Raw genomic sequence first — 71,101 nt, 5'->3', positions numbered from 1 at the left:
TGTGTGTGTGTGTTTGTGTGTGTGTGTTGCACACGTGCCTGCTTGCCTCTGCACACGTATACTCCCATTTGCAATGTCCTGAATATGATTATCTTAACCAGCACATCTCGTAAACAATAAGCACCAGACAGTGGAAAAGAAGAACATCCACGTGCAACACGTACGAGATCGATCCAGCTACAAACAGGATATCTTGGGTAATCGCGAGCAAAAAGAGCTTTGCTGCAATATTCACTCGCATGTATATTAAAACACAAGTCAGGGCTGAAACCATAGCAACAATGCTTAAGCAAAGAGAGAAACAAAAGCACAGTTACTGTGTCCATGAAAATGTTCAAGCCCACCTAAAGTCAGCTGTCTGCCTGCACACGTCCAGAAGAATACCTTTAAGTGGTTTTGTCCAAAAAAAAAAAAGACAGAGGGAAAACAATAGAAGTATGATTAGAGGACCACTCACTCACTGCTAAAAATACAAAGGGAGTTTGATTTGATTCTGCATTTCATATTTGGGTAGCTTCAGGCTTTCCAATTTTCTCTGGTAAAAACAAAAACAGATCTTGTGTGTCTGCAGCAAACTGGAAAAGGTTTGAGTCGCTCCACATAAGTTACACTCTGAGTTAAAGACAAAAAGCGAAGTGAAGTAAACTTCAGAAATGATTCACTTGAACATGTCATGTAGTCATGAAAATTATTTTTCTGACCAAAAATGTATTTTTTGGCTTGAATCCTAACTGAGTGTCACCCACTGCATGCTATCTGCCCAGCACTGAACAGCAGACAGACAAAGTTAGCAACGAGCTAAAATAGTGGAGCATTTAGCAACTAAAGAGCCAGATATTTCCCAGCAGTTGGTGGAGACCAAAATAGAGCTAAAATGAGAACAAATATTGGAATTACATTTGTTGGGCAGCGAACAACACAACCCCTAATGAATGCTAATGTTGTTCTGTGTCTGCTGTATGTGTAACACTGCTTTTCCACCAAAAGTACCAGGAACTTTTATCTCCAGGAACTACTTTTCAAGGAACTAAAAAGTTCCTTCAGCCCATTGTTGTGTGCGTTTCCATCACAGTCTAAAGACCCGGGAAGATTAGGCAAATTACACCCATTAGGTTAACACAAGCAATAAGTATTACATGTCTTTTTACATATATAGCAGTATATACTTGTTCTCAGATACAAGAACAGCCACTATACACACATTTAGTTCCACAACTATTTATTAATCTGCAGAAGTATAATTGTGCAAAATACAGCGTTTGTGTGCTTCAGCAGGAGACATGGGACGACGGCTGTTGGTGGTCGCAGGAGTAAACACACTGGTCTGCAGCCTGCAGTTCACTTTAACCATCCGTTTCATCTGAAAAACACTGTGAAAAAAAAAAAAGAACTCTCACAACGACATTAACAAGATATCATTCTGTACGATCATTTAGCCAACCCTTGTCTTAAGGATCACCACGATTCTACACCATTAAGGTTAGCAGTTGGCGTTAGCATGTAGCTAATGTTAGCTTTTGGTTAGGGTAGCAATAGCATGATAACAGTTAGCTATTAGAGCATTTAACAAGCAGCATGTGGGGCATATGTGATTTACCTTCAACCGACTGGTCATCAGTTTCCGTGTCTTCCACCATGGCTTCCAACAGCGCAGTAGCTGAGCCGCTGCGCCAGAGAAGGCCGGCCTGTGACCCAGCAACGCATCGATCCAGACGGTCAAACCACCGCTGCTCCGCTGGCCAGAGCTCGACCAATCAGAAATGTTCAGCGCATCAAGCACCACCCGAAAGTCCCGGAACTTCTAATAAGTACTAACCCCCGAGCAGGGACCTTTTGGGGGTAAAAAATGTCCCTGGTACTTAATTTAGACCCTGGTCCCTGCAGTGGAAACTGCGTTCCTTCAAAGGTTCCTAGTCCCTGGGGAAAATTCCTGCGGTCAAAACGCAGCTTTAATGGGCAACTGTTTGCTAACATGTCCGCCATGTGCGAGTGGTATCAATCTTCTCGTCTAACTCTCGGCAAAAACGCAAAAAGACGCATTTCCCAAAATGTCGAACTGTTCTTTAAAGATGGGGAAAAAAGTTGCAGTATCGTTGTTTGATTTTAATATATATAAGCACATATGTAATCATTTTCAATTATTTTCCATAGCAATAACATAACAAAACAGCAGGTTGAGTGATGAATCTTAAAATATAAATCCTAAGTGCGGTTTTATTGCATCCAGTAGTAGAACTATTTCTTACGTCTGTTTAGCCATCTTTCTGTTTCTGAGTGCAAGGTAAACTTTAGATTAATCAGGAGTGAAATAAGTAAAAATTCTCCTTTTTCAACACATCATGTTTAGCAGAGCAACCAGCTCATTTTCTGATGTAAGTAGCCACTAAATTAAATGCACCACCGATATCAAGTGTCTTAATAAAAGCCCTCAGAAGTTTATTCTGTTGATTTGTCATTTAATCCTCTCCTCTGTAAAAAAATAAATAAATACATGGTTGAAAAGACTGTTTGATAGAAAGACTTCTATCATTCACAAATAATAAAGAACCAATTTAAGTTTTGATGAACAAATACACTAGTGTCATAAGAGTTTAAGATGCTTAAAATGAGTATTTGGATATCTAAAATGGGGATTTGGACCCAATCTGTTCACTTTTTGCAAGTCCCTCTTGATAAAGAGAGCACCTAAATGCCTAAAATGTAAATAAATAGGACAGACTTAAAATCCTTAGTGAGTGTTGGATCACTAAAGCAACTTCAGTGTAGCTCAGTAGAGATATGAAAATCTCTACCTGTATTCGAGAGGCTGAAATACTGTAGCACTCCTGAAAAAATCTATTATTTTGTGTTTTGTTTTCTGCAACAGTCTCATCCCGACTGATAAGAGCGCAGAAGGAAGTGAGGTTTCTTAGTCAAGGGCAATTTGATGGGACATGTGACACATTTGGCTGCTGCCCGTGAAAACTGCTAAACTCTCCTGTGCGTGAGAGGTAGAGAGTGTGTACGAGCGTCAGAAAGGATGAGATTAGGGAGAAATTCCATTATTTTTTTGCTTTGTTGATTGTACAAAAAACACTCAAATAGAGCAACTTGTGTTCAAATGGCTGGAGGTCTGGTGACTGAGATAACCACTGAGTTTGTTTTGTTTTCATCTTCATCAAACCAGCCAGTAATGTCCTGGGGATGGAGGTACTGAGCTCCTGCAACAGGGAAAAATAAATACATATGCTTCCTTCTTCAGGTGTCTTATTTTTCTTACGTCTCTCCCAGGCAGTTCCGATCATTCTTGGATCAAGGGTACTATGGCTCTCAAGCTTTCACTACATACTATTGGCTCTTGTCAGACTATTGGCGATTGTCTTTTAATGAAGTTGATTGAGGATGTTTTTTTCTGTTTTCGTTTGATGCTCCTTAGCCTTATACCTGATATATCATAATTCCCTAAAGCACAAGGTGACATCTTCAAATTGTTGGTTTTGTCTTACACAACTCAAGCTTCAAGAGTCAGCTAATTGATTTGTTTTGAATTGGATGGGAATAAAATACAATGGATAGAAATACATTCATATTGTAAAGCAGTTACCTTTGATTGTAAAGAAAACATGATTTGTAATAAATGGGCTAAAACATGCAAAACCACTGGTACAGTATGGTCCTTTAAGTTATACTTTCTGAGCATTACAAACAAGCAGAGATTCTGCTCCTAACCCACTGCAAAACCGCCAACAGATCAAGTATAGTATAGTAAGATAGATAGATGGATGGATAGCTGGATAGAGACATTTGGTCAGAGGATCAGCAGGCACATTTACGCACTACTTATGCAGCATTTCCATTCCCATAACTGACAAATTAGAGGCCTTTAACAACTGTGTATCTCATTGTGTCTGCCGTTACAAGCTACACAGTAACACTTTAAAGTGCAGCTGTCATTTTTATGTGCCCTTATAGAGTAGAGCATGAATATGGCTTTTATGGGCAACACCACCAGCCCTCATCATTGGTCATTGCAGGGGTGGGGTTTTGAGCTGGTGACGGTGGTGGAGGGGAGAGACAAGCTAATGAGGATGTTAGCAGGTCCTTTAGCCACGAGATGTCCTTTCACAGAAGGGAGGGCCCTGTGTAAAGATGTCAGTTCACGCTTGATACACATCTGATGATTATTGCCGTCTCTGCCTGGCTGTCGTATCCGCCGCCGCTGCCCAGTCGGCGCGCTGTGCTGATGAGAGGCACAATAACCACCTTGAGAGGTGCTTAGCGGCTGTAACAATGAAGCTGAGAGCAGCGCAATAAGAGGATGGGGAACTGGCCGTACAAGTGAAGGTCTCTAGCCATCAAAACTAAGTGCACCCCTGACCCCTTTGTGTTGTACAATAGCACATTTTCAAACGCGCACACACACGGACCCAAGTGCAAACACAGCAACACTTGAACTTGTTTCATCATGAAGTACATTTTATTGTGCTCTGTTTCTACATGTGCTCTCTCTTGATGCCTCAGTTCTCTATTCTCTCTGCATTTCTCCTTTCTTTTCTATTTTCTTCCCCTTATTCTCAAGTGAAATGTGACAATAATTGACCTGCACTGTGATGTCAGTCTGTCTCTTTTCTCCTGGTCCTCTCCTTTTTGCCTTTTCTCCGGCTCTGGATCTCAGCCGAATGCCACAAGATTTCTATTAAGAGGAAACAAGACATGGAAATTTTCAAAAGGGAGCTCAACTGTCTAAAATGAACATCCACCAGGAGAGAAAGGGCTATAGCGTCCTATTTGCATGAGCAGACAGAAGGTTAATAACGCAAGCCCTGCTGTGACAAAGGAGGAAACGAACATAGAGTAGGTAGGAGGGATGGAAAGTGCTGATCCTCCACTTCTGACTCCTGAGAATCCATCTAAGACACAAGGGAGGAGCGTGGTAGTAATTAGAGCCCTGGATATATGATGGGTTCCATGTACCGCACCACCTCCCCTTTTTCTCTGCGGCACCTCATTTCCCAGAATGCATGTTGAGACGGGACAGCAGCAGCTGCACCAGCAGCCGCAATCTGAAAATATACGTGTGTTTTACATCAGTGATTACCAGCCAGGGGTATTTGTACACCTGGGGGTACTTCTATAGTTGCCAGGGGGTGCGTGGAAAGAATGCAGAGTAGCTCTATTTGAAAAATTTGAAATTTTGATTTGAGTGAAAAAATTAATCCACATATTTGTGTTACGGAGGAAAATTAACACAAAATAGGATTACAAATTGGTGTGATGCGGATCTTTGGTATATTTACAATAACCAGTAAGTTAACAGTTATGAACCTGAGTCAGTTGTAACACGTAATTGTGATTGAGAGTGCGTGAAAACTAGTTAGCAGGTGAGCAGAGAAGTTGAAATAGTTAGCGAAAATTAATGGATGCATGTAAATGGTTGAAATAGTTAGCTCCAATAATGTATAAATGGTTGACACGTCCAGCTTCTGCCACTCCAACTGGTAGCAGTACAAATGCAAACTTGACCAAAGCAACCTAAACATTGACAGTTGGAACATAACGGGTGGTGTTGATGAAGGGGTGCTGGAGCTCATCTGATAGAGCTGTGCGGTACATCAGACAAAAAAGACTGGGAACCACTGTTTTACATGATGCAGTGGGAAAATAAGAATGAAAGCTGTTCGTGGTGGCTGGAAAAGAGGTTGAGTGTGACAGGGAGACAGTTCTGTGTGGGAGGCGGCATCAAATCAAATGTCTTTCCTTTCTCTTTCAGTCCTTATTTGTTTTAGTGAGGATACCGAATTACTTCCTGACTATAAAGCATCTCTGAGTCGAACAAACACACAGGCAGTCAAGTACAGTTCAAAGAGAGGAAAACAAACTAAAACGTGTTATCAATCTGACATCTGTTTGTGCAAAGCAAACAGTGAATGCAGCGCGCTTGGAGAAGTTTAGAGAGCTTCTTTTAGCTATCCTCTCTTTCCCTGCATCATGGCTGAAGAGTGCAGTTCAGAAGTCACCAGAGGGAATTGATTATCAACAGGCGGGGGCTGCTCTGGCATAATGAAGCTCTCTATTTTGGGACCATCAGGTGTTTTTTAGGCTTCTTGTCGCTATTCCCAGGCTCTCTTGCTTCTCTGCATCCTCAGATCATACCAGCCCAGATATGAGTGCACTGGGAATACGGCGCGAATACATTTTTTAAGTCTAATTCAAAGTTCAAAGCTCTTCTTTTTCCCTCCTTGGTCTGGCAACAATGGGTTGCAACTAAATCCGCATTGCGATAGTTTGGGCTATGGCAGTATTTCAACTGCATGATGGAAACAAACAAGAGGGGAAAAAAGCTTTGACAATTAAACACACACACACACACACACACACACACACACACAGGTGCACGGGCAACTAACACACACACACACAAAGACACACAAACAGCCTATAAATAGCGGAGATCCATGGCAACCTGAGATTTGTTGTTTGTCATCACATGCTGCTGAGAGCGAGAGAAGAGCGGGGACTTAAATAACACTGGGAGATTGGTTTGTGTGAGAGGCAAAGTCAAAACAAATTACGCCTTTTCTATCACTTTGGGCCCACCGGTAAAGCATCTGAAATAGCTTTGTGCCTGGGGACATTTTACCACAGAAAGAATACGGCAGCAATATCCTCCGAGGACCTTAAAAAACAAAAGGGATGAGGGAAAGAGGAGAGGATGGGGAATGAGAGGGTTTAGTTTTACTGCGGATCACAGGTGGCGCCTTGACCACCTAACTAACTCTTTTCACTTTATTCTTTCCCATCCCTCGTCCTGTCTCTTCCTATCTCACCACAGTGCACTGCTGTCACACTGAAGTGCCCCCCTATTGAAAAATGTGAAATACCATTACACTGATGCATCCTTTTCTTTATATATTTTTAAAGGGGGGGTGGTCCAAAGTGGGCGACGGTGTTCAAACATAATGAATATGGAATTCATACTCTTAAAAGGCAACCCTGAAGTTTTTATCCAATTTCTATCAACTCCAGCCTGTTGATTTAACTTGTTTTTCAGGCAAACAAGTCAGAAATACATTTCTGCCTTTCTCCATTTAAACTGACCTTCAACAAACCTTTTTACTTTCCACTCTCTTTCTAATGCAAATATCCACTTCAAAACCACAGGTTTTGCACTTTCCCTGCATTTTGTTTTTCTTTGCAACATGAGCGCTGTAGCAACATTAGAAATATATCAGGCTTTAATTGATTTTTGTTTTGCAAGATAAAGTTATTCGGTGCAATTGTTTCAGTTTGGCGGCGTATTTGCACTCGCTCCCATATGCTGTTCATTAATTTGCAGCTAGTGGGTGATTTATCAACCTATTACACTTGGGCTTGCGCCCTCGACACACACAAAACACACACACACACACACACACACACACACATACATATCCGCCCGCAGTTTGTTCCCCCTGGTATCTTGAGGAGGCATACATGTGGCACCGCTTTGGTGGCTGGTGCTGTAATGGTTGTGCTAAAGGGCTGGGAGTGAGCCAGGCCCTGTCAGACTGCAGATGGATGGACCCACGGGCTGCACACACACACACACACACACACACACACACACACACACACACACGCTGCTTGCCCTGGCCCAGCCTGGACTAGACTGGACTGGACTGACCGGCCTACTTGGGAGCCACAGCAAAGCTAAGTGGGGCAGCCAGGCCAAAATGCCAATATCACAAGATTAAAATCACTAGTAATTACTTGATTCTACAGCACAAAAAAATGTGCACCTATGTTTGTGTTGCATTAATTAATAAGCCGTGAATGGGCATTAATGAATGAATGCACAAATAAGCATTTCAGGATGCAATCTAGAGAACTTAAAGAGCCTAAAATCTCGGTCTTGTTGAGGAATGCAAAGCAAAAATCAATATGGTATAAACAGAGAGTAGAAAATATTAAGGCCTCCTGACCATTCCATGAAATAAACAGACTAATAAGAGCTTTTATGTATGACGCAGAGGAGAGACACACTTTTTATTAGCTCAGACACAACTGAGACTGTTGAAATTGGATGATACAGCTCAATAACAGGAATATAGTCTTAATATCACGTAGCCCTCATAGTATTTCTCAATATATTTCATCACCGGTGACGTGTGTGGTGTTGTATTGTGCTAACTACTGTGCTAAATCCCATGCTGTTGTTTGTGAGAAGCACCGATAAGGGAGTCATAACATTTCTGTTATGATTGCTTTGGAGAGCAAGCTAAATGGATTGTTTGGGGGGGGGTTGTTTGTTTTTTTTACAAGAGGCAGTTACAAAATTACAAACTGAACAATAAAACTGTCTCTGGCTGTGAGTTTCACAAGTTTTTCACGTTTCACAATGTGACATACAGTGGATTTTCAAGAGTGTGCGACACAGCAGACACATTTGCTGGATTGGATGTCAATGTCGACTGCCAAGTGTTTGCAACAGTTTTGTTTAAAAATCAAGGCACCAAAAAGTGAATATCATATGACAGTCACTGTATTATTGATATTAGTCTGAAAGGCCTGAAGTCTCGCCTTTTGAGTTGGCTGATCTTTCCACAGCTGCTCCGCTCCTTTACCTCGCAGCATATTACCACATCAGAACAGCCTTCAGCCACCAGAAGCCACTTTCACAGCAACGAAAATGCTCCACTGAAATGTTTTGTGGGTGGGTGTGAACTATTTACATGTTTCTTAAGCAAAGAAATACACAGTAGTGACACTGGCACCCAGACATGATTTTTTTGTTTTACATTTAATGGAAATAATGTCCCAACTTCCAACACTTTTTTTCAAGTCTGTCTCTCCCTCTTTCTAATTAATTAAAAGTGTTATGCCACTATAACGGGTCTGAGCTGTGCTTTGCCTATTCTTAAGTAAACTTTATATCTTCTTTACAAAAGCATATCATTTTTTGAGCACAAGCAGTCTTTCCTTTCTTCCACACTCTAATTGACTGATCAAATAACCGCTTGAGATGCCTGTACATTCATGAAAGCAATTTCTGGAGATCACAGCAAGTCTCAAATAGTATCCACCACAAGTGCACGTGTGACCTTGAGCAAGGCATTAGGCGCTAAACTATGGACTACAGTGCAGGTGGTTTGGGCTGGGCCCTTTAGTTCCAATTAATGCTACAGTATACAATGATATTTTAGACCAGTGATTCTCAACAACCAGGGCCTGACCCAGTACCGGTCCCTGCAGTGTTGGACAAGAACACCCATCCTTATGAACTAAGGTTTAATTTAGTTCATCTTTTTTTCTATCTTGACTGAATGTAGTTGTTTGTTAAACTAGACTCAATCTGGGCCAGAGATCATGTGACTTGTCTTAATAATAAACACAAATAGTGTGCATACAAAGAACCATTGCAAAAATGGTATATAGACTGTATAGTGCCTTTCTAGTGTTCCGACCACTCAAAGCGCTTCACACACTACGTATCGCATTCACACCATTCACACACTGATGGCAGAACTGTTCATCAGTACAAAGAAACTAATCAATCACACACACCGAAGGCACAGCCCTCTGGAGCAATTTGGGGTTCAGTGTCTTGCCCAAAGCCACTTCAACATGTGGGCTGGGAGAAGCCCGGGATCAAACCGCTGACCTTCCGATTGGTGGACGACCCGCTCTACCACTAAACCACAGCCGCCCACAATGTAAAAAAATGCAGATGTAAAGCGTCTAAAAAAAAAAGTGAAAGAAAACCAACAAAACAGCATCAACTAAAAATAAGAATACAGAGGGGCGCTGCATTTTACATCTCCACTAGAGAAAATCACAGTTCGCACTACTACCACTTGGAGTGGCGGAGGTTGGACATTTCAACCATTTAGCCATTACTTTTAGCTATATCTACTATTTAGCCATTACTTTTAGTTGACTATTTCGTCTTCTCTGCACAATATCAGAAATTTGTCTCAGTGATTAAACTCAAGTCTCAGCTAAAGAACTCCTGCTTTTCTTGTGTTTCTCCTGTTATTCTAAAATTTGACAGGATCATTTGTTTTAGATTGATTTATTCTTTTGCTCCTTATTTCTCCTAAAGGGGGGTTAGGAGAAACAGGTCAGAATTCAGTAATCTCAAAATAAGAAGATGAGGAGGGAAAAGACTATTGTGAGCAGAAAAATTTTGTTTTCACGCACTCAATCAAATCAAATGGAAATTGCAGGTTGTGATCCTGACTTCCATATTAACTCAGTAAGACAACTATCCTTCATTGCTGAAATACTGGACATTAATATAGAATCAAGCAAGACGCCCCTCTGTGCCACCTTAAAACCCATCCAATTCACACAACCACACAAAACACCATAAATCCATAAGCAAGAGTGATTTTATTCCTTTTTGTGGAAAGTTCTTTCAGTAGTTTAATCAACCTTAATTAATTTTATGCAAGTATTTCTAGTTAATGAGCTATAACATGCAAAACCACTACCTTCTTCCCCTCTTAAGGAATCAATATTTCCACTAAAGACTTTTCATTAGACTTTTACTTTCACAATGGCCTTGCCCTACTTTTTAAAAAGGATGTAATGATGGATATTGTCAGTGAAGCCTATCTTATGCCCAAATACAGATTCCCTAGTTGGATAATACTTCCTGTTTCCTGTGGGCTTAAGTGACAAGAGCCTCACTTTCAGCTACTGCTGCATTATACAGAGCAGGGTTAAGCCTCCAGGCAAGCCTGCACACACACACACACACACACACACACACACACACTCAGGACCAGTATGCAGATGAAATCATAGTCGACATTAATAGGTAAACACACCAAAGTAAATAAACTCCATTAAAAAAACTGACATGTTTAATTTAGCTGAGCTTTTTGCCTTATCGGCTCGGCTGTGTTTTTGTTTAGAGAGAGGGAGACGGTGAAGGGATGCGAGGAGAGCGCGGGGAGAGAGCGCTGCAGGTAATTATACTCCATACACTTGTAATCTGGGGGTCAGCTCGTGTCTCTCCCCTTTGTTCTACAATCAATGGCCTCGAAAGGGGGTGGTGAGAGCGAGGAAGAGAGATCGGCAGGAAGCGAAGGGAAGAGACAGCGCGAGAAAGTTGGTGAGTCCTTATATTCAGCATTAATCATTTAACAGCATGAGTGTGGGCAGGTGGGGGAGCAAAAACACAGTAGAACACAAACACTTAAGTAGTCAGGTGCAACAGGGAAATATCTGGTGGCATTAACAGGCCCCTACAGGAAAAACAGGGACTATACCCTGCAAACAGATTGGTTGGAGGAGGAGGCACAATAAAAGAGCTGAAGAGGGCTGGAGAGAGAAATAATCACTTTTACTTAATCCAGTGATCTGTGGGGAAAGAAACAGCAGTGACTTTACTGTCGCCATCTAGCAAGATAACTTAGTGAGTTTATTTGACAGGAGAATGGCGCCAGACCCAGTAATAAAAAAAGAAGCAGAGCAGGAAAGAAAGTACATCACTGTTCCTCCTCTAACCTGTTAGATAGACCATCCTTTATTTTTTTAACAATCTCCAACCTGAGCACTGCGTTCTCCTGCATCTTCACCCAGAGCAGCAAACACCGAGGGAGGTTATATGAACTTATCCCCTTCCCAAAATAAGGGCCTCACTGTATAACCCTCTATAACTACAATACATACAGTGTATATCAGTCACTCCGGAATCTCCGGAGTATTTTTGGGATTATTGTGGCCCAAAATGACTGTATTTGATGTGTCTTTTCTTTAAAAATGGGCTAACATTTTCAACCATTTCTGTGCTATTTTATGATATGTTTAGGGTCTATTTGGATCTCAAGAATGCCGTTTTGGGGGAAATCTGTTGGTAGCTGTAGCAGTCCACAACGCAAATATATTCATTTACCATAATAGAAGATAAAGAAAGCCAGCCAATATTCACATTTGTGAAGCCGATACAAGTGAATTTGTGGGATTTTAACTTAAAACGATCAAAGTTGTTGCCAATTAAGTTTTTGTCAATCAATTAAATCGACTAATTGTTTCAGCTCTACATCGTTTTATTACATTAGAAATGCTTCACTTTTGTTAACTTTAAAAATTGAGAAGCTTTGGAGCTATACATAGCCTGGGGAAAAGCACTTCCTGAGAAGACAAGTTCTGGGGAAACAAAGTCCTTTCCACTGTATTTAAAGAAAGGTTGGTTTGTAGAGAACAAAGCTTCCTTTTCATTTGACCTTGGCTGATGTTCAGTAATGGATTAAAAATATAGTTTTGGGTAGGGTCTCAGTTTTAGGCCTGTGCAGAAAGCTTCTGTTGACCTTTTTTGTGGAAAATTTCCAGGTTTTGAAAGAAAATTGCAGCACTTGTAATAAACAAGTTGATAACAAAGAGCCTATAGGACACAAACCCAGATTAAAACCAGCACATCACACTTTGTTTGTTTGTGCACATCCACACGTATGTATGAATGGATAAAGGATGCCACTTCAGCAGTGCCTCCACATGGAACCAAGACAGAAACCCATTGTTTCCTTCTCAGCTGAAATAGGAATCTGTCTTGGTCTGCATTCTCTCCCTCAGCCTCAGAAACAGACCGAGATAAGGAGGGACGCTATTGCAGTAATGTCAGTCTTCAGCCAAATGGATAAACCTGGATGGCAGGCTTTTCTCCGGCGATAAGGATGTTACTGCCACAGATCTGTGGGAGACAAGTGTCGGCTATCTAAAAGCCGGGGAGAATGGGGCCCTGCTCGTATGCCACAGCTTCACAACATGGAGCGTGGTGAGCTGATGCTACAGTTTTCAAAGATTTGAATGGTATCGCAGTAACGACAAGCTCGAGGTATCTTTATTCTGGCTGTCTTTGCGATTGATGGTAGCTTGGTATAAAATGCAGTCTCTTTATGGAGACACTGACAGCTAATGTCACTGTGGAGACAGTTCAAATGCCTCAGACTGAAACCCAGTTTTATTTCAGGCACCATGCTGCCTTTTATGGACGTGATTAGGCCTTGATGCATATGGGGTGGGAAAAGTTTTGCCTCTTATGCAACCAGGAGTTGCCACGCCACCTCACCCCAGACAGAGCGGGGTGTGGCGTTTCTGACAAGCCCGCCACAAATCATTGTTTTGTTTCATCTCATCAGTGCTTTGAAGCGTGGGTCGCCAGCGGGGGAAGTGTGATTATTCAGCTAAATTCTGCGAGGGAAATTACAGCTCTGTGGCAGCAGGTGCATCTACAATCACCCCCCTCTCATCCTCAGGCATAAGCAGGCGTGGACACATATGCCGCAACACACACCTGTACATAAAATACATACGCACGCATCAAAACAAGCTTGCACAGTCGCACCTGCTCTTTTTCCGTCTGTGTTTTACATGCACAAATCCTCCCCTACGTCCCTGCCATCGCCTGGAAAAACACAGGCAGCACAATCGCCCAGCGACACAGATCCGCACATGATCTCGCCACAATGCAGCAAGCGGACGGGCAGGAGCTGCTCCAGAAGAGGTAATTCTGTTTCTGTTTGTTCGACAGAGAAAAGGGAGGGGAAGATAGGAGTAAAAGGGGGTGTAAATCTAACACAGGGGCCCCATGGCAGAGCCCACAGGATCAAATCCAATTCTGGCAAGACACACATTAAGCCCCGTCAATCACAACAGTGTCCTTGGAATGCGGCAGAATGGTGATGAGAGCGGCGAGGGAGTCTCTTTTCCACAAGAGCCGGGATGAAGCCACTTAAACACACATCTGTGCAGGCACATACAAAAACTCACATCACCCTGAGGGGTCCCCATATTTAAACCCACCCAGACACACACACACACACATGCAACTGTAGGACATGATCCACATGTCTACAACTCAACTCAAGTATTTTTACACTCAAAGTGTTTGTTTTACTACTTTCAGGCCAACAAAAGAACAAGCAAGTAATGGATTACGTATTTCCCGACCAAAGTTTTATTCCTGGCACTGTGGAGAAAGCTTTGTAACACTTAGACTTTCATGTAGGAAAATACAATTTACAGAAAATAGAATTGAACAGTTCAAATAAGAAAATATTAATAAATCAAAATAATAAGACAATTTTACAGACTTTCCTTTTGGTGTCTGGTCAAATGTTTCTAAGAGGGGTGGGTTGCACTGGGAGGACTTATACTCATGACCTCAGTATTTCTAAAATCCTGGATACAGCCCTGCTGGTGACTAGTATAGCTGATACTGACTGACTGATAAAAAATTTGACAAACATAATATAAACAATCTTGATACTGATCACTTAAAATTGTTAAGTTCTGATAAGGCAGTTCTAAGCAGAACATTTTACAGCTGAAAAATCTACTTGTCCTTGCTCTCTGGTGGACAAACTGTAACGGTGACACATTTTCTAAATTACCTCAAACCTAGTTTGCTGTTTTTGTGCTGCAGTTTCTTGTTACTTATCAGCCCACATATATACTGATACCGATATATCTGCAATAAGCTAATATTGGGAACCAAATGCTCTCATTAGATACTACATACGGTCAGCAGTGGGTCAAAGTTGGTATGTTCCGTGGTTCGACATTTAGATAGACAGCTGCTTAATTTTAGCCTCCAGTAGAGGCTCGTATCTGTCTTTTTTTGTGTCTTTTTCATCTTTTGTGAAGCACACTGTATTGCAGCTCTTTGTATGAGAAGTGCTATATAAATAAAGTTTTATTATTGTCATTATTACCATTATTATCATTGCTCTTATTAAAAGAGTACTCCACTGATTTAGCATTACACTCCTATAACATTGTCGGACTCACGATGGAGAGTTTTTTTAAAAAAAAGGATAAAAATCGATGCAGCAGAACCAGAGATATCATCTTTTTTTATTCCATGCATTCTTCTTCATTGTCAAAACCAGGCGCCTACATTACCCACAATGCAACTCAACTGCCGACAATTCGGTTAGAGATTCGGGTGTGTTATGCTAGTAGTGGCTAATGTAGCCTTGAGCCGCTAGCCTCAAGCAGAGATGAGGAGCCGGCCAGAGGTCTGGTGAGCTCACTTCTTTCTAACTCCACACCACCAGATTTTTTTTTCATTTTCTGTCTTGTAGTCTTCAGCCCCGACCGACGTTGACTCAAGTGACATCACTTAAGGCAATGTATCAATGTTCATGCAGCTCTATCTGGAGACACCACAGGCTTTATACAACTTTTTTTCACATAGGCAGTAGTACTCCCCAAGACCTATAAACAGACTTTGATGTGTAAAATCGGTGGCGTTCCCCTTGTACCAAAACATGTAGGGCAATATGTCTCTGTGAAGAAACTTACATCCAACAAACAAACACATTCATTCATATACCAGACCTGTGCCAAAGTGCACATCCTAAATCTAATTTAACTCTCAGCAAAGAGGGGGGAAAAAAATCACACGCTGTTTGGCTCGCAGCTTGAGTTCATTCAGGCTACAGTGGAAGCGACAGTTAGCCTATTTACTTTTATTCTGGACTTTTGCTAATTATCTTAATTACACAAGTAATTATCTTTCACATCAAAGGGCCTCGCTCTGAGCCCTGCTGGTGCCCCCCAACCAACCAACCCTCGACACACACACACACACCACGTTTCCGGAGCCAGCTGAATCATGACATTAACAGATAATTAGACGATCGCCTGGCTGCGTTTGATGGGGGCACGTGTGACGAGCAGCCGTCTACGAGTCGAGTTACTGAATCCAGAGAGATATTATACACAGATTTAACAGCAGCTATTAGATCTCAGCTGTTAAGCTTCGACTGGGTGGAAGCCTATATAGTTTACAGATTACCAGTAAATAAATGACACCCCAAGGGACAATTGATTAATTATTATTTTTTGGCTTCATCCATGCTGAGCAGCTCTTTTATCTCATCCATTAGCGGTGCTCTTTCTGATCACAGTCCACTCTGATCAATGAACGATGTAGCTGCTGGTTTGATAGCTGCCCAAAAGCCACGACTTAATGGCAGGACCTCACGACTGTGTATATACAGCACATATTTGTGTGCATATGTTTTAAGTCGCCAATGCCTCTGGGCTCCGGTTTCTGCAAACAGACAATAATCAGGTCATCCGGCATCAGGCGTGAATCCTTCATTAACAATCTAACGATAATCTCTGCAGAAACATGTGACTGTAGGAGAACATTTACATGAACTGCATTTAAATTCCTTTGAAGTTGTTTGTTATGCTCACCTTGGAAACACACTATTTCTACTTCTCCTCTGTGGTAAGAAGTAAACGCACCCCATAAATATGCATCTACCTAGGGCCCGTGCTATTCTGGCCCAGTGTTTTGAACATAGCCACTGGAGATTGGGCCTATCAGGGACCCGCTGAGAGAGAGAGAGACTGGGACACAGAGAGAGAGATAGAGAGAGGGGGGGGGGGGGAGAGCGAGGGAGCTGGAAGGGAGCAGTGGAGGATAATATTTTTGTGCATGTTCAAAAATGAAAAGTGGACGGTTTGCGTGATGTTTAATGCAGGAGGATCGGGGCAGGGTTCAGAGTGTTTCCTTTACGAGTCACCTCACACACCTCCAAACTTTCAGTCACAAATAAGAAGAGTCTCAGCTGCATTTTTAAGAGTTTTTGTGCTTGTAGGGAACTTTTTTTTTTGTCTTAAATTCACACGTTTGACCTCTTCAACCCCACTGATTCGCAGGTAGGTCCCTCAAACAAACTCAATCTTTGTTTAAACCCTAAGAACTTTATTTTATATTCTAGTGGAGATCTAGAGGCAATGTGTCTAAAAAAAAAAAATTGCACAAGACATATAGAATATACCCCAGCCAGAAAAAACATGGACTCCTGGGTTTTAATATATTAGATTTAAACAACACTAGCTTCAATAAAGAACTGGAACAAGCTGATATTCAATATATATGTCAGAGAGACAGAATAAAATTATTTTTCCAACCTTAAAAAGGTACTTAAGGGGAAATATGAGGGGGAAACTGGATTTTAACTAACGATGCAACTATTTTCGATTAATCTTTCGGTTAATCGACTGATTGTTCAGTCTATAAATTGTTCCCATTGCAACTTCCCAAATTCCAAGATGACGTCTTAAAATCTCTCATTTTGTCCGACCAAAAGTCAAAACCCAAAGACATTCAGTTTCCAATGATATATTACAAAAAACCCCAGCAAATTCTCCCATTTGAGAAGCTGAAACTAGAGATTGTGTAGCATTTTTTAAAAACTATTTTCCATCTCTGCTTCGGGTTTGTTGTCAGAAAACCAACAGTGGCTCAGGTGCAAAATAAAAGCAGCCTAGTGACTTGAATTAATCTGGTGAGAAAAGTCAAAAGTGCCAAGAAAATCTAAGAAAAGACCATTTTTCCCCCCTTTCTTATCGCCAAAATCTTGGGAGGTCGGAGGAAACGTTATCAGGAATTAGTTGCCTGTCTGACACTGGTGTGCAACCCAGCCAGTTGCTGCTGTCACCTCCTGACGTGGGAGCCAAAGAACTGCTGCTGGCACGAGTTCACAATAATCAGATGCATGAATATGGAATATGCGCGCGCGCACATTTACAGCTATGGTCTTGTGCGGTTCCCTGCGCCTGCGTGAACACATGCAGAGGAGTGTATCTGCGTGGGAACGTGACATTTCCTCCCTGAACCCTGGTGACACCTCTGTACGGGGCGTTGGATTATACATCCCCTGTCTCACACACACACACTAACACACGCGCGCGCTCACACCGGTTAACTGGTGAGCTCTGCAGGCTTCCATAACTTCAGAGCCTGGCCTCCACCTGGATGTTATTGCCGCCCGCGGCACTCTAATGAGCCCGCCTCAACTCAGTCAAAGTCATCTGATGACACTGATGTGGGGAGATTGATATTCACGCCTGACTCGCCGTCCTCTCCACTTGACTGCTGTGTTTACCTCCCCACACAATTAGTATCTGGTGAAGACAGACAGACAAAGAGAGGAGAGAGGGATGGAGTCAGACTCTGCTGTGTGTTTGCGTGCGACTACATTAGCTCCAATTGTTTAGAAAGATGGGAGATGTCTTTCAGCGTGGCTTGAAGGTGGCTTTCTATATCACAGGGGCCATTACTAGCTCATTTAATCCCCATAACGCTGCTTTACCTCTCTGAATGTGAGTAGCTTGAAGAAACAAAAGCTGGATTGGCTTAAGTAAAATGCATATTTCAACAGTTTTCGTCCAAATTTGCATTTAAGACGTGCCTCGCTTTGGCCTTATACGATGCACTTGTGAATGAACCCACAGAGCAAACTCCACAAGTGTGAAGGCGCAGGTTCAACTCCTGCCCACACCGCGCTGTTTACGCTTCTACCCCTCCATCTTTGTTAGCTAACTTTCATCCGAATATTAGCATATAAACAAATAAAACACTTAAGAGGAGAATTGTCTGCCCACTCTCTGTGAAAAAAAGAAAATGGAGGGGGGAGACGGCCAGTGATTGGCATTAGCAGACTTTTATCTGAGCTGGAGGAGAGAGAGGGAGGCGCCAAACCAGCAGCAAACTGATTTAGCATTAATTGGCATTCTCTCTAATCGGTGCATTCACCATTTGAACACAGTAATGAAAACGGTTTATATAATGAATACTGATGCCTAACCTTACCCGAGTGGAGCTGAGTAGGTGGACTCTCAGGTACGCCGGGTTTGTAGACGACGTCTCGGCAAAATAAAGGGAGGTTTTATGTGGAGCCACAGCGCCTCTCTGTGGACAGACTGAGAGTGACCGCCTCTTTCTGTTGAGCTGATACCAAACTTGTATTTGTGTTGAACGGGGGAACAATCTAGTAATATCAATCCCAGGGGCCATTTCTTCTGCATAATAAGTCATTTTACTGATAATTCTACTGTTCTTTAACTATAGGGATTTGAGTCCAGGACTTTTACTTGTAATGGATAATGGCTGTATGAACTTTCTAACTCTAAAATCCTACCTTATAGGCCTATGTTTACTAGTAACCATGAATTGTTCAGCTGGAGCATAATTTGGAAATTCAGAATATTATACCTAGAAGCATTAAAAATAACTAGAGAAGGCATTTCCTGAAGAAAATGTGTGCGAGAGCTGGCAAGTGCATGCTGTACCAAGCTGAAAAATAATAAGAAGAAGAAAACAACTGTATCAAGAAGAGGTAGAAGTTGTGTTGATATGAGCAATTTCTACACAATGTTTAATTTCATTTCATTTTGTGGGCCAGATAGTCTTGAGAAAGCAGTCAACTTCAATTAGTAACTTCAATTTCTAGAACACTGTTGTCAGGATCATCTGTGTCAACTAAGTTTAAAGTTAGTTGCCTACAGTGGGGATCAAACTCATAACCTTCTGGCTGTGAATTATAAGAGCAGTGTTGTATGGAGCACTCTCCTCAGAGAAGTGTGTTAACCACTGAGTCGACCGGTATCCCCGGAAAAACACAGCACAAGTTTACATTTTCTTGAGAAGTTTGCTTCCAAAAAACTAAAGCTTGTAGCTCTAAGACTGATTTGAACAATGCTTACACAATGTTAAAATGAAGGGAGAGTATTTAAGTTTAAGAAAGGGGAAAGTGAGGAAGGACAGTGCTCTTTAAGGTATAGATCTCAAGAACTATAACTCCTGTGGGATGTTTACATTTTGAGAGAGATGAGGCTTGTGGCTATATTTTAAGGTATCGTGTGCTTGTAGAGTTACAACTGTGCTACTGAGAGCAGTTTAGAATTTTTTTTCTGGTTTAGAAAAAACACTGCTCCACGCTAGTTGATCACGACATACAGAAGTCTCAAAACGGCTGTAAAAGCAGTCACTTTAATCTTAAATTGCTCCAAAATTGTAACAGTAATCAAGACACAGATTACAATTTACGAACTTCTAAGTCTCGTTGGCATTTTAAATGGATTTACAGATTCCGTAGCTGCACTAATGTCAGAGCAGTTTACTGTCAAAGTTGAGTAGGTCTGAATTGAGTCGAATCATTCCTCTCATAGACTTCCATTATAAAATTATGATCTTCAAAAATTCATATGAAATTGCTGGAATACGCTTGACATACCAAAAGTAATAGCCCACATCCACTCATTGAGCTGCACAATTTGATATTCATTTATGGGGTTTGGGGAGTAATTAGATGCCAGAAAAGTGAATAAAAATAATAATAAACAAAACTAACGGGTAAGGATAACGGCCTCCTGCCAGCACACATCTTATGTTAAAACTTTTGAAGTACTGCCCTGACCATTAACTAGCACATGCAAAGTGCACAACAGCCTGGCAAGATCATGTCTGGTCCACGCAATATAGCAACTTATTCTGTCACAGTTCATAAGCTGATCCTTCTCTGCGGCCCGTGCTACATAGCTGGCAACCTACAGGACACAGTTTGCAATTTAAGTGGACAATCATCGGCTGAGTAGACGAGCAGGGTAGAGTGCCATATGGCAAGTAGGAGGTTGAATTAGTGTCTGCCCTCTGCCAACCATGAAGGAGGTACAGTCCTTTTAGTTGACATATGAATTAGTTGAGTCCCTCTTGTGCCCCAGATGAGGCTCAAAAAATGTAACTTATTTAATTTGAATTTTGGCTCTTTTTATTAACAGTTTTCTGGTCAGTTAGTTTTGCAGTGAGTTCGTGGATGCTTGAAACATTTATTTGAACAAGAAAGGGGAATGTAACACATTTTGAATACTGCACTATGCCACTGAAAGACACTGCATAAAAGAGGCACATGTTCATATTTGTATCTTTTATTTTTTGCTTTGCTACAAAAAAAAACAGTCCCAGCAATATTTCATATGACCCGATTAAAAAAACTACTACAGTTAAGTACAAAATGAAATATACCAAAACTACCCAATGTTACCCAGAAAAAATAGGCAATAGTATAAAATGAAAGGTCTTGAAGTCTACAACTACAAAAAAAGTTAGAAAAGGTTACTTAAAAAGAAGGCAAGTATCCACCACAAGATGTGCCACTTGACCACAATCCGTTTGCACGTCTTTCCTTGAATATAAAGTAATGCAAATACTTTACAATAAGTTAACGCAGGCACATCTCCCTACGACTACAGCGAAACCAAGTAACAGTCAAATGTATCACGTAAAAATACACTTTACTTTTTTGTCTTTTTTTGGCAACAATTTCACACATCACAGAAAATGAATCAGCAAAAAACTTCTGGGTAGCAACATTTTTGGTTTCTTGAGAACAATATATACGATCTGTCCACAACATCAGACTGCCTGTATGCGCTTCAGAGACTTACATACTGTATTACCGTGTATTCAAATCATATAAATATATATGAACAAAAATATACGAAAACTATGTTTAATACAAAAGGGATTAATGCCAAATGGAAGCTTACGATTATAAACTTCAATAACTTAAAAAAAAAAAGAAAAACGGAATACTTTCATACTTCAGAAACATGACATTTTAGCCCTAATCTGCTTTTGCACATTTTTTTACTCTTCTTGAACATACAGCACTGCCAAAATAGCACTCACTCCTTAGTGCCAAGAATGCATCAAGTATAAATACTAAGAAAACTTCTGTACAGTACCCATTTATGTCAAAACTACAAAATAAGTTAGTGTCAGGCAACTGTACAGATTATTTACAATTTGAATACAAAGGAAGGTATTTGTAAATGGAGATGACCAGTATGTAAATGTGACCTTGACATAAACGTAGGCTTTGGCTACAACTGAAAAGTCCTCATGTAGGCAGGAAATGTATGTTTTTGTCTACTTTAGCTAATTTACCAGCTACTAGATGCTTCTTTTTTAACAACTTGTAAGAGAAATGATGATTGGCTGCCTGCCAAAATAACGGACCGAGTTGAAAAACGTTATCAGCTGCAGCCAAGATTTAACGGTGGGTGAAGACTCTTTGACTTACTACAAAGTCCTGATACCACAACCACATTTGGTAAGGCTACCAAAATGTACGAAATCAATCACTAACGTTTTTGCCTTGAAATGATGACTGAAAATGATAGTCGTGACTGGCGGAGTGAAGGAGGCGGGTGGACAAAAAGAGCAGTCTCTAAGCACAGTTACAAGCCTGGAGGTGGAGAGGAGAGATTCAGACACATTCAGTTCAGCAGCAGCCGTATCCCATCGGCACATCGTAGGAGTGTGTACGAGTAGGAATGGATGAGGAAGAGACACCACCTGTTACAGCAGGTGCCCAGTAAACATTTGAGTCTCCTGCAGAGACGGGGGGAGGGGGGTATTTGGTACAGGAGAGGTACAAGTTTGTGTGTGTGTGTCTGTGTGAGAGGGGAGAGTCAGTGAGTGGCATCAGTCCACGTCACTGAGGTCGCTGACTGGCTCGTCCTGCACTATGCTCAGGTGGTTCATGGCACGGCTGAAGGCGATCTGGACAGCCTTGCGAATGCTGGATGTGCGTCCTTCCATCATCTTGATTTTGTCTATGGTCTGGTCCATTCCCAGAGGAACCATCTTGGATCTAGGAAGCCACTGCCTGAGAGGGAAAAGGCAGCATCTATATTACAACACCTGAACAGCGGTTACGGTTAAATGTTTTTTCATGATTCTGTAAGTATTACTTCCCAGGAATCGAATATATATTACTCTTTTCACAAGATTTTAACCAAAGAACTACAGATAATTAGTCATAAAATGGTGTTTATTCTCATATTTGTTGTTATTCTTTCATTTGAGGTGAAAAAACACAATGCCAACCATACTGCATGTTTCAGCATATCTATCTTATTCACAGATTTTGCACTGTGCTTTGTTCTTGCCACACGACGACCATTTTAGCATGAAACTTGGAAGAAACCACTGCAGCTGAAAAGTTGATACAGTTATAATACATTAACAACGATACTGTGAGGTCTGACTAGTATTTAACAGTTGTGTGGAAGTGTTGAAGAGATTTGAAGTTCAACGATTACGTTCATTATCGATTAATCTGTTAATTATTTTTCAAATAATCATTTTCTCTGGCTATCACACGTTCTGAAAGCGAAAGGTGATGTCTTCCAATAGTTTTTTCCTTGTTTTGTTCAACCAACAGTCCAAAACCCAAATATATTCAATTTACAATAATATAAAACAGAGTAAAGCAGTAAATCCTCATGTTTTAAAAGCTGCAATCAGCAAACATTTGGAATTTTTCCTTGATAAATGACAAATCAATTTTCTGTCATTAATTCTCAAATAATTGTTCCAACACTTATTTGGAGAAAGTGTCTTTGTTTTCGTGTGTGAACACACACACACACACGTGCACTAAAAATCACAGGTTTTAGGCAGATATTTTTGCAGGAAAACGGGAGAAAATTGTGGCAAAACTCCCAGTAAATGCTGCAACCTTAGTTCCTGATATTCAGCAAGATTAGCAAAAGTAACAATAGTCCTAAAATACTTCTATTGCTACTTTGACACTGCAGATGACTCAAATGTCTAAGGGATGGAAAATGTTTCTTAGGGAAAATAAATTATTAAATGTGTGCCAAGACAAAAAATAGAACTAGGGGGTATTTAATCAACGCATTGGTGGTAAAAGGACAAAACTGATTATCAATTGATTGGAATTCAAAGAAAACTTATAAAGCCTTATAATCCTTTTTACACTCCATTTTAATTATTTAACTAGGTAGTTTCAGCTCCACAGTGGTCACTCCAACATGTGGAATATTCTTTGCTAGCAGCAGATAAAAAGCCAGTTAACAGTGTGACACAAAGATAATACCATCACTGTTAAAGACTGGAAAACATTTTCCCATTGATGGGAGTCCAAGTGAAACTTTCAAATGCCTCTTGATGTGAGGGCCATTTGTTGTCTCTTGACAATTGATGTCACGCAGCCACAAGAGAATAATGATCAGCTGACAGTGAGGTTGACAGGTTTACCCTTGTAGGAACCTGCGTCAGCTTAAATCATTCCTACACATAGCGGCACTCACCAGCTGCGCTTGTTGTCGAAGAAGAGGACGAGGTAGAGTTTCTCTTCGGCTTTGTACTGCATCTGTTCCCCGATGCGGAGCACGTCCATGGGGGGCATGGGGATGGACACCCCGTTGTGCTGGCAGCCAACACGCGGCATGTGGGGGTCGATGATCTACACACAGAGGCGAGAGGGGACGGAGTTACACACACATGCTCATGAATGCAAATGCATGGCAAACATACACCCACAGAATCACTAAAGCATACAGTAAAGATGTCTATACTGTATATACACACACACACACACACACACACACACACACACATACATACATACATACATACACAAATGCATGCACACAACCAGCTTGTGGCAATAAGATTCTTTTCCTCATTTGTCCTTTCATGCTAAGGTCAAATTAAACTGGTTAACAGTGAAAGGCTGCCACCTAGAGGAAAACAGAGGACATTTTGAAAAGTGGGCAATCTGTCTTTTTCCCCCAAACTGTCCACTGGACACCTAAAAGAACAGCTGTAGTAAAACTATTGCTTCATCCTGTGGGACAAGAGTGTCATAATTAGGTTCCAATGTGTCCCAATGTGAAGAGAGGACAAAAAAACTTCAGAGTAAAAAGACTTCAGTCAGTGATTGTCATGCTTTCTCTCCCACAAACACTCACCAAGGCAGGGTAGGAAGGGTATCCACTACATTTGGCCCAAACTAGCTTTAGGGGTTCCAATGCAACTGTTGCAGCACTAGCGGGCATCCAAATATTGCTGTTGCCAACCTCTATGGAAGCAGGAACAACACCAAAGAAGTTATATGTGGGTGTAAACACAGAAAGAAACACATTTCCAAAGCCATGCTGTATGTGCACACAGCAAATCAGGGTGGGAAATGAACTTTTCCCTTTAGAGCCACAGTGAAAGACAGTTATTAAAATGCACCAGCCACATTTAGCATTTTATTAGCCAAATGTGAATTTTACATGAGGGAGTCTCCAGATGCTGGCTGGTTATATGCCATGATGACAGTCATGTGAGTATAAAGACTCACCGGTCACTGCCAGAAGTCACAAGAAGTTGGCTGGTAGGTGCCGTTAATTTCCAACCCTGCTTTTCATGTGTGTATGAATACCAGGTGTCTGCAAGTTCTTTCAAGTTAAACTTTTAAGACCAAATTGATGCTGAAGCTAGAAGGAAACATAAGGCCAATTCTCCAGTTCAACAGGAGAAGTAATATGTAGTTTTCATGACGTAATTTAAGGCTTTTTAAGATTGCACATGCCCTGCAGACATCCAGGAATATACACAACTACTTACTGTACTCTATTTCTTACTGGCCACACTGATTACTGGACAAGACTGAGTGCAACAGGCTACAATAAATGTTGTGTTTTGTTTTAAATTAATTGATAGTCAAGTCATAGTCAAATTTGAGGGCTCTATGCGAAGCATGTTTACTGTATGAGTTATCAGAAAACAGAAAGACAACAATTGTGTAGCGTGTAGCACTGAAGTACAGAATTTCACAAGAGCAAATAAATATCAATATTTCACTGGAAAAATCCAGTATATTTATTTGAAATGGTGAATAAAAAAGGTAGTCTGTATACATAGTGTTCATCTCACACATGCATGCAGATTCTTTTGACACATAAAGCAGCCAACTTACCGGCAGCGATTCGTGCAGCTTTTGCAAAATTCCCGGTTTCGATGCAGGCGATTAATTCGCTCTTATCGTCCACAGTGTTTCTCCGGACCAAGGCGGGTTTCCCCTTCCCACATTTTGGAAGACTGAGAATAGTGCTAGGAACAAAAAAGACACACCAGAGTCAACTTCAGAAACAAACTAGAGACCATCTTGAGAAGGGATCACACCACCCGCGAGGGTGCTATTGCAGCCGGTAATAATTATGTACAGATTAAAACGAATGTGGGCCAGAGTCGTAAAGTGGGGGGGCAAGCGGCCCCTTACCTAGTTCTTCTAGGTAAGGGGCCGCCCTTGCTCGGACCACACCCATCTTCGAACCCAGCCTTCATTTTGATCTCAACTACACACCTGTAAAGTTTCGTGACTGCATCTTGCACGGTTGTGACGCTATCCTGTTGACAAAATCTGTCCACAGACAGACATGTAAACACTGTACTCAAAACCGCTTCTGTGGTAGTTCCCGCTACAGTAGGTGTCTCCACCACCACATTTTGCCATGATGACACACACACACACACACACACAGACTCACAAGGTGAAAACAATTCCAGCCATGCTGTTGCGGCTGGTAAACATCTGGTTAACAACCAGCTAATTGAACAATAGAAGGATGGAAGAACAGACAGACCAGCTGACACTGCTTTAGGCCCTGCTTCTAAGTCAAATCAAAATCAAATCACAAGATTAAACATATTATATCTGTTGGATTACCTGGTGCTTCCTGGCAGACTGCTACATGAGGAGATGGAGGACTCAGAGGCACAGCGTCTTCGTGGCTCCACAGGTCTGCTGGCCCTACTAGAGTCTTCTATCTCCTTCTCCTCTTCCACCTCCAGAAAACCTCGTGACAGGCCTGAGGGGAGACACAACACGACAGAAGGCAAAAAAGTTTTCCATCCGATCACAAAAATGTATATTACGAATACCCTGATCCAAAAGCCAGAATGTGAATCCAAGCCAGTCCTGTCAAATGTTAATTCATCTGCATTGGGCTACAGGTTGTTCAATCAACCTCTAGTCTAATTTCAGCAAACTGATGTAAAAGAGTAAACTGTTGTTACTTACTGCTGTGCTGTTTGGAAGTTTGACTGCGATGACTTGTAAGCAGTGTAACAGCTCATTGCAATGTTTGCACTGCCAGTTTCGGGGGATGGCAGCAGAGCTAAATACTGCTGTGCTAATTTAATCAGAGCGTTGAAGAAATGTCATTCAAAGTCTAACATATGGTAACTCAAAGAAATGTCATTTAGTCATGCAGAAAATTGTGAAAATGCTTGAGGGAAAAAAAAACCCGTTACTGTTAGACTGTGAAAATATTGAAGGCACTGAATGACCAGACATAAATAAAAAATCATATTCAGTGATATACAGCTCATTTAAAAGCCAGTTTTTCTCTGTACACTTCTTACCAGTGTCAAGTCGTTTCACAGGGGACTCTCCCTCCTCTTCATGCTCTCCCTCTCCTCCCTCCTCCTCGCTGTCTCTGCTGCCGCTGTGCTTCCTCTTCTTGCTGTGAAGTAGCGTCTCCAGCCTTGGTATGACCACTGACAGAAAGGATTTGGAGCCCAGCTGTGCGCCGTCTTCATCTCCCTCCCCCTCACCCTCTTTAACTCCGTCAGCCCCCTGGTTCCCGCCCCTCGAGGGCTTGTGGGGACTGGCGGTCTTCGATTTGCGGAAGAGCACTGCGGTCCGGCGGTTAACTGTGCCCGTGGGCTCGGCGAGAGTCGATGTGGCCACTACGCTCACATCTCCGTCCAATAAAGAGTTCTGGAGGCTGTCGTGGGAGTAGCCGTTGAGGTGCGGCGTAGAGGAGAGCAGGTGTGGTATTTCCACGTCATACTTAAAATGCTTGCTGTGAGTCTTGTCTTCGCAGTCTGGGGCGTCGTCGATTGGTTTGAGGGTGGGGGGCTCGGGGTCTGTGTCTGAGTGGATGAGGGGAGGGATGGAGTCTGAAAGCTCCAGTTTGGGAGGAAGAGACTTGTCTCCTGTAGGGGAGAAGAAGAGAAAAAGCACAAAAACTGTTTATAGCTGTAATTTTGACTATAGAGCCAACATTAATCACTTAAACTGCAATCACTAAGTACATTAACACACATTATTCATGTTAAGACACACAGGCTGTTTTTACAGTTATTTCCAAGTTTCTTTTTAGGTTTTTATTATTTATATTAATGTATTTCTCCTTTCTCTTTCATCATCATTACCATTTCCTCATGGTGCTATAGAAATAAAGTATAATACATTTTACTGTAGTAAAGGATTGGCTATGCAGAAGAATATAAATCTTTAGCATACTCTTGTGGAAGAAAAATCTATTGATAAAAAGTACAAACATAAACAATATAACAGTCCAATCACAACAAAGACAAAAAGAATTATGACCTACAGTATAACACGATTTCCAACAGTAATACGCTGCAACACCCACACTTTGTCCTTGTGTTTGTAGAAATGCTGACACTGCACATTATCATATGGCTTTTGAGTTTATCATAAAAGTATCGTATAGCAAGGCACTGTTCAGCATAACACTGAGGCACTTTTATAAATAAAAAATGAGAGAAAAATTACTTTTTCTTTTCTTTTTTACCCCACTAGCTCATTATAACGCTATCTATTCAGGGATCAGTTCCAGAGAGAGACATAAGAATGTTGTCAGGATTCGCCAGTAACACTTTTTCTCTGCTGCTACAGCACAACCATCACATCCGTGTAATCCTAAAGTTGTTACTGTCTGGTTCTGTGATTTGAAATTAGCAGTTCAAAAAAAGGTTTTGCGTGCCAGTAAGCCTTTTGATTTAACAATCTGTTATATAGAATGACCTAGGAGGAGTTCTGAGTTTTCTTGTTTAATTATTTTTTTTTTTAACAACTCTCTCTCTCACAGTTAGAACCCAGTGAATCAGACTTAAATCTATGATACCATTTGGACACAAAACCTGCAGGTGCTCCACCGGCAATGAACTTTGTATCTGCCAATATCACTGAAAAATGCTATTAGACATTAACAAATAATATTAGCACTAATAATCCTATTAACACGCAATGGTTTTATCAGTTAATGACATAACTAAGATGGTTTTGGCTTTCTTGATTCTAGTTTTGTGAAATTAAGGTTTAATGGTCAATAGGCTCTGCTTTCCCAAATACCAGGAACATGTGTATTGTTTTTAGCAAATTTCCCCTACACAGCAGACAGACCTCACCTCAACACAAACAGGGCAGGGTTTATAATGATTACGTGTTATAGTAGCCTGATAATCAGACTTAATCACCATTTTGTTCTCTTCGAATCACTAAAAAAATCTGAAAAGTGGGAGGCAAGTCAGAGGTCTGGAACCAGGCTAGTGTTATAGTACTGAAAGCAGCAAAGATGACAATACTACCATGTTGTAGACACACTAGGTAATGGGGAACAGCATGTGACTTTGCTCTATGAGGCTATGTTTTGGGTTGGGGGCTAATCCCTGGGGTCTGACCTGCACACCACACATACCCTCATCATCTGAAAAAAGTCCATTGGGCTTCAATCTCTCTTCTTTAGGTTTACCCAGCTCTGGGTGGAAGGCAGCTGATGAAGATGATGCTGATGTGGAGGGAGTTGTGGAGGAAGAACAGTGGGGGTCGGAGGGTAGGACTCTCTTTAGGCTCATTTCATTGCGCACATCGTTGATGGTCTTTTTGAGCAGCTTTAGGCGCTTGCTGCGGGAGGGGCTGGACTTCATGGCACAGGTCAGGTCAAATTTCTCCAGCAGCTGCTGCAGCTGCTTGTCCTGAGACAGATGTTCCCGATTGGCTGGCACTAGTAGGCGGTCCACTAAGGAGAGAATCAATTAATCAGTAGGAAATTGAAACATGTTTTGCTCAACACATCTCATGAATATTTCTCATTGACTTGCTCTGATGCAAACACATCACAGAGGCATGTGTCTTTGCTACTGCCCTTACCGTCCTCCCAAGAAAAGGATGGCGGTGCTTTGATTTCAGGAGCTTCGGCCAGATGCATGCCGCTTTCCGTGTCAAAGCCGATTTTCTCCACATCTCGCCGGGCCTTTCGAAGCAGGGCCCCGCCCTGGTCTCGGAGGCGAACGGCAGCCCGGTGGAAATAGGTGTCCTTTGAGTTGTATTTCATGCAATTATCAATAATGAGGTTGAAGTCATACTCAAACTGCTCCAAGTTGTTATAGCCCTGTGCATCGATGCGCTGCCGCATGGTGGAGAAGTCCATTGGGTGTCTGATGTGGTCGAGGTAGTCAGGCACCTACAGGAAACAGCAAATATAATGAATTATTTTAAAATTACTTAGACCATTTTTAAAAATATGAAGCAAATATCATTTATGTTAACCCAACATTCTTGACCACATATGATTACTTTAGATACAGTATCTAAAGTCATTCATGTCAGCAGTGGCCGGGCAACATGACTGTGAAGTAGACTATTAATCTGTTGGGGCATATCGTCTTTTACATGACAATAACATTTAAAAAGACTGTATATAAACATCAATACTATTCCATATTTTTCCAGATTGTTACAAAGTCTTAAAACTTGAAGAAAATGAATAATCTACTAGTGATCAAAAACTACGCCCAACGTGGGGCTCGAACCCACGACCCTGAGATTAAGAGTCTCATGCTCTACCGACTGAGCTAGCCGGGCTAACATAGCAAGACACCCTACACCTTTTACAGATGTCAGCCAGTGGACCTTAATCTCAAGTTACACATTCCACTTAATAAGAGGCACTTTGCACTACACTGTCTACACGGGGGGTGATTAAGATGCTATGTTGATTTATAACCTGAAATAAGATTGTTTTGCAGCATATTGTACTCATAGTATTCATATTCTTCTTTACAGATGTCAGCCAGTGGACCTTAATCTTTCACTTACTAAGAAGTCACATTGCTCAACCCTGTCTACATGAGGGGGTGGGGTTGAGGGGGTGGGGGGTGTAACCGTGGAGCGAGCAGTTGTCTGCTGGCTGTAGTCTTTGTGGTGTGTTCAAGTGCAATGTTTAACAGATGTGTGGCGATATAAGGGCGAGCAAAGGCTGTGATTATTCTCCCTTTGTAAGGGTAAGTGTGTCAGGGCTCTTAAAGATTAGGGAAACTCATATCAATGCTTTGATACCTAACAAGATCACACTCTGTGTTGTCTTCCCCTGGATTCCCATGTACAATTTGCTTTGGTAAAACACAAAAATAGTTTAAATTAAGTAAATGTTTGTATAACTTCTATAGAAATACGCATCATAATTCATGCCATCATTTCAACATTTCTGAAGCAGTTATCTGACAATCAGGCAGGTAAAACAGCTTTTATCCTGACAGTAGCACAATGGCAAAATGCAAAGGGCTGTGTTGAAATACGAACCAGCAAGTCCAGTTTGAAGGCTTATCAAACAGGAAGTCTCAGGACGGCTATGTGGGTCCTTGTATTTGTTTAAAGCCGGATTGTACACCTCTTAAAAAGTTAATCATGGCTGCAGTTATTTTCTTCTCCAACTCATTGCCTGAGAGCCAAACAACAAATTATGTGAACTTGCACATGGGGCACAAGGTACGGCCAGAATCAGCTTTTTTTGCAGCACTATCTGTGTTTCCATAGTGGAGCTCCATCAATGAGCCCACCATATGCTACAACGCTATAATATACAACATTTGAGCACAATAAACGGTAAACAGTACCATAGACTGAGATAAAGTACATACACATGACAACAAAACAAAATCATCCCGCAAGAAATGCAACATTTGTGTACATGAAATAAGACTGTTTCGCAGCCCATTGTACTCATAGTATTCATATTCTTCCATAGGTAAATGGTTAGGATGAATTTGTGGCATCCAAAGGAAAAAACAAAACAAGATTCTGTGTGGACAAATGCAACAACAGAACTTAAAAAAAAGTGTCTACTGAAGTTCACCTCATTGACATCAACTGGCTGGGTGAAGATCCTAGCCTGGTCTTTTGCCTGGAGCTGGTCCAAGAGAGCTCTGAGCAAAATACTGAAGGGAGTCAACTGCATCTCTAGAAGGGTTTCCTGCTGTTTAATCTACAACACAGCACAGAAGGAAACCATTAGAAGATCACATTGTTTCATATATTTAGCAGAATTTCTCTGACCACAGGTTAGTCAGAAGTCTGCCCATATACCCGTTGATTCTTCCACTCTTACCTCTTCCCTCTTGAGCTTCTCCCTCTTGCGGATTAGCTCCAGCAGCAGTCGGGCTCTCTCCAGGTCATGTCGGAGACGATGCCATTCCTTCAACTGGTCCTTCAGTGCCCTGCTCTCCTCCTCATTCTGCCTCTGGAGAATAAAAATACATGCATTAAAGAACAGAGAAGTGAAATATGATCAACTTGCATAACAGGTACATGTTTCTCAAGACAAATTTTTCCATAAAAGGTATCATATTATTTTATGACACACAGATCCACATTTAGTAGTAAACTAGCATGTATACACACAGCATTGTCAAACACCTTGTTAATAGCAGTAATAAAGTGTTGAAAAGCATACTAGGCAAAACATTAACACGTAAAAGGCATAATAAAATGTGTGAAAAATTATTACAAAGGTTCCAAGTTCTAAAATCTACTGGTACTTCAGTAAATGGCAAAATGAAGACTGAAAGTCTCCTGTGGCTGACTGACAGATGAACAAACCGGCTGTGCATTCTTCTGAGACTGCAGGCTTGTCTGAAGGCGTCTGATGAGGGGAAGCCCGTTCCTGGATTGCCTCTTTAGTGTCCAGTAATTTAGGACCAGCTCAACAAATGCTTTCTTCTTCTGGACTGACACCTGGTTCAGAATGGTTTGTAACCTAGAGGAGACAGGAAGACGGATATTAGAAGGATACAGGGAGAGATACCAACAACTAGCACATCTCAAAAGTCACAAGCTGCTTGCAGGATTATACATGACTATGGAAACAGTGGCTGGTTACCTGAGTAATATTAAACTAAACAGCCACAGACAAACTTTAACCAGCATTTCACTAGCACTCACCACCCGATACAGACCAAATACATGCATGCAGATCACTGAAGCTTCTATTTGTGAAGGCAAACATTCGCCAGTGTCACATGCTCAAATCCTGCAACAGCCAATGTTTGTACATCAACAACCATTTGTCCTGTCAGTGTCCTTGAGTAAGACAGAAAAGCCCTCCCTATCCCACCACTCACTCACCAAGCATCAACGCCGTAAAAGTAAATGCAACTGAACAAGCCATCCCAACTAACCAAATACTATACCTCCCATCACTCATACAACTCATAAGTATACCTGTGAGCAGGAAAAGTAGGCACAGTAGCATGGGTTGCAGCTTCACTTTCAGGTTCAGGCTCAGGCTTCTTACTCTTACGCTTCTTCTTTCCTTTTGACTGTCCTTTACCAGAGCCTCTCCCTTTGTCCAGTTTCTTACATAGTCCGTTTTTGGGTTTGGCATCATCATAGATTGTAAGCGGCCTCCTTACACACCCATTAGGTGTGTGAGCTCCACAGTAAGCTGTCTTTTTCACAGAGAAGGTGGGCTCTCCTGTTTCTGTTACCTCTTTGATTGGCTCCATCTTCATAAAAAGGCCAGCCTTTTGGGCACAGCTGACATGGAAGGCGGTGTAACAGTTGGCTTTGTGGCACTGGATGCATGCCCCAACACCTTTCTCCTTGCAGAGGTAGCAGGTGAGCTTCCAGCGGGCTGGAGGAATATGGCTGACACCATCAATGGGTTCGATGAAGGTGGTGTTGGAGAAGCCGACCTCAGGAATCCAGAGAGCGCACACCACATGGCCCCAGCGGTCATCATCTGTCTTTTTCACTGCTCCACCCTTGTTAGGACAAAGTATGCAGTCTGAGGGATGGGTAGGTAATTGGAGGCAGTGTCTGCAAAGCCATTGGCCCTCAGGAATGTAGGGCACACCGTAACATTCCTGGTGCACAGCCACATTGCACATGTCACAAAACAGGATAGCGTTGCTGTTGTGGCACTCTCCATCCATGCAGATGCAGCAGACAGCGTCCTCATCAATGGGGGCTTGCTTTTCACTGCCTTGATCCAAACTCTCCAGGTACAACTCTTTCTCAAAGCGGTCAACAAGGAACTCAAAGACGTTGTGAGAGACCTGACTGACCCCTTCGCTTCTCCGTTTTTCATTGACCAAATCCAGCCAGGCATAATCTTCCTCATCCATGTCATACTCTGTTTCCTCATCCAGCTCTTCTTCCGTCTTCTCTGTGTATTTATAAAAGGCAGCTTGGCGCTTAGGAACTGCTGGAAGATTATATTCCACTGTACGAAACTTAGGCTCTGGAAGCTTTGGACCAGTATTAACACCGGCATTATGTCCCCCTCCCTCTCCATGACCAGTGATGCCCAGTGCAGCGTTTCTCTTCTCCTGGTTGTTTTTTAGTCTGACTGACCTCAGGAGGACCTGCTGCTGCGGTTTCTCAGCATTCTCCTTATTGCTGGTGCACTCCATCATCTCCTGCACCATGGGGTCATCATCCGAGATCACGTCCAGCGTGTCATATATGCTGATCCGATGGATGCGGCCATCGATATCGAACTCCACCATGCGCTGAGCCTGGGCGTAAGTCAAGATCTGCTTGTTGGGGGAAGGCTTGATGGGAGAGGGCGGCCTCTGCGGCACCGCAACCCGGTGCTGCCGAGCTTTCTTCTTCATCTTGACGCGCCGTGTTGCTGTGGAGACAAACAGTTAGAGATCTGCATGTGTTTCATTGGGGTCAAGTAAGTTAAACCATACACACTTATTTATGATATAACATATACTCCTACTTTTCACAGTACGAAACATTCTAACAGCAATATAATTGACTAAGCCTAAATTGTGTTCAAAAGGTAAGTATGACAGCATGACTATCAAAATAATGTGTAACACACAAGTAAGATAACAAATAATATAGACAGTTTCACAAGTAATAACATTCATTATAACTGATTGCTATGATGATGTATGTGTTTTACACTGAGAAATAAGGTATTCTAATTTAATCCAAAGTCCTCTGGACCAAAACACAGAAAGTTTAACACTGTGTGATTTGATTGCATTATACTTTAATAACATTACAGTTAGCCAGCTGATTAAGAGAGCAAAAGGACGGTGCAACTTTCATTGATGTTACTGCTTCAAACTACAGTGAGTGACCATGTTGTGAACTGTAATGTAGTAGCCAGCTGTGCTTGGACCAATTCTATTCACCTTATATATGCTCCCTTTAGGCAATATTATTAGGAAACACTCCATAAACTTTCATTGTTACGCACATGCACATTATATCTGTCAATCAAGCCAGATGAAACTAATCAGTTAGCTAAACTTCAAGCATGCCTTAAGGACATAAAAACCTGGATGACCTGCAATTTTCTGATGTTAAACTCAGACAAAACTGAAGTTATTGTACTTGGCCCCAAACACCTCTGAGACACGTTATCTAAAGATATAGTTACTCTAGATGGTATAGCCTCCAGCACCAACATAAGGAACCTCGGAGTTATCTTTGATCAGGATTTATCCTTTAACTCCCACATGAAACAAACTTCAAGGACTGCCTTCTTTTACCTACGCAACATTGCAAAAATCAGGCACATCCTGTCTCAAAATGATGCAGAAAAACTAGTCCATGCATTTGTTACTTCTAGGCTGGATTATTGCAATTCCTTATTATCAGGCTGCCCCAATAAGTCCCTTAAGTTGATCCAGAATGCTGCGGCACGTGTCCTGATAAAGACTAGGAAGAGACACCATATTTCTCCAATATTAGCTTCTCTGCACTGGCTCCCTGTAAAATTCAGAACAGAATTTAAAATCCTTCTCCTGACCTACAAAGCTCTTAATGGTTCGGCACCATCATATCTTAAAGAGCTCATAGTACCTTATTACCCGACTAGAACACTGCGCTCCCAGAATGCAGGGTTACTTGTGGTTTCTACAGTCTCCAAAAGTAGAAAGGGAGCCAGAGCCTTCAGCTATCAAGCTCCTCTCCTGTGGAATCAGAGCCCAGACACCACCACCACATTTAAGAGTAGACTTAAGACTTTCCTCTTTGATAAAGCTTATAGTTAGAGCTGGCACAGGTGAGTCCTGAACCATCCCTGAGTTATGCTGCTATTGGTCTAGACTGCTGGGAGACTTCCCATGATGCACTGAGCTCCTCTCCTCCATTCCCTCTCCATCTGTATGCATTCTAATCCCATTACTGCATGTTACTAACTCGACATCTTCTCCATCCTGTAGTTCTGTGCTTTCTCGTCTCTCTCCTTCTGTCGCTTTCAGCAAGCATTTCTGCCTCCGGAGCTGCAGTCTGAATCTGTGATTGTGGGCCACCTGCTGCACCCCTGCTTGATGACTGCTGCTACAATTATTATTATTAGTCTTATTATCATTATTATTCCTATCACTATCATTCCTATTACTATTATTTTATTAATATTAATACTACCATTACATTATTATTTTAAAATTCTATGAGGAATTTGCATTGTGCCCCCCCCTCTCAACCCAACCGGCAGCAGTAGATGGTCGCCCACCCTGAGTCTGTTTCTGTCCAAGGTTTCTGCTTCTTAAAGGAAGTTTTTCCTAGCCACTGTCGCCAAGTGCTTGCTCATGGTTGGATTTGTTGGGTCTCTGTAAATAATATTATAAAGAGTACGGTCTAGACATGCTCTATAGGAAAAGTGCAATGAGATAAGTTCTATTATGAACTGGCGCTATATAAATAAAATTTAACTGAACGTTACAGCTTTGTCAGTGAGCTGAGGCATTTAAATGCGGTGGGAGGCGGCCACACAGGGCACTTTCAAAATGACTGCGCAGGAGTTAGCACTTGCCCATTTTGTGCAGAGATGCAGTTGCCTTTTCACTAACAGTCAAAGTGGCCAAGTTGCTAACAATAACATTAGCTAGCCAGCCAGCTAACTAGCAAGAGGAGCTAGCCACCCCCTAAACGGAGCAAATGGCGTCAAACAAAACAAGAGCTCTTTAAAACGTTTGTAAATTCATACCCAATGTGTAACATTAAACACACATTTTGCAGATGCACCGTATGCCTTCTCGTCGTCACCGCATAGAGCGCAGAAAAGCAAAGAAATCCAAAACACATACCTCAGATTCACGAACAGTTTTGCTAGTTGAAGAAGACGGTAGCTAGCCAGCAGCCTTACAAAGCAATGGCGATACGGCCTGCTAAGTGGCTCTAATTCCGCACACAGTGTTCTCATCCAACGGCCGATACTGGGGTATTTTCAGTTACTAATAAAAAGAGAAAGAGGCCTGCTTGGTGTCTGTGAAGTTTCGATATTAAATGCCACAGAGAACACACAATTATTTGCTTTGTGGACCATGCATAGGCTAAAGTCACTCGCTAGCCACAGTCGACCAGGAGCAAATAGCAGTAACAGCAACAGCACTACGAACGGCTCATCCCCCAACACAACAATGCGTTTCACCAGACAACTCCCACCCGTACGCACTACTCTACGTGTGACGCTGGAGGTCATGTTGGTGGTGAGTCGTAGATTTCACACAAAAGCCCATCTGTCACACAATCAATGCATTGCCTTTTGTCAATTCTTACTAGCCATACACAGACAAAGCTCCAAACAAAGCGCGAATCAGGGTAGTAGCACTGTCTGAGTAAATCGGAGACCTATCGCTATTTTGGCTCTCCGGAACGGGGTGTTAAGTCATAACCAACGGGTATGAGTTTCAAATGTATGTCTGTCTGTCATGGTCTAGATTATTGATTCAGCATTTCTCCTCTAGTGACAGAGGACAGTCCGGACACAGGCATAACAACAACAAACCACTGCTATATGCCCCACCCTGGTGACCAGTTCGCCCCAGACGATATCCTTGAGGTCAAGAAACCCCGTCGGTTTAAAGCAATAATAACGTACGTGTTGTGATGAAACCATATATCTATATTGTATGTTCCTGTTTGAAAATCCAAGCCGTTGCCCCAGACAGTGAATGCAACACACAACAGAAGTCATTTATTCATTGAGCATTAATTATGTCGTAGTAACAAGCTACCATATGTGTTGTCGATTTGTGTTCGCTTGTAAACGAACAGTCGCTCTACGGTTCTTTCCAAGTTATGTTCGAAGCCGAAGTAAATTTAGTTCGGCTAATATGCAAACCGAATCTACCACTAACTACTATAATTTAGCAACTGTTCAAGAACTACATATATGGCTTGGCGAAAAATAACACTGTATTTTTATTATTACAGTACAAAGTTACTTATATAGTGAAATCGTTCCATAAGTTAGCCGTTACTGTTAATATAATATGTTTTCGCTTGTTATACATAACGCAACAAATCCCAATTGACCACTCAATTTGTCATTGTGTTAATTTGTCGCCCATAATTGATTTTAATGAGTGAAAAATCAAAGTAAAGCAGGGTGTTATGTGACATTGCTTAAATGTATTAGCCCTTCGCCATACTGAAGACCCTGTGCCCGGTGACATCATTAAAACATGTTCCTTCCGTCCGACGCTATGTGGAGCTGCTTCGGCCGAACGTGAACTGCTAGCAAACCAGGAGACAAAAGCAACAAAGTGAACCCCCCTCCGGATCAATCAAATGTGTCAAATTTAACTGTTTAGGATCCGAAACCCAGTGATTACACCGTCACAGTAAGTATCCTGAGCACATGTACACGTCTGAGGAGGGTTTAATGTGGCCAGGACGTCGTGGTGAGTGTTGGTCTGATTCGGATCCCGTGTGGTTCGTGTGTTGCCACGGCTGGGTTCTGCCTCGCCAGGTTGGCTAGTATGTCCTGTGTGTGGCCTAGCTGGCAGCTAACCAGCTAGCAGTCGTGGTTTGGTCCGAAATTTACTAAACGCCTCTCCCAGGCAATCACAACGTTAATGGGATAGTTGTAGAAGTTACATTGTCTTGAATATCAGTGCTACAAATCCACGTGACTCAAGTGTTGTAGGTTACCTGTGTTGTTTTTGTGTGTTTGTTAGCCTTGCGGCTAACCCAGTTAGCACCATGATAGCCACCGTGGTGTTTACTGATGATGTAGCGTAAATGCCAGCAATGTTTCATTATAACGTTAAATATTTATTAGTATGAGGGTTGCACAAGTTTCAGGATTTGTGTTAGCCGTTGTTCAACGCGGGGAAGCCGAAAGCCGGTACGTAGTTAGATCCCATTGGTGTGTTATGTGAAGATGAAAGCTAGTCAGCGTTGGCAAGTTTCTGCTGCCCTCTCGCATCTTCCTGTCTAGTACTTAAGCCAAACCCGGAAAAACTGGCTGTCACTGTTCACTTAGGAAATGGCTTAACGCTACTTGTTTTTTGGATCATGTATTAACAATTAGGGATACAATTACGTATGTTGGCCACATTCACGAGGTTAGATTTAGATTAATGAACAATTATTTTTTAGGACTATTTATTAGAGATAGCTACAAATTAAACTGCATTTGGGTGTTACTTGTGTACTAAAGGCTAATGTTCTCAGCTTATGTGTCTTGTGTGTACACGGTCTTTGTCTGTATTGTTTGCTAAAGATAAAACTAAATTTTGTCTCTGTTTTTCCTTACTTATTTTATGCTGTATGTACAACATGCTTGATCTTGATTGCATTGGGTCCATAGTAACACAAGCCTTGTTGACATAAGGAAAATAATGATACATAGACTTAACATTCAGTGCAAAGTGAGGTACTAGTCGTTTGTGTTTTGGCACATTTCACCATGTGTATTGATACATTACATTACATACTCATACATAGACCTACCTTCATTATCACAGGATCATCATTTTGATAGTGTGGTGCTGATAATTCCCTCTAATTCTAATTCAGTATTTTAAGATCCTAGTTGTAAAAATGGTAGACTGGGTGTCTCTAAAAACGTGAGTCACTAGGTTGATTCTTTTTTAACCAGACACTACCACCTAAAAGATTTCAGTCATTAGTTTCTCAAAATGTACAAATCAGTGCTTTCAGCTGCTGAAGTGTTTCGGTGTAATGAAAACATGTGTGTATATGTAAGGATCAACATTCAGAATATTAAAGATTTAAGTAGCATGTATGTAGAGTTGTAGCACATTTTCAGTTGTGCATAGATCTATTGTACCATGAAGCACTTATGCATAATCAAATGTGATAAGAAAAAGTTACTGGCATTACAGAGCACACAGATAGGCCCCATTTCATCCAGATAGTCTTAGTATAAATATTGTGAATATTTCTGTGGTAAGCACAGTTATTCCAATAAATGGGAAAGGATTTGCATACAGTTTTAAAGGGTGGCAAGAAAGAGTATGTAATAGCGCAGGCTATTGTAATTGAGAAAGCTGACGGAATGTAGCAACAGTTCTGTGGAAGAAGCTTGGAGAGGTGTTCCTGCTCTTGATGGATGATTGCCATTTCCCAGGTGGCTGCTTGCATATGTAAGCTGTGGGCCATGAATGCGGTGGCTGAAACTGCACATGTAAATGAGACTGTGTAGCCTGACAGAGACTAAAATTAATAGTGTGTTTGGTTGGTGCTTGTCAACTTGCAAATTCTAACATTTCCATGTTTATTACCACAAAGTAACTTTCAAACAAAAATCATAGTGGTAAATACGGGCGGTAAATTGGGACTTTTATGTAACTTGATTTTACAGCCGTAGATGTGACTTTTAACTTCAACACACCATTTGTTGCTGCCAAACCTTATATAAAGAGCCCGGTCAAACAGTTTTAGAAAATTAGATTGAAATTAAAATGTCATGTACAGGAGTTCTGTGTGATTGCAGAATTCCTGTATTACCTGTTGTTTTGGATTCTTAAGTATTTCTTTAGACTACACTGTGATCCATTTTCTCTCTCTCTCTCTGTCTCTTTTTAGGTTGTGTGCGGAGAGGTGGAACTGCTTCAGTCATAAATGGAGAGGGACAAGCAGGCACCCTGTGTCCTGGGCAGCCACACAATCATTAGAACACCTGCTTGAGAGCTGCAGTATCGATGACTACACCTGAAAACATTGATTACATTTGACAACGCAGACCTGACTATTCTACAGAAACCCTTGGGCTGCTGCCATGGATGGGGAAGAGGAGGTCTCTCACATGAGTGAGGATATGGTCAGTGAACCTAATGGCTCCATAGAAAGTAAAAAAAGAGAGGCAAAAGGGACTTGCTTGAAAATTGAGGGCCAGGATGGCTATGTGTTCAAATCCTACAGCATTAACCCTCATGAGACTGCGAATGCAAAGTCACCTGCTTGTTCCTCAATAACACTGGATAAAGACTCTCCCCCTTCTTTTGATTTATCTTCTCAGGGTGACAAACAGTTGGAGTCAGACCAAGCAAGTGAGACTGATCCAGCTTCTCCCACTCTTTCAAACAAATGCCCAAATAATGATACTGAGGGGAATGCGGAGAATGAACAGTATGAAAATGGTAATGAAGCAAGTCAACATATCAAAGAGGAGACTGGGGATGCAAATGGGATCGAGGAGGAAATCCAGGATGACGAAAGGCTAGCATTTGGTAGCTCAATTGGCCCTTTTGTAACTAGAGATGGCGATGAATATAATAATTTACTAAGTGGATACACAAGCACCCTTTATGATGTTGCCATGGATGCTGTCACTCAGAGCCTTTTGTCATCTATAAGGAGTAATACCAACCCAAGGAAAAAATCCCCTGCATGGAATCATTTCTGCATATCTCCACGAGACAGTACCAAAGCAATCTGTTTATACTGCATGAAAGAGTTCAGTCGGGGTAAGAATGAGAAAGACCTCAGTACAAGCTGTTTAATGAGGCACGTACGAAGGGCTCACCCCAATGTGCTTTTACAAGATGGAGCAGATGCATCCTCCAATCATCTGACTAGCTCTCCTGCCTCATCTTTGATACCTCCCTCCCCAAACTCACCAAAAAACGGAGACTTGACAAATAGTGTTATTTCTTCTGCCTCAAAGAACACTTCACCGTCCACCTCCTCAGCTGACAACTCGGATCTGTCATCCAAAGAAGTGTTACCCAAAGTCGAACCAAAACTAGAACCGTATGCCAACACTGACACTGTTTGCAGCACGCTGTCATCCTCACATTCCAATGAAAACAACCTTGAAGACATGTCAGACGGAGGGCCCGAGCGCCTTTCTGGGACCCCTAAAAGCTCGAGTTCCCGTCGAAGATCAGCTGTATGGAAACACTTCTACCTGTCGCCTGCTGACAATTCCAAAGCAGTATGTATCCATTGCATGAATGAATTCAGTAGGGGTAAAAATGGGAAGGATCTAGGGACAAGCTGTCTGATTCGTCATATGTGGAGGGCCCACAAAGAGGTTGTCATTGAGGAAAATGGACAGGGAAATCACATTCCCCCACCCTATACAAACCCGCCCTCACTGTTGTCCCGCACACAACTACAGGATCCACTTGAAGTAAAAAAAGAATCACCCCTTCTTCCATCCTCACCAGAAACCATATCAGATGAACTGCCCCAAAGCATGGAGGAAAGCATGGATATAAAAGAGGAATCTGATGACATGATGCATCTGTCAGGGCAGGAGTCCTCTCTCAATCTCTCCTTCAAAACTCAAGGGGAGGATACACCCCTAACTTCCTCACCATGCGACCTCTCAGAGGGCCCCAGCCTCAATCAGGATCATTCAGTTTTCCAGCAAAACAAGAAGATCATGAAACGGGTGAAATCTGAAGTGTGGCACCATTTCATAGTGTCACCAGTTGACCAGTTAAAAGCACTGTGCCGTTACTGTCCATGCGTCATCAGTCGGGGGAAACGGGGCGACTTTGGTACAAGCTGTCTGATGAGGCATCTTATGAGACGCCACCCAGACGTCCTCAAAAACCAAAAAAGCACAGATGAGAAGGAATCTTCCCCTCATCCCTACACCAATCTCACCACAACAGACGCAGTTTCAACCAAAGAAACTGAGAGCCCTGCCAGTGAGAAAAAGCCACAAACCCTGCCTGTTTTCAGCAAAAAGACGTCAAAACTGTGGAACCATTTCTCCATTTCACCTGCTGACCCCACAAAGGTGATTTGTTTGCACTGTAGCCGCACAATTAGCAGAGGCAAAAAGACTACAAACCTCGGCACAAGCTGCCTCTTTAGGCATATGCAGAGGTTTCATGGACATGTTCTTGAAAGTAACAAAGCTATCTCAGGTGATGTGCCGTCTGCTGAAATTCACGTTAAACAAGAGCTCATGGACACTTCCGTTTATGAAACAGAACAGAACCGTGAGAGGTTTGATGAACACCACCCGATTGCCAAAAAAATAACCAAACTTATTGCAGAAATGCTCGCACTGGATCTTCAGCCATCAGCTATCGTGGAGAATGCTGGACTGAACAGACTACTAGAGTACCTCCAGCCTCAGTATTCTCTACCACCTTCTTCTTACTTTACCAGCACTGCCATACCAGATATGTACGAAAAGGTGAAGGATGTTGTGCTGACCCATCTGAAAGAGGCTGAAGGTGGTGTTGTCCATTTTACAACTAGTATTTGGGTCAGTAGCCAGACAAGGGAATACCTGACCCTTACCGCCCACTGGGCGACGTACGAGTCAAGTGTCAGACCCCAGGGTCAGGACTTTCACTGCTCCGCTCTCTTAAGTGTCTCACAAATAGACTGTGATCACAATATGCATGACATCCCAAAGCAGCTCGAGTATCTGTGGGATTCTTGGATCACCTCATCGGGGCTGAAAAAGGGGTTCACTGTAACTGATAACAACACCATCAGAAACACCTTGGAGGACCGTGGCCATGTCACCATGCAGTGTTTTGGACACACTATAGACCTCATTGTTAGCGAAGCCATAAAGAGCCAGAGAATGGTTCAGAACCTTCTGAGTATTGCACGAAAGATCTGTGAACGTGTGCACCGCTCAGCAAAAGCCAAGGAGAAGCTGGCTGAGCTCCAGAGGGCCCACCAGCTGCCAGAGAACCAACTGATTCAGGATGTTCCCTCCAAATGGAGGACCTCCTTTTTCATGCTGGAGCGGCTGGTGGAACAGAAGAAAGCCATCGACGAGATGTCGATCGAGTGCAATTTCAGGGAAATGATCAGCTGCGATCAGTGGGAGGTGATGCTGTCAGTCTGCAATGCAATGAAACCTTTCGAAGTCGCCTACAGGGAGATGAGCAACCGCACTGCCACTCTGGGACAAGTGATACCACTCATTCACATCCTCAATAGAAAGATAGACCTGCTGTTTGATGAAACTGTGGGCATAGACAACATGCTCAAATCTCTAAAAGAAGCCATGGTGAGCAGAATGTCCGCAACTCTGCACGACCCACGATTCACCTGGGCGACCATGCTGGACCCACGATACAAGACTTCATTGTTCACAGAGGAAGAAGCTGAACAATGTAAACAAGATCTAATCCGGGAGCTGGACTTGTCGTCTTCTACCTCAGTGGCAGTTAAGCCTCTGCTGCCCAATGGCTGCAATGAGGCCCCCGTTTCATCCAACACCTCCCACTCAAACAAGGACAACCTCTGGTCCCTAATGGCTGACATCCGACAAAAGATAAAACACGAGGAGAAGCCGAAGTCCTCAGAGCTGGCAGTGCTGGAGTACCTTGAGGAAGACATACTTGATCAAAGCTGTGACCCCCTCGACTATTGGAACCTGAAAAAGTTCCTGTGGCCTGATCTTGCCAAAGTAGCTGCCCGTTACGTGGGCTGCCCTCCCAGCATCGTCCCAGCAGAGACACTGTTCAGCACAGCTAGTGTCAACTGTGCCCTAAATCAGCCCAGGCCTTTACTGGAAAACATGGAGGGTCTGGTGTTCCTCAAGGTCAACCTCCCTTTGATTTATTTTCAGTACTGATTATCATTGAGCATTAACTTGAAAACCCTTTTATCAAGGACCAAGTTGATTAGCTGTGAAATGGGGGTTTTCTTTTGGGCAAATTGTAAAATATCAATTTATACACTGATTGAATCTCAATGCAAAGGCCAGATTTGGAGGTTTTATTGTATTCTGTGTACTACTGTTAAACACTTTGGAGCTGTTGTGATGAAACGTCTCAGTCAGAAGTGTATCAGGGAGGGAGGGTTTTTCTAGCTGTAGGGGTTGGTGATAATGTGTTTGCTTGTAAATCGATGTTTTTGTTTTCTGTCTACTCTCTTCTTGTGCCTTATCCAAAACTACTTCAGGTCAAAATGCTGTAAATATTTTGTTAAATTGCGAAAATCACGTCAGGATGCTTTTTGATTATTATGTATTAAATGATAGATAAATGCAGAGTTGTTTTCTGAATGAAAACATGGCCCAAAAATAAATGCTGTGACTGAAAGATGTTTTAAGTTAATGTTATTTAATTTTCATTGTGAATTTGTGGCTCATGGTACTGTCATTTAGAAATAGACCTTTTTTTTTTTTTTTTAACTTGCTGAAATGTTTTTAATAAGATCATGTATGATATTGCTGTATTTTTAGAATAAGCAGTTTGTTTGGAATATACAATTTGTCTCTAAAGCACAATTTAAGTTTATGTCCAGGGGATTAAATTATGGGTTTATTATTGAGTAAAACAATGTACTGTACATTTTTATATTAAATGACTTCTGAACCTAATTTGATAAATGTTTTAGCATTGAGACTGGAACCATGCAAATTTTGTGGTCATTTGTAAATAAAGGTTTTCCTAATGCAATATTGCAGAGGTTTTTCTTTGGTTGAGAGATGTTTTAATGTTCAGATCATGGAGTTTACAGGGTTGTCTCTCATGTGCAGGCTTGATACATAAAAGTCCAATTTCGGAAACAAGGTTCTTCCACTCAGTTTCAACTTTATTCATCTATAAAATCTATCTATAAAATATACAAATCACAGCCTGAGGTAAAGAATACCAAACTGTCTGTAGAAGATAAGTTTCCTTGTCTGCAAGAAGACATTAAATTTTTTCCTTGCTATTCATGGGAAACGCAATGCATTACACATCAGCATGAGAATAGTGAACCATTTTAAACATCAGAAAAGATGTATGACAGTTCAGTGCAACATATTTATCTACTTTGGTAGCACGTCAGCAGTTGATCTGTGGTGGAATGTGATGGATGACAGACGTGTTATTCTTTTCATACCTGGAAAAATAGCCTTTACATTTGAATAACCTTTGAGATACTTGTTATTGTCACCTTGGGTCTTATATTTTGGTCACTAAGAAAGCATGACTCTTTAATCCAACACATCATTCCTGTTAAAGTCACTTTTTTTGTTGCCCGGTTGCAGTCCCTCTCTCCATTAGCACGGTTTTTCTCTCTAATCGCACACTGACAGGAGGGAATTGAAACAAGTTGAAGGCAATGTTGCTGTAACCCTCTACGAAGGCCAGAGGCTGATGAGTGTCCTGGAGTAGCTTTATCTTGGTGACGTTAGCCTCCATCAGGAGGTGCGAGTACATTTTGATCTCAGGATTTGTTAGGTTCAGGTCCTCACGTTTGTCATATCTGTAAAAAATAAAAATAAAAATTTAACGTTACAAGAGTGATAATATTGAGTACATTGTTTTTGGCAAAGTTTAGTTCAAAACAATGAAAAATACAATAACCTCCATTTTCTGTTCTGCTCCAAGAAGCGAGACACTCCAGTTTCAGCTGCATAGGTGTCAATATGAACAAAGACATCTGAGGGGACAAAGGCATTGTGTAACAATGTGAGAACAGTGTTCTCTGAACAAACCTATTATGCATGTAAAAAAGGATTATATTCGTATACAGTATTTTGTATAATTACTGAAAAAGTAAAAAAGCCAAGATTCTTTTGTCTTATGCACATTTAATATAGTTAATCATACTAACATGGTTTGCATACATGTGCAAATAAATAAAGTCAGTCTAGTTTAGCTGAGATAATTGCACAACAAGGAAAATTAAAAGGCAATCTAAGAAGCACCCCCTAAATTGCACATTACAAGCACATATGATTTTGAAGTTTTTTCCACATTTTCAATGATTAAAAGACTTAATTGACTTATTAGCTCGTGTTATAAAGTGGCAAGGATTAATAGTGTTTCTGATTTCTTGTATAAGACTATTTCTTGTAAACTCTCCACAAATAAAAACGTGCTCAAAGTGATTCCAACCTGCTGTGACTGGTAACAGCCTGTGTAGTTCCTGCATTCCTCGGCCGCCTGGGTAGTTGTGGTGGGAAACGTAGAGACAAATACTAGAGTACGCAGCATTGGTCAACAGCTGGCCAACCACGACCGCAGAGCCCAGTTTATACATCCAGGATTTCTGGTAGTTGCACAAACTAAAGTACAAAGGAAGAAGAGAGTGAGCTTTTGCAGTGTCTCATATAAAAGAGCAGCTAATGTCAGACACTGGTATCCTGCCACACTGTTGACACAGGATGTCTTTCTTTTGATGGCACTGATATCAATATCTGGAGAATAGCTGCTTTGTATCTATTTTAAGAGCACGAAATAATCAACATCCACCAGCCAAGTCAACTGTCTCACCTTCCAAAGGATTTCTGTACTCTATAGGTCATATCTGGCTTACAAAGCAATAAATGTCTGGTTTGTGTTGGAGTCCATCGGACACTCTTGTTGGTTGATAAAATGTAAATTTCCTGCCCTGTATTTTTGAATGTAAGCATTAGGGTAATATGTTTTCACTTACATGAAAGAACAGCCTCGGGCAGCCACCAAGCTGAGCATAGGGAAAGTGTATATGATGAAGCGCATCTCCTTGTGGGGCAGCAGCGAGTAGATGAGGATGAAGCCCACGGTGGGTAGCAGCAGCAGCCTCATCCGCCTGTCAAGGAGGCCGAGGGGGACGAAGAGCAGCGTGCAGCCCAGGGCGCGGGGCACAGCAGAGTAAAAATACCACAGAAAGGGGGAGGTTTACTGGGGAGAAGAGAGTCAAGGAGAACTGGGAAGGTGGAGCTCATCCTTGAAATTAACAAAAAGTTCAAGTGAATGCACAAGTGATAGCTAAACATAAGTGGGAGTGTACTCAAGTAAATGAAAGGATATTCCCCAGTTGGAACTTTTGTTGAGAATAGTGTTGTACCACAAAACCTGACCTTCAGGCCACAAAAACTTCCCCCAAAAGAAGGTGTCAATGGCCACTGTCAGAGCTGTAAAAGACAAAGGAAGTTAAAATCTGTTTGGACAGCAGGGGCAATTTACTGTTTATTGAGTATGTACTTTTCATATACTGTACATTTACTACTCACCCAGTGATAAGATCCCAGCAGGAACGGCATAGTAAAGCAGCTGCAGCAGTCCCAGCCTCCTGCTCAGCAGTGATATTAGTAACATGAGACCCAAGAAGATGCAGAGCTCCGACCGGAACACAATGATGACCAAAGCAGAGAGGCTGACGAACCGGCCGTGTTCCTGAGCCATCCAAGATGTGAATGCTACCAGAACTGGGAAGAAAAATGTACTGTCATCATGTCACTTGTAGATTTACTCACTAATTCAGGAAAACAGGAAAATAAAAAGGTTAATCCAGAGTCTCTGGATTATGATGATTTTTACCAATGTATCTTACCTATTGGCAGTGCAAATACATTAGGGAGCGTCCTGGTGCTATAGAACATTAGGTGAAACTGAGAAGCACACATCAGACAGAAGAGCCCTGCAACTGTGGAGCCAAATTGCCTCCTCACCTCCCTCTGCATGTGCCACAGTGCACTGATAACACACACTCCCAGGGAAGCTCGGACTGCACAGGACACAGCAAGATAGCACATTTGTTTAAACCAAAGAGGCAACATTGTTTTTAACATATCAGTGGATTGGAAAGTACCAATTAGCGATTTACCTGTCAGCTGTGTGTAGAATTTCGGTGCATCCAGCAGAGAGGACAGAAACACAATGGGGGAGCAGAGCGTGGAGAGAAACAGGGGGCCAAGGAAAGTCCGTGGCACCACACCAGGGAACTCATGATGGTCATACTGAAAGACAGGACACACTCTGGTCTCAACAACACTAATACAAGCCAGACCTTAATACAGAAAATGTTTTTTACTTGAGTTGCAAAGTTAATTTTTGACCTTAGAAACAGCAGTTGACAAAAACAATTGCATCTCAAGGTCCATTTAGTGGCTGATCTGGAGTTCTTAATCATATCACATGCTGATTTCATCAGCAGAATGAGTTTTCACAGTTGTCAAGGACCTGTAGATGTTTAAAAAAAAATGTTGTCATGACAATTGGGCAAACTCATCATGATCAAAAGCTCTAAATGGATCTTGAGCTGAGACTGTTGTGTCAACTGTTTTCTCAATTCTTTTGGTATGATTATATGACTTAATATTAATGGTTCTGTAAAACCACTGAAGTGTATGATTTGGGGCTATACAAATAAAATTGTCACTAATTTATGTTTCAAACAAAATGTATCGTTTTTAGCTAATATGGAAATGATGCAGCATACGTTTTTTGAAAGCAGTAAGATTACATTTTAAAGTTCAGCAGGAATAATTCAGCATTCATTTCTATGACTTCACAATGCTTCCTCATATGTATTTTTTTTAAATCTTACTCATGGCTTTGTATTGCATTAAGTATAAATTAACCAAAACCGTACATGTCATTCATTGTACTCTCTTTGGGACTGCTATGGAATTTTACATTCAAACACATTTCCCCCTTCTACAAATGATAAGGCTATAAAACTGTGAAGCTCTAAAATACATACAAACTGTGTTAATGTAAGTGTTTGTCTGTATGGTTTTTGGAACGTGTTCACAAATGTTTGATTTAAGAAAGACAATTATTTCATTCACTGGTGCTGTGAATAGTTAGCATAGCTTGTTAGCACATCTAGTTAGTACCTGCATCTATAACACCTGCTTACCTTGTCAAAGTTAAGTCTGTGATACAGAATATCGTGCACCGCTTGTAAATTAAAGCTCTCCTCAACTTTAGTAAACGGGCATATTAATAAATGCAAGAGAGCCACAGATATTAATAAAAGTAGCAGTGGCAGCCCCATAACATCCCTCTTTTCAGCCATGACAGCTGAAAGATTGTCACTTCCGGTCAAGACAGGAAGCGAGCTGCACAACATGTTTTCATATCGCTAAAAAAAAAATAATATCCTTTTTCTAGTAATGGGATTAAGATATTGTTTAGAAATTGTATTAATCACTTCATCCACAATGAAAAACTAAATTATTTAAAAACTACTACTAGAATTCTTGAATTTTCCACGTGGGGAAGGAGCTTTTTGTCCCGCGCGTGGCGGCCCGCGATTGGTTGTACATTTGATTGACAGGCAATCCCAGCAAATCAGCGCAAGCCACAATCGACCAGAGGCTGACGCGGAAATCTAAAAACGCATCCGTTTTTTTTCTACACCCGGCATGTAAATACTACTTTGTTGCGCTTTGCATAGATAACGCTAACTCAGATTTAATGTTAAAAACTGCTCATGTAGATGTGTCCGAACCGTGCAGCACTTTAATATTGGTTGAAAGCTTGCTTGCTAGTGGCTGAAGCGTTTGTCCTGATATGAAACTGTCTGAATTGATCGGCTGAGATGCTGTCCACCGGTCCAGAGCTGCGGCTACTGCGGCTATTGTCTTGTGTAACTCTTGTTTTACTTTTTCAAGTCACCGGCGCCAAGAGGGATTCAAGCGCCTGTTCTACCTGTCGGCAAATTACTGATAACTTCAACAAGGTAAAGGGCACATTTCTAAACCTCACCTTTTATGTTGTATTTCATTGTATTGATGTCTTGCTCTAATATTGTGAATGTTTCCTGCTACCTTAAATGGTGCCAAATGCCTGAAATGTCTGCCAGACCCTTGCCTGTTTCTTTCTGCACAAACAATGGCACTACTTTTGTATTTTAGGGCTTTGACAGAACAGCAAAGCAGAACTTTGGCGGAGGCAACACAGCCTGGGAAGAGAGAAAACTGTCCAAATATGAGACAAGGTGAGACAGTGCATCCTGTCCTGTCCAAACTACAGGTCACCCTGCCACAGGAACCGGTCATCAGAGCTGTGTTTGCTTTGCACCAGAGCTGCAGGCTGTTGTACTTGGCACATTAAGCGTATCAAAGTTTTAGATAAGCAATATGTGTTTGAATCTATAGCTATCCGTGTACCCAAGTGTAGCTGGTAGCATAAGCAAAGTTTTAAACTGCTGCATTTGGCAGGTGAAGGGTGTTTATTTCCCACTCTGGCAAGGCCTACCTTAAGTAACAGTTTGCTTTCCTGCATTTTACACAAACATGTGCAATCTTGAACTAACTTCCATGCGGCACTTCCTTTTTTATCACGCACTTTATGTGGTGGCATATGCTCATTTCTACTGCCTACCTCATTCAACTTCGATCCATTCTTCTTGTTAGATGTTTCATGTCTGTCCCATGCTTCCTTTGCAGCGAGATTCGTCTGATGGAGATCGTGGAGGGGCTGTGTGACAGCAGCAGCTTTGAGTGCAACCGCATGCTAGAGGAGCACGAAGACCATTTTGAAACTTGGTGGTTCAAGAGGTGGGTGTTGGTTAACGCAAATATTTTGAAAGTTTAACCTGTCAACCACATTGGCAAGTTTGGTTGGTTTTTAACTGTTAGAGACAGGCAGATTGATGCCCTGCCATTATGATTAGGCATACTGACAGAGCTATCATCTGCATCTGAGTTATTTGTGTGTTTAAAAGATTGTTTCAGAATGTGGTAAACCTCATCTCTTCCTGTTTTGTTTCCTGTTGCAATGCAGGAAAACAAAACACCCTGATCTACATAAATGGTTCTGCATTGAAACCATCAAAGTGTGCTGTCCAAAGGGAACATTTGGACCAGACTGCAATGGTGAGGAAAATTCTTAGTGTGTACGTTGGTTCTGTGTCTGGCAGGCTACATATACCGTAGCTAAAAAAATAATGTATTTTCAACAAATAATAGAACCTGTGGCAGCAGCACGGATATTAAACGTGGTTAAATATTTTTGTGTTTTGTGCTCTCTTTCTGATTTTTACTTTCTGAAGCCTGTGTGGGGGGCTCTGACAGACCTTGTCATGGAAACGGAATGTGTGATGGCGACGGGACTCGTGGAGGGAACGGAAAGTGCAGCTGTGACCACGGTTACAAAGGGGAGTTCTGCCTGGACTGCATCGACGGCTACTTCAACGAAGTGAGGAACGACACTTTCTCTCTGTGCACAGGTACACTTAAACACCCATAAACGGAACAAGCAGCTGCTGTTTTTCGGTGACACGTCACTCACCTTTGTATATACGCAAGGGGTGGGGGGAGGAGTGAGTGGTAAATAATCTGTCGTGATTCTGGATTCGGGCTTCTCTTTCTCCTACAGAGTGCCACTCCTCCTGCAAAACCTGCACCGGAGCCACCAATCAGGATTGTGATGAGTGCAAGGAAGGCTGGGAGGAGGATGACCAGGAAGCTTGTGTTGGTAAGAGGACCAGTAAAAAGTCTCCATGAAGTAGTTTGAGTGTCTGGAGACTAGTGCCTGTTAGTCTCCAGACTTCACACATGCGCACAGTTCAGTATCAAAGAACATAAATACTGCGTGATCCCTGACTGATCCCTTATCTGACTGCCACGTTTGACGCTTGGTAGTTTTCGTTCTGATGTGGTAAAAGGCATAAAGAATGTAAAGGACATTATGCTCTGAGCACACTTAACCTCACTCTAGTCCATCTGATGTGTTACAGATGTAAACGAGTGCTCCAATGACTCCTCTCCATGTAAAGAAGATGAATACTGCCTCAACACAGAAGGCTCCTACTCCTGCAAGGGTAAGAGGACATATGCCATAGGTGTCAACTTATCACTTTTTTTTATTTTTATTTTTGCACAACATTGTGGTTTGTAAGGACACAACAGTAGGTATAATGAAATTACCAATAGTGTAATGTGTATTTCTACTGTCATATACAGTATAAAATACCCAATTCCAATGTTGCTTTTAAAATTTGTAATTTGTAAATTTGGTTACTTTGGTATGCTGAACAAGTCTCATGACTAATGGGGCCATGAACTATTTCAAAATGCATCATATTTCACAAATTTACAGCTGTCAAACAGGAAAATAATTTCCCTCTTCATTTAAATATATTTTTTAGTGAGATTCATCTAATAGAAAGTTGTTTTGTGTGTTTGTCCTTTACAGCCTGTGACAAAGTGTGCTCCGGCTGCACTGGAGACGGTCCAGATAAGTGCCAGGCTTGTGCCAGCGGGTACCAAGACACAGAGGGCATCTGCACAGGTATGATGTAAATAATTTCCTATTTGAAAGGTTTCACTCCTTTTATGCTGTTGTGCATAGCCAAGGGTCAAGGCTCTTTTTTTTTTTTTTTTTTTTTTTGTAGGTAGAGGACAAAAGATTGTTGCATGCACTGGGATTCTTTCTTGAGTAAATCTGCATTGGTACACACAATTCCTTAAAAAGAATGTTGAAAAACGTTACATTAATTACTATTAATTATTAATTACTTAAATGTTATATTAACAACTTATGTTTTGGAGAATGAACAGTCTAAAAGTCTGACATTTTTAGATATATATATTAGATACATTTTTACATATTCAGTATCTTTCTTATTGTCAACAAATGCCATGAAAATATGTGTTAATGCATCTCTCAGCACTGTACAGCCTATCTGTGGCTTTTAGACCCAAACCCATTTGTTCCTACTGATGATGAAAGGCTATAAAACAGGTCACACATATATAGTTGTATTCATTTAGGGGGGGGGAGCAGCAGGGCAGTGTAGTTTTTAGCAAACGTTACTCAAACAATAGTACACAGCGCTTTTTGGGGGGACTATTTTCAGCTGCAGATTGATTGATTTCTACATTTAAGTGAGTATTTAAGGCACCAGGACAGTACATGTGATCGAACCAAAATAAACTGCACTCCTGGTGTTCATCATAATGAAGGAACATGTCACCCAGTGCAACGGTGTTACTCACTGATGGGTTTTTTAATAGTCTTTGGAAAAAAAAATGTAGCTCTGAGGAATAAGATACATCAGGCTTTGGCTACACACACAACACTTGTTAGTAGCATCAATACATTGTCAGTCAGTTTTGGTCTTTTTTTGAATTTATAGGATTTGTTGAGAGTAAGAAAAATGTAGAATATCACCAGATTCTGTTTAATCTTTAAGCTTGAACTTGTGTCATTAGCATAGTAAGATTTTGATTGTACATTCAGTCCCCCTTCTTACCGTATCCTGTTGGTGATTTTACACTGTGTGGTCAAAGGAAGGTATCTCTGCCTTTCCTATGACTGAGTCCTTTTTATAATTGTTATTACATTGACTTTGTACATATTACCACTTACTGGTGATGAAACCGTTCTGTCTGAAAACATCAGAAGACAGAAGATCAGTGTTGCATTGTGTTTTTCAGATATCGACGAGTGTTCCCAGCCAGAGCCAGTATGCACTGAGCAGCACCGGGAGTGTGTCAACACTAAAGGCAGCTATGAGTGCATCTGCTCGAGTGGCTACGAGGAGCAAGATGGCGAGTGTGTCCAAACGCTGCAGCCAGGTGAGGATTAGTGTTTGTTTAAGCACTGGTTTTGTATGATTTGTGCTCAACAGATTTTATAAAACTGTTGTGTATATTAGCAGTTGCCTTTTTTATCACAGTAGTGAAAAGATACTGTAGTTATATATATTTCTTGAACAGAAAGTTGACATTGTCCTCTACAGAGTTTACAGATACAGCCTATGAAACAAGTTGAAAGTAAATTGCATAATTTTAAAAATACATAGGCAATGGCTGAAATTTTGCTGTACTCCATTACTTTTCACAACAATATTAGCAATACTAAAAGTGAATATATTAGATGATGATGATGATGATGATGATTATGATTATTATTATTATTATTTATTTATTCATGCGTCCATTCTCATCAGAAAAAGTGGAGGGGTCTGGAGCATCCGAGACGACCACAAGTCCACATGGGGAGCTTTGATGTTAAAAACTGGGACCAATGGGAGCAAATCAGGAAGGGTTGGAATTTCTGCACATCTGAAGCCGCTCATTTTTAAATTGTCAACTACATGCACTTAATTTACCAGCTGCACTTAGAATCAACAAAAGCTTTCCAGCAGTGGATCATGGATTAAAGGACAAAAAAAAGAGACATTTTTTGCTCTCAGTATGCTGGTCATTGTTGCTTTTCTCTGGTGTGCTCAAACTACCACTTGTTGTCTTTATTTGTTGTATGGTTTTTAAATGGAAGGTGTTTCAATAAAGGTGAGTTTAACATAAACCCACGTCAACAAAATGTGTCTTTTTTTTTTATTCTTGAGGAGCAAATGTAGTGCAGTGGATTAAATTAAGTTAGGAAGTTAAAATCGCAGGTTGCATTGTGTTGCAGTGATCATAGATGACCACATGGTGGCAGTCTAGCCATATGAAATATGCATGCTTACTACTTAAGATGAGTGCCTTAAATTGATTTAGAAAGTGTTCACACTGTTTTTTACTCATCTCTTATTCATATATCTCATAGCCATTTTGATGCATGACCAGATTTGAGTGTGTTTTACCATAGGGAATCATACTGTATATTTTGTATCATTCATACCTACATGTTCCATATCTTCAATTTTAATGTATTTCCACACACAGCATTAATCCAGTTTCCCTGTGTGGCCTGGAACATGTATTTTTGGTCTTTTGAAAGTCGGCAGCACTGTCACGACTCCAGTGTCAGGGTACCTTTTGGAAAGATCTTCCTCTGGCCCAGTTTGGATCAAAGCGTATTTTTCTAACCCAAGTCTCACCTTGCAATAAGGCTGCCCAGCTTCCTGCGGGATGATGTCAGCAGTTTTGACTCGACGGGCTTGCCAAGGTGGCGGAGCAGCCAGTCGAGACCTGTCTGAGCTGGTAGCGAGGCAGCAAAGATGCAATCATACCACAGACTCCCCCCAACCACTCCTCCACTTTTCAATCCTGGATGTTAACTCCAGTATATGGAAAGGTTTTATCAGGGAGGATGGGAAAACGTTCCTGTGTGTGTACACATACTTGGCCAAGAAAGCTAATTCTGATTCTGAGATTCCCAAATATACAGTGTTATCAAGTTGCAAGTACAGATGTAAAACCTAGGAATGAATAATAATCTTGACATAATTTAGGCCCAATAAATCACATTTGCACACCCCCCTCACAACCTCTGTTTATTTTTTTTGTCAGGAATATAAACAATTGTTTTTGTCACGTACTGTATATGTACAAAAGTGTAATTTTTTTCAACATGTGCATTAAAACATACAGTTAAAACGTATCCAGAATGATTTCATAAACGCACAGAAGCAGAATAAGTTAAAATTTCTTTATCACAGCACTTTATATAGTGTTAATAGTTCCCCATTTTGGGAAATGTGCTTATTCGGTTTCTTGTGAAGAGTTAAACGAGAAGATTGCTAGAAGCTACCGCTAGTAGCCGGTTAGCTTGGCTTAGCTTAACAGAAAATTGGAAATGGGCCAGCAGTCACTGAACTAAGAACTGCAGGGAGAGTGTGTATTTTTGGAGCGTTTGTTTTCGGAATAACAGGCTGTCGGACAAATGGGCTTTCGGTCCATTGGGACATTTTTCGGACTATTGGGGTTTCAGAATAATGGGCCGTTGAAACAATGGCATGGCACCGTTTCCAGTCTTTATTAAGTTAAGCTAACTGTCTGCCGGCAGTACTTTTATATCTAATGGGCAGACATGAGAGTGGTATCAATCTTCTTATCTGACTCTCAGCAAGATAACAAATAAAGGTTATGAAAACCCAGACAGTGGAGATAGCAAAGGAGGGCATTAGCATGAGTCAGCATGCTGACTAATACATGAGTCAGTTATCCTATTATTGACGCTACAACACCCATAGTCTTTATTAGAGCAGTGAGGAGAAATATTATGATATGATGCTTCATCGCTTGGAAACGAGACTCTCCTTTCACCACCTCAGTGATAGAACGACTCGACCAGGAAAGTTTGTGATCATGTCACAGAATGACTATGGGTCATGCTAACTTTGCACTCACCACCTCTATTGTAGATTCAGGAAACGTGAACTCCCCCGGAAGTATATCCCTCTGCAGTAAGCTACAATAGCTAACCCAATCAGCTTCTTTCGCTGTTTACTTTCGGTTAGATTCATAGACAAGTCATTGACTATTTGCTTACAATTTTCAGTATTTTGAACTTGTGACCTTTCTGGGACAGCTGTTCTAACCACTGGTCTTGCCTGCTGTTGAAATTAGAGTATTGTTTATTCCACATGCTGGCTCTTTCATGTGGCGTAGTGAATCCCTGGTTGGGTTCCATAAAACGTACACCAAGAAGTGGATGGTGTTTGTGTGTCTGCACATGCACAGCATTGCCCATGCATGTGTTTGCACACACTGGAGCAGCACGTGAACAAATAATTCTGTGGCTGGAGGGGCACCCTGCTCTTTTCTCTTGTCTTTGTGGTGGTTTTCTTCTGCCAGTAAACCTCAGCTGTGGAGCACATGGTCCAGCTGTAGCGAGGTGACTACGAGGACACTGACAGGGTTACCGAGGAAACCCAGGAGCATGCAGAGCAAGAAAATGCACTGACACTGAGCTGATAGCACTGTAATCTCCTCCAGTCAGATATGCTTTCTATTTTAGCAGGCCAGGACACCCTGCCCTCTTCTCCCTGGCATCAAATTGTGACTGTGATTCTCCTCCACATCCTCATTCATCAGCGGTTAAATCTCAGTTCTACTGTTTCCCAAAGCTATCCTTAGACAACAATCCTCTTTGTTCCATTGTAAGGCAGTGGGACAGAGATAATCATAGTGCTGAGGTAAACTGCATGCTAAACTAGAAGCCAGATGTGGCACCATGTGCTTTTGTTCAGCTGTCAGTGGCCTGCACCGCCTCTGATGTCAGGCACTCCTTAAACTGCCTTCTCTGATGCGGTTGTGTCTGCCTTCCTTTCACCCAGCTGGACGTTCAACCACCAACGATTAAGCCAGACAAAATGGAAACTCTGCAGAGCAGTCCCAAGTGGAACTCAAATATAGATCGTCAAGGTGCTGTTTGGGAATTGTTCCTTTCAGGGCACTGTGAAGGAGGTGCAGGGAGCCTCAGTGAATGAACCCAGCACTTCAGCTCCAAGATGCTTCATAAAATGGAGACTTTGGCGGGAAATAAAAGCATTAGATGGAAGACAGAGGAGCAGCTGGGGCTGCATGTGTAGCTATAGCTGCCTGCCTGAGGTTAAGGAGGGGAAATTGGAAATTTGTGTTGTGTGCAAAAGAGATATAACGCACGACTTGAAGTCTGTGTGACCCCTAAAACACAAACCCAAATGCTGGATTTCACCAGAGGGGCGATTTCTTTTCTTATCTAGTTTATATCCTAGGGTATGACACATATGCACGTTTATATCTGACCTAGTTAAATTGAAATCCAGGCCTGTGTCCACACAAGTGCGGAATCATGAATCTTTATCTCTATACAAGCTATTTTCTAGATTTCTAGACTTCATCGTTCAGATAAACGTCACAGTGGTTTACTTCTTAAAAGGCCAGAATATATGTCCATTGAGTGTATTGGAGCAATGGACTGATACTTTCTGTAACTGCATTATGAGTGACTGTAAGAGCAGCTATAAAATGCCAAACAAGTGTAATGTCCTTAGCTGCTAAATGTTTCCAATTCCAGTATGTTCACCAGTTAACTTTAGCCTTCTTAGCTACCTTTGTCTGTCTGCCATTTGGTGCTGGGAGGGTAGCATACAGAGCTGAAAACAGCTGCCTGCTGGAGCAGGAAATGGGGTTGATGAGAGCAGTGAGAGTGAACCAAAGCTGTGAAACTGCAGGCCAGAAAACCAAAACAATGAGCTGAGCTGCCGGATGATAACTCTGTATGGACTTGTCACTACGAGAGATACCCTTCACGTTACACATATTCATTTGATCCATTTTTACTATAAAAGTATTGATTAGTGCAGCTTTAAATTGAATTTAGATTCATTATGAATTGGATTTAATGTGGCTGAAGGGTATTTTAGATAGTAGGTCCATCACAATTTAAATAGTGCTACAATAGTTTGCTTTATAGAAACCACATTTTACTTAATTTTAAGGCTTTTTAGGGCAGATTTAAGCCAATTTAATCAAAAGGCTGCTTAGTACAGTATCTTTCTAATAAACAGGAATAATCACAATTTATAGCTGTTATTTCCAAAAGCAGGCATGTTGTTCATGCTGTGATTATAGATCCTCTTGCTCTCACATTTTTAAGTTAATATATAAAAGTAGATTACGGCTGTTTCAATTTACTGAATTAAGCAGCACTGCAGAGTCTGTTTTTGGATTGATGAACACGTCCGATTTTCAGTTGACTTTCGATAGGAGCAAACAGGGAAATGTGAATCTGAATTATTTACCTCATGAGGTCATGATACTTTTTTTCACAGGGTGGTCAAGGTGCGCATGGGCCTGAAACAGCAGAGAAATAATATATATATCAGCAAAACATTCAATAACACCAGTGTTTTCCCCTCGTTTGTAAAAGCAATATTCTACCTGGGACTATTCTGTTCAGTAAGAGTGTGAAACCAACCAACAAGCAATTTTAATTATTCAGCATGTTATGTGGCCCCTGTTGGGTCATTGTGCTGAAAATGAAAAGAGAGAAAATAGTTCTTTTCATTGTAACACCGTGTTCTTTTTTCTAGTGAGCAGTAGATGTCGCCATGAACGGCTGAGATTGTGTGTACTTTTACTGGAAATAAAAGTACCGTATACACATAGAATTGCTGTATATATGGGAGTGAATGTGACACCATAGTTTTCTTTGTTAAAATGTCCTACAGAAGAACATATCTTAACAGAGACTTTTGCACTTCTTTGCGGTTTTCTTTTATTAAAAGTTTCAGTTCAGTCTTTCAGAAACAGTCCACGTTTGAATTTTTTGTTGTTGAGTTGTATTTCTCAGGAGAGGAAGAGGAGGAGGAGGGGCGAAGGAGACAGGGAGTGGCGGGGTGCTAGCTGGCACGCTCTCTGCTGCACAGAGATTTCGCAGACGGGTAGGATGGATTGATGTTACCCACCTTTGTTTGATCTTAAAGCCAGCGCCCATGTCTATGTGTGGGTCTGTCTGCACGTGAAGGCATCTGTGTGTATGTGTATGCCTGCATGACAGTGTGATGAGATTTGGCTTGTGTGTGTGTGTGTGCAGCTCTACAGTGTGACTGCACCGTCTGGCCTCTGGTCTCGTCTCTCACACCCATGAGGAATGAGAGGAGACACAGAGGGCGACTTTGATCTCCCTCTAAAGAGATGCAACAGTCTTCCTTTCTGAAATCTTTGGGATTTTAGACGTTTATATGGGGAAATCAAAGGAGAAATAGCACTTGAATAAATCTATTCCCTGCTGTGCATTGTTAGTCTTACATCACAGGCTCTTAATTCATGCTCTAATCCAGTTCAACTAACAGGTAGAGGGTTTATTTTTATTTTTAGTCATACTCAGTAAATATACATTCACTTAAGTAACCAGGTTACAATCAGCTTACTTGAGCGTCATGTAAACGAGAAACGTAACTGGGGTAGGGGATTAAAGAAATTTCAACCAGATTAGGTGCCGCTAACTTTTGGGTCATCGCCCCATGACCTCTTTGGAAGACTTGGGCATTGACACCCACAGGTACTGTAGGTAACTGATAACCTTAACCATTTTTCCGCTCAGCCTTTCAAACAGTGCTATTTTTAGCTGCTGTCTGGGTTGATCATGCTACCTTTTCATGTTATTAAGTCATTTTGTTCAGAAAATTACGATGACCTGGGTAGCCCATCAAACCCTTTGTTTGGGAGACAAATGAGATCACCACAGCTCAGTCTCCATGGTCAGTTTTTGTCGATTGCAACTTTGTAGCCATGCTAGCAGCACGGCTGCAGGGATTGCAAGGTTGGTCTGTCTGTCTATTGGTTGGGCAGTCTACCACTTTGGTCCAGAATTAGACAACTACTGGATGGATTGTCATGAAATTCGGTACGGACATTCTTGGTCACCAAAGGATGAATCCTAATGACTTTAGTGATCCCCCGACTTCCTCTAGCACTACCATGAGGATGAAATTTGTGGTTTTAAGTGAACTGTCTCAACAACTATTGGATGGATTGCCATGAAATTTGATAAAGATGTTCATGGCCCCCTCAGGATGAATTGTAATAACTTTAGTGATCCTCTGACCTTTCATTTAGCACCATCATCAGGTCATCAGGTCAAAATTTTAATTTGTTCAATACTTTAGTTCATGACCAATGATCTCCCATTAGCCTCACCTTTACTTTGTGTTTTGTGCTAATTAGCAAATGTTAGCATGCAAAGATGCTATGCTTAGCAAGCTCAAAGCACCACTGTGCCTAAGTACAGCCTCACAGAGCCCGTAGCATGGCCGTTTCTTACTTTCTGTGGCTTAAATTAAGTAATGGTCACATGGACCTTAATCTGGGTTTATGCTGTTTTTGCAGACTTTTTGCAGTTTGTTTGTTAAATGGTGTCCCCACAGTATGAAGGATCTTGTGAGCCAAAATAAAATGAATAAAAGCCGACACTAAGAGCAAATAAATACTTATAAACAGAGTTTTACAAAAACTGGCACAGTTATATGAATTTAATAAAACTAATCCACAGCGTGCAACCAGTCACATGCCACTGATGAAAAGTTGCAGCTGCATTTGTGGCTGGCCAGCTTCGGCTCTTTTTGGTTGCCATAACTTCATCATATTTCATGTGTGAACATGCCAAATTTGAATTCATTTGGAGTATAAATCCAGCTGTAAGGACACATGTTTGCTGTGCGGATCAAGCCTGTGGTCTTTCAGTTGCAGGACCATCTCCACCCTGCCACATTGTAACTAACCAACCAGATGTTGATGCTCAGCAGATTATGTGATTGCAGGCAATAAAATTTGAAATGTGGATGCCAAGACCCAAAACATTTGTCTTTGAATATCTCCAGAGCCTAACAAAAAGTTCAATAAACTTGTAGACATAACCCTGACAGGTCCAGGCAGATGTTCAACACCTGGTTAGATAAACCCTGGTGTCAGGACCATACCATGTTCATACCATGTCAACAACTTTTTCATGGTCCTATTTCTATTTCTATAGGTCTAAATTAGGAGTTTAAACCTTAAAAAAGGTGTATCAGTCATTGTGTAGGTGATAGTATGACCTACGTCACACTGGATTTTGTGGTATGAATAGGCAGTATTTTGTATTGTTAACCTGTTTTAACACCTGCAGTAACATAAAACGCTACCTGGCTCCCCACATCAAAGGCATATTTCTCTCTCAGTGCTGGACACAGTGTATTTCCCAAACCTTTTTCTCTCAAACCAGTTGTAAAACCCTGGTGGAAGCAGAGGCCCCTGTTCGCTTCTCCTCTTAGTGGTGTGTGTTGCCATGGCGCTCAGGCGGTGTTGACACTGCAGGGTGTAAACAGATGTAGAGGAGAGGGAACAAGGTGGTGGTGTGTTGGGGATAGAAGAGATCACACACAGGCTCAGACAGACAACACAGTCTGGGCGGCCAGGGAGATAAGTGTTTAGTGAGACTGGAAGGTCACAGGTTTGATTCTGTGTGTACCTTTACTGTAAGCTGTGCAGTAATTCAGTTAACTCCGCACTAAAACACTGTCAAGAAACAGACTTAAACTTGTCTGATGCATTTTTTCTTATTTAACTGATAAATGGACAAACCCTGGCAACTTGAACACTGCGATTAATCTGTCACAGCCAGAAGTGGAGCTCTGGATTTCAAAGACTTTGCATAGATGTTCAATAATCACACAGGGAGAACTCCATGGTAGAAAAAGAGAGTTGTCAGTATCTCCATTGACCGTAGACCCTGTTAACTCAACATTTTCCTATGGTCATTTTGAACAAACAAAGAGTTTATAAATAAGACATTTGATAAAGGCTTTCGAGGACTGCTACATATTTAAGCTCTATTAATTAATTTTTTGGAAAAAGCAAAAGTTCACCTTATAAAGTTGTTATGGTGAACATGTTAACAAACAGTTGCCATTTTACACATCCAGCAGACACAGAGCAACATTAGCATTCATTTGGAATCATGTTTCTGGCTACCTGACAAATGTAAGTCCAATATTCACTCTCCTTTTAGCTCTGTTTTTGGTCTCCACTACACCCGAGAAAAATATGTGGCTCTTTAGCAACTAAATGCTCCCCTATGTTCACCAGCTAATTGCTAACAACAAGTAGCATAGAGCGGGCTTATCAGAGCTTTTTTACTGAAAACAATTGCTGGAAACAAGGCTAATGAGAGCGGTGAGACTGAACCCAAACAGTTAAGTTGCAGGCCATAAAACCAAAACTTCTTTTCCTTTTGGCTGTTCCCTTTCAGGGGTCGCCACAGCGAATCATGTGCCTCCATCTAACCCTGTCCTCTGCATCCTCTTCACTCACACCAATTAACTTCATGTCCTCTCTCACTACATCCATAAATCTCCTCTTTGGTCTTCCTCTAGACCTCCTGCCTGGCAGCTCCAACCTCAGCATCCTTCTACCAATATATTCGCAGTCTCTCCTCTGAACATGTCCAAACCACCTCAGTTTGGCCTCTCTGACTTTATCTCCGAAACATCTAACATGAGCTGTCCCTCTGATGTATTCATTCCTGATCCTGTCCATCCTCGTCACTCCCAAAGAGAACCTCAACATCTTAAACTCTGCTACCTCCAGCTCTGCCTCTTGTCTTTTCTTCAGTGCCACTGTCTCTAAGCTGTACAACATCGCTGGTCTCACCACCGTCTTGAACACCTTTCCTTTCATTCTTGCTGATACTCTTTTATCACACAACACACTTGACACTTTTCTCCACCCGTTCCAACCTGCTTGCATTCGCCTCTTCACCTCTTTTCCACAGTCTCCATTGCTCTGAACCGTTGACCCTAAGTACTTAAAGTCCTGCACCTTCTTCACCTCTGCTCCCTGTAACCTCACCATTCCACCTGGGTCCCTCTCATTGACACACATGTATTCTGTCTTACTGCGGCTAAGCTTCATTCCTCTGTTTTCCAGAGCAGACCTCCATCTCTTTAGATTTTCCTCCACCTGCTCCCTGCTCTCACTACAAATCACAATGTCATCCGCAAACATCATAGTCCATGGAGATTCCTGTCTGACCTCATCTGTCAGCCTGTCCATCACCAGAGCAAACAAGAAGGGGCTCAGAGCCGATCCTTGATGCAGACCCACCTCCACCTTGAACTCCTCTGTCACACCTACAGCACACCTCACCACAGTCTTACAACTCTCATACATGTCCTGCACCACTCTAACATACTTCTCTGCCACTCCAGACTTCCTCATACAGTGCCACAGCTCCTCTCTCGGCACCCTGTCATACGCTTTCTCTAAATCTACGAAGACACAATGCAACTACCTATGACCTTCTCTGTACTTCTTCATCAGCATCCTCAGCGCAAATACTGCATCTGTTGTACTCTTTCTAGGCATGAAACCATATTGCTGCTCACAAATGCTCACCTCTGCCCTTAGCCTAGCTTCCACTACTCTTTCCCACAACTTCATTGTATGGCTCATCAGCTTTATTCCTCTGTAGTTGCCACAGCTCTGCACATCTCCCTTGTTCTTAAAAATTGGCACCAGTACACTTCTCCTCCATTCCTTGGGCATCCTCTCACTCTCCAAGATCTTGTTAAACAAATTAGTCAGAAACTCTACTGCCACCTCTCCTAGACACTTCCATACCTCCACAGGTATGTCATCAGGACCAACTGCCTTTCCACTCTTCATCCTCTTCAACGTACTCCTCACTTCACTCTTGCTAATCTTTGCTACTTCCTGCTCCACACCAGTCACCTCTTATACTCTTCGTTCCCTTTCATTTTCCTCATTCATCAACTCTTCAAAGTACTCCTTCCATCTTCCCATCAAACTCCTGGCACCTGTCAATACATTTCCATCCTTATCTTTAATCACCCTAACCTGCAGCACATCCTTCCCATCTCTATCTCTTTGTCTGGCCAACCTGTACAAATCCACCTCTCCCTCTTTAGTGTCCAACCTAGCATACAAGTCCTCATATGCTCTTTGTTTGGCTTTTGCCACCTCTACCTTCACCTTACGCTGCATCTCCCTGTACTCCTGTCTACTCTCTTCAGTCCTCTCAGTGTCCCACTTCTTCTTAGCTAACCTCTTTCTCTGTATACACTCCTGAACTTCCTCGTTCCACCACCAAGTCTCCTTGTCCACTTTTCTCTTTCCAGATGACACACCGAGTACCCTCCTACCTGTCTCCCTGATCACATTAGCTGTAGTGGTCCAGTCATCTGGGAGCACTTCCTGACCACCCAGAGTCTGTCTCAGCTCTTCCCTGAAAACTACACAACATTCTTCCTTTTTCAACTTCCACCACTTCATCCTCTGCTCTGCCTTTGTCCTCTTCATCTTCCTCACCACCAGAGTCATTTTACACACTACCATCCTGTGTTGTCTGGCTACACTTTCCCCTACCACTACTTTACAGTCACTGGTCTCTTTCATATTACAACGTCTACACAAGATGTAGTCCACCTGAGTGCTTCTACCTCCGCTCTTATATGTCACCCTATGTTCCTGCCTCTTCTGGAAGAAAGTGTTCACCACAGCCATTTCCATCCTCTTTGCAAAGTCTACCACCATCTGTCCTTCTGCATTCCTGTCCTGAAGACCAAACCTGCCCATCACATTCTCATCACCTCTGTTCCCTTCGCCTACATGCCCATTGAAATCTGCACCAATCACCACTCTCTCACCTCTGGGGATGCTCTGCATCACTTCATCTAACTCACTCCAGAATTTTTCCTTCTCTTCTAACTCACATCCTACCTGTGGGGCATAACCACTCACAACATTGAACATCACCCCTTCAATTTCCAGCTTCAGACTAATCAACCTGTCTGATACTCTTTTCTTCTAGAACATTCCTCACAAACTCCTCTTTAAGGATAACTCCTACTCCGTTTCTCTTCCTATCTGACCCATGGTAGAACAACTTGAACCCTGCTCCTAAGCTTCTAGCCTTGCTACCTTTCCACCTAGTCTCCTGGACACACAGTATATCCACCTTCCTTCTCTGCATCATGTCAATCAACTCTCTAGCCTTCCCTGTCATAGTCCCAACATTCAAAGTCCCTAGTGTCAGTCCTACATTCTTAGCTTTCCTCTTCTCTCTCTGCCTACGAACACACCTTCCTCCTCTCCTTCTTCGTCTTCGACCAACAGTAGTCCAATTTCCACCGGTACCCTGTAGGTCAACAGCACCGGTGGCGGTCGTTGTTAACCCGGGCCCCGACCGATCCGGTATGGAAGTCATTGTCATGATTCGCATTTTTAATTTGGCATGTGTTTTACGTTGGATGCCCATCCTGACACAACCCTCTGCATTTATCCAGACTTGGGACTGGCACAAGAAGACACTGGCTTGTGCCCCCTTGCGGTTGCATTAGGCCATAAAACCAAAGCAATTAGCTAAAAAACACTAAAATGCTTAGGGGGACTGCAGAGTTGAGTACGATTATTTGTGTGATTGTCACTACAAGAGATACCTCTCACATTACACATAGTCATTTGATCTATTGTTAATATAAATATAAAATAAATAGTGCAGCTTTAATATTATGATTACATAGATCATAAGAAAACCGTTGTTAATTTTTGATGGATTTTCAAAATGCTATGTTGTGTTTAAGAGCCTGACCCTAACTCTTTCCGAAATCAACAAAAACTGAATGAAAACTTGACTTTTCATCCTTGTTGCCACACTAGAGACTGGTTGGTTGGGGCATCTGCACAGTGTGGGGAGAATCTAAGTAACACATGGAGTTTTTGCAGAGACAAAAACTGCAGTGCACAGGGAGTTGGCCATTCAAAATTTGTAACGTAATTTGTTGTTGTAACGAAACATCTTTGTGCAGTTTGGCCAGTTGAATGCAGGAATTAGAAAAAGTGACATAATGAAATGAGTCTGAAAATGGAAGGTACTGTACATTAAGAATAGGCAAGGCAAGTTTATCTACATAGCCCATTTCATACACAAAGGCAATTCAAATAGTTTTTTAATAAAAGCATAAACATACAAAACAAATAAAACAGAAAATAAGAAGTGCAAAAGTATAAAAATGTAACATCTTTAAATGACCCTGGGAAAGGCAGTGGCAAACAGAAAAGTTTTAAGCCTTGATTTAAAAGAACACAGGGTTGGGGTAGACCTCATGCGTTCTAGGAGTTTATTCCAGATCTGTGGTGCATAGAAATTGAAAGCTGCTGCTGCATGTTTGGTTCTGACCTTGGGGATATTGAGCAAACCTGTCCCAGATGATCTAAGCGCTCTGGATGGGTCGTAACAGAGCAACATATCAGAGATGTATTTTGGCCCCCGAACCATTCAGTGCTTTGTAAGTCAATAATAGTAAATTAAATCAGTTCTTTGATGCATAGGAAGCTAGTGCAGAGCTCTGAGAACTGGGGTGATGTGTTCCACTTTCTTAGTTTTAGGAAGCAGCGTTCTGTATAAGCTGCAGCTGTGTGATTGATTTTTTACAGAGACCTGTAAAGACACTGTTACAATAATCAAGCCTATTGAAAACAAAAGCATGAACACATTTAAGTCTTGTTGAGACACGAGTCCTTTAAGTCTTGCTATATTTTCAAGGTGGTAGGTGATTTTGTAATTCGGCTGATGTTGGTTTAGAAATTTAGGTCTGAGTCCAGAACTACACCAAGATTTCTGACATGGTTTGAAGTCTTAAACATTAGGGCTTCGAGATGAGAACTGACCTTTGATCTTTTTTTTTTTGGCCCAAAAATAATTGTTTCAGTTTTATTCTTATTTAATTGGAGACAATTCTGGCACATCCAATTATTACTTGTTCAATGCACTTATTCAGTGACTGTATTGGTCCATAATCATCTGGATTTCTTGTTATGTAAATCTGCGTGTCGTCCTCATAATTATGGTAGGATATTTTGTTGTTTTCCAGAATGGGAGCTAGTGGGAACATATAGATGTTAAATAGAACTGGACCAAGAATGAACCCATGGGGAACTCCACATCATTGCTGTTCATTCAGATTTGTAATTACCAACTGACACAAAATAGTCTATATCCTGATAGGATTTAAACCAGTTGAGGGCTATGCTAGAGAGTCCCACCCAGTTTTCCAGTCTGTCCAGTAATATCTTGTGGTCAACTGTGTCAAACGCAGCTCTGAGATCCAGCAGTACTAAGACCAAGACTTTACCATTGTCTGTATTTAAATAGATGTCGTTTAAGACTTTCATGAGAGCAGTCTCAGTGCTGTGGTGTGGTCTAAATCCAGTATGGAGAACATCAAAACAATTGTGTCAAGAAGGTGTTTTTTCAATGATTTTACCCACACATGGGAGGTTTGATATAGGTCTATAATTCTGCATTATTGAGGTGTCTAAATTGTTCTTTTTTAAAAGAGGCTTGAAAGTGTTAAAGCATTAAAAGAGGCCGGATGTATGAGAGACTGCAACCCTGTCTCCTTGTTGGAGACTGTGACAGACTCGCATGCTGTTCTGGGGGCTGAAGTGGAAGACTGGCACTTGGCTGACGAGTGGGTTGCAAATAACTACATATGTATATATAGCTTCACTCTACAAGTCTAATTTGTGGTAATTGTGGTATTGCAGTCATGGTATATTTTCAATTAAAATTTCTTTCAGCTGCACAGTCAAAATACAGCCTACTGGGTCATCAAAACATTCTCACATTTTGGTTCAGCTTCCTAAATGTGACTCGGTCTGATCCGCGTTTTATTGGGTAGTTCAGTGGATGTGTTTCATTGCAACATAATAAGAGAGGACATGAGTCTCTTATGAACCTTCAAAGCCACATGGCCACATGAAAGCAAAGAGCGGCCTATCACAACAAAAACAACAGGCATCAATTCCATTTTCCCCTTATTATAATTGGCTGGATATGAAACAGGCCGGGGGCTTCTGTGCCATTCTCTATGGAACTCATTTCCTGGCTGTTATCAGTTCATATGTCTTTGTTTTTTCTGGACGGGGGACCCTAGAAAAGAGAGAGCCGCGATCACAGGAGGGCTCAGCAGCTTAGCCATGCTGACCACCCCACTGATGGCAGTTATGCAACTGACAAGGCTACTTTCGGTCAGAGCAAGGGGTGATTCACGTTCAGTTCAACAACCTCAGGGTAAAAACAAAATCCTTTGTGATGACAGCACTCGTGAAGGCAGATTTTGAAATGGCACATACTTTTTTATTGCAAAGTGTGGATCGGACGGTCAGGTTTCCGGCAAAGAGAGTGCATTTTGTATTGAAGGCTATGCTGATGAGTCTGCAGTCAGACAGAGTGAGGGGGAGAGAGAGAGCAGCACTGCTGGGTCAGCTAAGCCTTGCCTGACACCTCTCTGTCAGCTCAGCACTTTTGGACATATATCTGTAGAGCTGCTGGGCCGGTGACATGCCACTCATTCCCCACTGAAGCCCGCTCTGCTAAAGCTTCTCCCTTCTTACATCCCCACTATAACTTTTCACAGTCACAAAATACTACATACTCAAAAATCTGTCCAATTAAACAAGCTCTGAATTGTTTTATTTTAGGTATAACACCACTGAATCAACTCTAGAAATACACCAATATCTATGTAGGATCATCAGAATTGCAGCAATGAAACAACTATGAAACAACACTGGCCTGGTTAAAACCCACTCAACCTTCTCTGTCAAGTTAACAATAAACCAAATTTTGGAGATGGTGAGACTAACTTATAAAATCAGAAATCAAGAATCCAACGGAATAAATTATATGATTTTGAGGCCCAACATAATATATTATAGAAGGGTATGCCATTAAACTTGGGAATGACACAAAGTGCTGTGAAGCAAGTAAGATAAGTGCTCTATAAATAAAGTTTTATTATTATTATTATTATTATTATTATTATAGGGGTACAGCTTTGAGAAGTAGTAGAGGAAATGGATGTTTAACTGATGGACTAAATGATTTATATGGCTGATCAATCAACAAGTCAATTGATTGTATTTACTTTCTTACAGGCGAAGTATTGACTTTAATTTATTATTTTATTATTGTTAAAAATATTATTACATTTTTGGTCCTTGATTTTTGCATTGTACGTTCCCTTTTTATCCATTTACGTACTGTAACGAACTAACGTTATCGAGGCCATTTGGCATTATTTTTCTTCCCCTCAACATTTCGTATAAGTTTCCATAATTTAGTTGCAGTCTGGGCACAAATAATTAGGCCCGCTTGGAAAACTCTCATATCAAATGTGTGTTGATTGATAGACTAATTGATTGATTGATTGATTGATTAAAGGTCCCCTCTAGTATGGGTCAAGCTCCAGAAACTCTGGATCCTACATTTCCTATAATGCAACTTGATTGAACATCTTTCATTAGACCTTCATTGCCTCTTTAATACCAATGTCCAGTTTGTAACACAGGCTCTCTGTTAAGATTTTTACGTATCAAGCCCAATCCAAGATGACCCTGATGACATCATCAGGGGTAATTTTCTCAGACTTTGGAAAACTCAGTCCGGAGCCACAGAAGACATTAAACAACTGTTTTCACAGTAGTACGCATAATGGCGAGTAAACTGAACTTCATGTGTAAAATAGGTGGAGTACACCTTTAATAGTTGCTAATTGGCATTCACTCTAAACTTTTGTTACAGAGTTTATACTAATGACTAAGTTTCTTCCCTTTCTGTGAGGTGTTTCCATCATTTTGTTAATCCCCCCAGTATTTAAACCTACACTATTTATCTACACTAGTTGTGGAAGAGGTATTCTGATCCTTAAGTTAATGTAGCAATACTGCAATGTAAAAACACTTCATTAAAAGTCCTGCACTTAAAATCTTACTTAAGTAAGAGAACAGAAGTATTATCAGCAAAATGTACTTAAAATATCAAGTAATTGTACTGATGATGCAGAAAATGTGGTCATGTTAGTGTTACATTATAAATTCTATTATTATTGATGATGCATTAATGTGTTGTCAGTCAAGTAACTATAGAAGAAAAAAGTACAATATTTCCCTCTACTTCAAAGTTTAGTACTTGAGTAAATGTATCTAGTTACTTTCCACCATTGACACTACCAAGGCTACACTTTGGGTGCCACAGGCAGAGGCTATTTGACTGACGTCTCTCCTCCTGTCTTTACACATCTGGCCACTAGATGGCGACCTTGGTGTAAGAGGCGATCAGTCAGTCGTCCCACTGCGGCCCACACGTGTACTGAGTTAATAGCCAGAAACATCTGGACACACGGGCAATTCAAAGGCTGGACACAGCTGTAGACAGAAATCATCCAGCAGAGCGTTTTCCTCCAGGCGGCCTGTCTTTGTTTTACTGTCGGTGCCTGCATGAGCCTCTTCGCCTCAGGACCTGAATCTTTTAGTTTACGACAGGCCAATAGAAGACATTGATCCTCACTGTAGT

General features: G+C 41.6%; 4 protein-coding genes and 1 non-coding gene across 11 annotated transcripts; 2 read left to right on the top strand and 3 right to left on the bottom strand.

The window, feature by feature from the left end:
• Window positions 1-20,678: 20,678 nt before the first annotated feature.
• On the bottom strand, window positions 20,679-37,048 carry brd1a (bromodomain containing 1a). Of its 2 annotated transcripts, none has more exons than XM_044185336.1 (13): window positions 36,719-37,048; window positions 32,883-34,296; window positions 32,250-32,418; window positions 31,771-31,902; window positions 31,519-31,647; window positions 29,535-29,847; window positions 29,083-29,403; window positions 26,996-27,571; window positions 26,298-26,439; window positions 25,548-25,681; window positions 24,553-24,662; window positions 23,890-24,044; window positions 20,679-22,439 (listed from the first exon to the last, which is right to left on the bottom strand). In XM_044185336.1, exons 2-13 carry the CDS (start codon window positions 34,277-34,279, stop codon window positions 22,256-22,258), a joined length of 3,762 nt encoding a protein of 1,253 aa, XP_044041271.1. In that variant the 5' UTR covers window positions 34,280-34,296; window positions 36,719-37,048; the 3' UTR covers window positions 20,679-22,255. The 2 variants fall into 2 exon arrangements, with proteins under 2 accessions (XP_044041271.1, XP_044041272.1); XM_044185337.1 differs by having other exon boundaries at window positions 32,262-32,418.
• On the bottom strand, window positions 30,176-30,248 carry trnak-cuu. Its single transcript has one exon. It is a non-coding gene; the product is annotated as a tRNA-Lys (tRNA).
• A 329-nt stretch (window positions 37,049-37,377) lies between the features above and the next one.
• Window positions 37,378-45,274, top strand: zbed4 (zinc finger, BED-type containing 4). 4 transcript variants are annotated; one of them, XM_044185334.1, is made up of 3 exons: window positions 38,085-38,257; window positions 40,470-40,704; window positions 40,903-45,274. In XM_044185334.1, exons 2-3 carry the CDS (start codon window positions 40,663-40,665, stop codon window positions 44,443-44,445), a joined length of 3,585 nt encoding a protein of 1,194 aa, XP_044041269.1. In that variant the 5' UTR covers window positions 38,085-38,257; window positions 40,470-40,662; the 3' UTR covers window positions 44,446-45,274. The 4 variants fall into 4 exon arrangements, with proteins under 4 accessions (XP_044041267.1, XP_044041266.1, XP_044041268.1 ...); XM_044185332.1 differs by lacking the exon at window positions 38,085-38,257 and adding an exon at window positions 37,378-37,508 and having other exon boundaries at window positions 40,470-45,274; XM_044185331.1 differs by having other exon boundaries at window positions 38,084-38,257; window positions 40,470-45,274.
• Window positions 45,275-45,389: 115 nt separating this feature from the next.
• alg12 (ALG12 alpha-1,6-mannosyltransferase) lies at window positions 45,390-49,761 on the bottom strand. 3 transcript variants are annotated; one of them, XM_044185339.1, is made up of 10 exons: window positions 49,437-49,749; window positions 48,631-48,754; window positions 48,399-48,531; window positions 48,126-48,299; window positions 47,806-48,000; window positions 47,603-47,706; window positions 47,247-47,470; window positions 46,706-46,875; window positions 46,172-46,247; window positions 45,390-46,070 (listed from the first exon to the last, which is right to left on the bottom strand). In XM_044185339.1, the coding sequence occupies exons 2-10, from the start codon at window positions 48,673-48,675 to the stop codon at window positions 45,827-45,829; spliced, it is 1,365 nt and encodes a 454-aa protein (XP_044041274.1). In that variant the 5' UTR covers window positions 48,676-48,754; window positions 49,437-49,749; the 3' UTR covers window positions 45,390-45,826. The 3 variants fall into 3 exon arrangements, with proteins under 3 accessions (XP_044041274.1, XP_044041273.1, XP_044041275.1); XM_044185338.1 differs by lacking the exon at window positions 48,631-48,754 and having other exon boundaries at window positions 49,437-49,669; XM_044185340.1 differs by lacking the exons at window positions 48,126-48,299; window positions 48,631-48,754 and having other exon boundaries at window positions 49,437-49,761.
• A 139-nt stretch (window positions 49,762-49,900) lies between these two features.
• On the top strand, window positions 49,901-54,838 carry creld2 (cysteine-rich with EGF-like domains 2). The gene is made up of 10 exons (XM_044185341.1): window positions 49,901-50,261; window positions 50,437-50,519; window positions 50,971-51,081; window positions 51,308-51,399; window positions 51,576-51,752; window positions 51,902-52,000; window positions 52,263-52,346; window positions 52,721-52,816; window positions 53,965-54,105; window positions 54,480-54,838. The coding sequence occupies exons 1-10, from the start codon at window positions 50,121-50,123 to the stop codon at window positions 54,536-54,538; spliced, it is 1,083 nt and encodes a 360-aa protein (XP_044041276.1). The 5' UTR covers window positions 49,901-50,120; the 3' UTR covers window positions 54,539-54,838.
• The last annotated feature ends 16,263 nt before the right edge of the window (window positions 54,839-71,101 follow it).

The sequence above is a fragment of the Siniperca chuatsi genome, linkage group LG23 (genome assembly GCF_020085105.1).
Source record: "Siniperca chuatsi isolate FFG_IHB_CAS linkage group LG23, ASM2008510v1, whole genome shotgun sequence".
Classification (NCBI taxonomy): domain Eukaryota; kingdom Metazoa; phylum Chordata; class Actinopteri; order Centrarchiformes; family Sinipercidae; genus Siniperca; species Siniperca chuatsi.
This window is presented reverse-complemented; position numbering and strand designations above follow the sequence as displayed.

Coding starts and splice junctions, on each gene's coding strand:
- brd1a (XM_044185336.1), bottom strand. CDS start 34,279: ATGAAGAAGAAAGCTCGGCAGCACCGGGTTGCGGTGCCGCAGAGGCCG. Junction 32,419..32,882: donor CCTACTTTTCCTGCTCACAG/GTATACTTATGA, acceptor TGTCTCCTCTAG/GTTACAAACCATTCTGAACC. Junction 26,440..26,995: donor TGTGAAACGACTTGACACTG/GTAAGAAGTGTA, acceptor GTCTCCCCTCAG/GCCTGTCACGAGGTTTTCTG.
- zbed4 (XM_044185332.1), top strand. CDS start 40,663: ATGGATGGGGAAGAGGAGGTCTCTCACATGAGTGAGGATATGGTCAGT.
- alg12 (XM_044185338.1), bottom strand. CDS start 49,649: ATGTTGTGCAGCTCGCTTCCTGTCTTGACCGGAAGTGACAATCTTTCA. Junction 48,532..49,436: donor ACAGACTTAACTTTGACAAG/GTAAGCAGGTGT, acceptor CCTGTCTTTCAG/TATGACCATCATGAGTTCCC. Junction 47,471..47,602: donor ACAAAAGTTCCAACTGGGGA/ATATCCTTTCAT, acceptor TCTCCCCAGTAA/ACCTCCCCCTTTCTGTGGTA.
- creld2 (XM_044185341.1), top strand. CDS start 50,121: ATGCTGTCCACCGGTCCAGAGCTGCGGCTACTGCGGCTATTGTCTTGT. Junction 50,262..50,436: donor TTACTGATAACTTCAACAAG/GTAAAGGGCACA, acceptor TTTGTATTTTAG/GGCTTTGACAGAACAGCAAA. Junction 52,817..53,964: donor CACAGAGGGCATCTGCACAG/GTATGATGTAAA, acceptor TGTGTTTTTCAG/ATATCGACGAGTGTTCCCAG.